Source organism: Gossypium hirsutum, chromosome D09 (genome assembly GCF_007990345.1).
Source record: "Gossypium hirsutum isolate 1008001.06 chromosome D09, Gossypium_hirsutum_v2.1, whole genome shotgun sequence".
NCBI classification, from domain to species: domain Eukaryota; kingdom Viridiplantae; phylum Streptophyta; class Magnoliopsida; order Malvales; family Malvaceae; genus Gossypium; species Gossypium hirsutum.
Genome location: NC_053445.1, coordinates 23,271,927 through 23,344,015, shown reverse-complemented (window position 1 = coordinate 23,344,015; position 72,089 = coordinate 23,271,927). Strand labels below are relative to the sequence as shown.

The 72,089-nt window shown below is 33.2% G+C and overlaps 1 protein-coding gene and 1 pseudogene across 1 annotated transcript; one reads left to right on the top strand and one right to left on the bottom strand.

The window, feature by feature from the left end:
* Positions 1–27,554: 27,554 nt before the first annotated feature.
* LOC107892686 (uncharacterized) lies at positions 27,555–29,219 on the bottom strand. Its single transcript, XM_016817745.1, has 2 exons — positions 28,368–29,219; positions 27,555–28,265 (listed from the first exon to the last, which is right to left on the bottom strand). The coding sequence occupies exons 1-2, from the start codon at positions 29,217–29,219 to the stop codon at positions 27,555–27,557; spliced, it is 1,563 nt and encodes a 520-aa protein (XP_016673234.1).
* Positions 29,220–38,752: 9,533 nt separating this feature from the next.
* On the top strand, positions 38,753–41,177 carry LOC107892038 (40S ribosomal protein S20-2-like; annotated as a pseudogene).
* The last annotated feature ends 30,912 nt before the right edge of the window (positions 41,178–72,089 follow it).

Sequence of the window (72,089 nt, the reverse complement as noted above, 5' to 3'; positions counted from 1 at the left end):
ACATTGTTATTTCGTTTCCAGAAACTCTTTGTTCTTTTCAAATAGGTTTGATTTGAACTAAAGTCTTTTCTATTAAAGTATTCAGTTTTCTTTTATTGTTCTTATTCAAACAAACATCGAAGATCAAGTTAAAAATTAGGAGATTACGCAACTTCAAGTGCATCCAATTCCATCGCTTGAGTGATTTCTCACCCTTCTCTTATTTAATTTGTTTGTGTTCTTTTGCATGTTTAAATTAATTCTAAGAGTTATGGCATATAGATCGATGAGAGGCTAAATCTCTAGGAAGATTAATGAGTGGATGTGGGAGTAGTTAACAAATGGAATAGGTTTCCCAAGAGGAATTAACTCGTAATAAACTATGTATGCTTAAACCCTAGGAGTGACAATCGTAGGAAGTAATCTAGGATAAGTGAGGCAGAGACATAATACTAGTTAGTTAATAGTTAATTCTACGGAAAACCTAATTTTGAAGTTAATTACGACTACTGAAACAAATTAATCTTCTGTTTGTTATTCTGATTTGGTTGTTTGATTATTTCTGGTTATTTGAGTTAGTTAATTTAGTTTATGCTCGATTCTCTCTATTTAATTGTTCATCATAATATATATTTTAATTACTACTATTTAGACTTATTATTGTAGAAATATATTTTTGGTTTAATTCATCCTCCCTTGGGTACAATTCTCAGAATACTTATTGGTGTTCCATTGTAACACATCTATACTATAATTTGACTCGTATGCTTGTGGGCACAACTAATATTTTTGGTATGGTATTCATACTCTAAAAGATAACACGTTTAGAGGTGGTCAAGATTTTGGTGCCGTTGTCGGGGAGGTTTTGGCAGTAAATCCAAATTTTATTTTCTATAATTAATAAGATAAATAAGAAAGTTAAATTTATAGATACAGTTTATTTTATTTTCTATTTTTTCATTTATTTCTTTTTTGTTTTAGGTTTTAGTGTATGACTCGAAGCGGGAACATCCCAATCAAATCGTACCCTAATTTAAAGCAACTTCTAAGGTGTAATCGCCAAGAAATAGAAAAAAATCTAGCCCTGATAGTCGATATACCTTGGGAGAACCCATTGTTTGATTACCCACTTGAACAACAAGAGCAAATTTGTTGAGAGCTACTAATGGCTCAACGAATGTTGCACGAGTTCTCACTACCAACATTAGATATCTTGTAGGGTAGTATTGAAAGACCGATAATCAATGCAAATAATTTTGAGATAAAAATAGCTACAATCCAAATGATCTAAAACACATAATTCAAAGGAAATATAATGGAGAACCCGAACCAACATTTAAAGTGACTCTTTCAATTATGCGATACTTTTAAATATAATAGAGTGTCTGATGACACTGTTAGTCTTTGGTTTTCCATTCTCATTATGTGATAATGCATCCAAATGGTTAGACTCACTAGAACTAGGTTCAATAACAACATGGAACGAACTTGTGGAAAAATTCCTCCAAATTTTTTTCCCTATGAATCGAACCATTCAACTTCTACGTGAGATCATAAATTTTATGTCACATTTAAAAAATCATGCTAGTAGAATTGGGTTTGTGAATCGAGAGTGGTCACGCCCTGATTTTTAAGATTATCTTGGTGCATTTGTAAAATAAAAGAGTTATTGGTCTAATGGTTAAGTGTTAGTGAAATTTTCTTTGAGACCTTAGTTTGAATCCTTTCCCTCACATCATCTTTTTAATTTTTCCTTGAAACTCTAGTAAGTGCCTCACCTTGTTTTAAAAATAAACATTGTAAGAGTTTAAATAAGAATGTGCTCAAACTTAGTCATTAAGAAGCAATATAGCTACCCTTGTGACTTGAGTTCGAATCCATTTCTTGTATTTTTGTTGAATTTCAGCACCCCTTGGTCAACCCTCCTTTTTGCTGCCCAAAATGAGTTGTCAACACTAAAATTTTTTCCTCCCTTTTCTTCCTCCTTTCCTTGTTTTCTCCTCTTTTCACTCCTTTTTTCCCCTCATTTTCCTTTCCTCTCCCTTATTTCCCTCACATGCCTTCTCTTCCTATTTGACTAGTTATGCACCCCTTTTACCAAAAGAAAGCGACCAACTTTCATTTTTTTTATTTTCTCTCCAAAACCACCATTTGTGCCACCTTTTTGTGTCTAGCTCCTCATCTCTTCTTCTTTTGCACTTTTCCACCACATCTCCTCTATTGTGCCACTTATTGCATCAAAGTCACCACCACTGCACCATCCACTTAGCTCCACCAATACACCACCGTACGATCAATGCCACCATCGTCGTATCACCACCGCCGCCACCCTTTCTTATCCCTTTTTCTCTTCTTTTCTTTTCCTTTAATTGTAAATGAATCTCTTTTTACCCTTTCTCCCTTTTTCAAGTTGATTATAATATCTTAATTGATTCTTCATACTTATGTTTTCTACACTCTTGTTCCTCCATAGATAATATTCCTCTCTCTACCCAAGATCATCATTGAATCATAGCTTTTCAATCTCAATGACAAATTGTAAGTAATGAATCACCCAATCAAATCTCAACTTTTCTCTTTAATTATTATGATCGAATATTGCATGTTCATTTCACTTAAGTTATGTTTTCGTTGAAGGTTTAAATCTGGATCATTCGATTTTGCATTAGAACAAGAAGAGTATTAGATTTCCGTTGAAAGGGTGATAAAGGAAGTAAACGTTTATTCAATTACATAATATGATCATATTGAACTATATAACCAAACTAACACATGTGTATTTTTGGTTTTGTACCATCATTTTTTATCAAATCATGCGAGATCTGATTAGATCTATAACATTGAAGTGTAGAGAATTAAATCTAGTATCGCGAGATCTTTATTCTAGGTGTGGGTTCTAACCTACTGAAGTTCTGTATGATTTATCCATAAATTTTACATAATTATGATTAATAATAATAATTGTTTAAATTTTCTCTGAAATATTGGCTAAACAAATACATTAATTATTCTTGGTGATTGATAAATCCTTTATTAGGATTGATTTCAAGTTCGTACCTTTGATATGAGAAATTTGTGTTACCAAATATGTATATATATTATTATATGGCTCGGTAGTGTTTTGCATGTTATGTGATATTAAAGCATGCTACTGCTTTTCTATCGATATTGATTACATGATAAATCATGTACACTATTACAAAAATTTTAGTCACATGTTAAAAATGTGGTTATTGATACTGATATTACTAAAAGCATCATTAATTTTACTCACTCTATTGTTTTATCGAATGCATGATAATTCATGCCTACTGTTTATGTTGCTGATTTCATGTTTTAATCATGCCTACTGTATTGCTCTGTTATTGTTAAAAACATGTCAAACTGCAATTATGTAAGGAGGAAATACTGGCATCTTGTCTACAATACTAGCAATTTATTTGTATTACTGGTAGTTTGTCCACAATACTAGCAACTTATTTGCAATACTGACAGTTTATCTACATTACTGGTGGTTTGTCACAATATTGGCAGCTAGTCTGCAATACTGGTAGTTTATCTATAATAGTGGTGGCTTTTCCACTAACTCGCGTGTTATTCGATGGATGAGTTCTAGGGAACTCTTATATTAGTGTGTAGCGAAGTTTGAACCTCACTGAAAATATTGCATTGCCATTTTTATGTATACTAAAATTGTGATTCTGTGCTATTTTAAAATTCTCTATTATTGACTGGCTTGATTGTTATTTTTACTATTTATTATTGTACATTTAAGTTAAGACTCACATTGAGCTTACTAGCTCACCCCCTTAGTTTACTATTTTCATAAGCAACCCTCGAGGTTTGGATTTGGACACGACTATTAGAGGAACTTCTCAGATGTTTTCACTTTTTAAGTACTTTAAACTCAATTTTAATAATATTTTTGGGATTGTATTAATTTTTAGTTAGACTGTGGAATAGAACTTTCTTTTGGGATTTATTTCAAATTGTATGACATAAATTTTTAAACTACTTGAATTGATATTTAAATGACCATGCATAAAGTTTGATTTTTAGTGAAAGTTTGATTAAATCAATTTTTTCCACTGCTATACTGAAATAAGTTTTTAACAAAATTCAACGTAGTTTTTAAAATTGATTATTCCTTACAAAGGAAATTCTAAAATTGATCGATCTTCTAAAATTAACATGTTTTCACATTATAAAGACAAATATCCAATTTCACTAGTTTTCAATATAAAGGCAAATGGTTTTAAAACATGTTTCAAAATACGGAAGCTTGTCACACCCCAACTTCGATGGATCGAGAAAAAGGACAAGTAGGCATGCATGTTGCCTATGTTAGCACTCCATTGTAGTATAGTCATCCACTTCTTAGAATTTTGCAAAGTTAAATACTGATGCATAATGTATTTGTCTATGAGAAATTTGAGGTTTTCATCTCAAGACGTTTTCCAATTGAATAAGAGTATGCCAACTGAAGAGTATGCCTTAGAATTATGATCAAGCATGACGGGCATATCAAATTTATGGGAAAATGTTGGGAGATTAGATCGTTTCTAAGAGCACGCCTGAAGAGAATTGCCACCAAAGGTGTAGTACACTTGGTTTGCTCAAACGATGTGCAAGTTGAGTTCTGTAACGTGATTGGTTAGGGGTCAACTAAGTGGATTGATTGGTCAAACAGCATCTATAGTGGATTCTCTTTTATATTTTTTTTCTATCTTTTTTAGGGCATTTAAAGGACAATATTTGTATGCTTTTGATATTTTTCAAGACCCATTAAGAGAGAAAAGGGAAGATTCAGACAGTTTTTCTTCTATTTTACATTTTCGTTCTTCTTCTTAAACCTAAATATTCTCTTCTTCTTTGTTAACCTAGAACCTAAGGTTTCTGGGTTAATCGGTGGATGTTTCAACCTCCTGGTAAGTCTGATAGCTTTGCATGTTATGATTTTGAAAAAATAACGATGTTAAGAGGCATGAAACAGTAGGGTGTGTATAGGAGGCCCTACGTGGGGGTCGTATGTAATTGAGATGTTAGTAAACTGTTTGTAAATGGGATTTTAATGGAAGTTATATAATCTTTTAAGTAGTTGTTACTATTGGTTAGGGTAGAATCATCGGAACAAAAACTCCGAGTTGAAGTAAAGGTGAGTTCAAGTGAGTCCCTGGTCTCGACTCCTACAAGTCATTCTAAAAAGTCTTTCTCATAGTTGATGTTTCAATTATGGTGCATGAGTCCTTAAGTAACTGTTGAATGTCTATGTGTGATCCTCGTACAGTTTTTGCATGAATTTAAGTGTGTGATGTGTTGTATGCATGACTACATATGGTCTTGTGAAGTAACTGTATGTTCGTATATGGAGCGTTGACCAATTGCGTGCGCATTAAAACTCCAAATTTATGAAACTATTTTTAAAGCCCGATTTTACTACAGGCACACAGTCGGTTGTAATATTTATAGTTTCAATGGAACACAGAGTATTCCAAGGGGTCGAACCCAAAGGAAGAGGCGATTGAGCAATAACTAACATACACAATAGAGTCTATGTGGCTAGTAATACGATTTTATAGTACGACAATTCATAAAAAGATGAGTTTGCAATAAAATTAGATATTATACTCTAATGACCAAATTGCAAGAAATGTAAAACTGGAGGGATTATCCAACAAATAACTAATGGGATTGGTTGACTTCAATGTGGTTCACCAAATCTCAAACTAGGGACATAAATCGCGTAAATTACCAAGTGGCTCAATTTTACCTTCCAATCTCAATTTTACCGACTTAGATGAGTTAGGTTTGGTTTATCTTCCGATCTTCACCGGTTAATTTAGGACTAATGAATGGGTGTGCGACAAGATTGCCTTCTAGTCTCACTTTATCTTAATATTCCCTTATGGGCGTCACTATCTAAGTTATTAGTTCTATTCAAATTAGTCCAATTTGTTACAATTTAGTCCTTTGTCCAAGAGAGGTTACTTTACCCACATCTCCATCAACCAACCTCCTTAAAGGTTTAGTTACACATGCTCAAAGTAAAAAAAAACATAAACATGGAAAATAAGGCTGCCATGAAAGTAAAGCTTGAGAAAAATAAAAAAGTTATGATTTTTATGCAAGAAAACTTAAATAGCATGAAACCAAAAGCATTTAACAAAGAAATCTAAGGCAAGAAACATTAAAGGAAAAAACTTTAACAGATTTAGAGTAAAATAAACTAGAATACATGAAACTAAAGCTTAAAGAGTCTTGAAAGCAAGGTACAATGATTAGAAATGTAAATAAACATTAGCTACAGTGTTAACTAACTTAACTAACACTAAGAACAAGAAGAACAAAAAGAAAATGTATAAAAATGAACTCTAATCTAAGGTAGAAGAAGGGAAAAATAAAAACCTTAGAAAAGTGCAGAGAAAAACTAAAGAAAACCTAGAGAAAATTAAACCTAAAATTAAGCTAATGTGTGTGTCTCTCTTCTTCAGCAATTTTTGGTTGTTTTAAAGTGTATTCTGATGACCTTTCAATGCCAAAAATGCCCCTACATGACCCTTGTGTGATTGGTGGGTCGGATAGACAAAGGTTGCCCTTTTTGTCTAAGTTTGTCCCCATAAGGAAGGTGATATCATGATACCCAGAAGAGGATATCGTGATATGTTGAGTAGTGTTGAAACTTGGGGTCTTCCTTGGGAGGTGGATATTGTGATACCTAAAGGGGATATCACGATACCACTTAAGAGAATCCTTGGTCTTCTACACTGTCAAAGGTATTGCAATTCCAAGGGTTGGATATTGTACTACCCTTTCCCTAGGTGTTGTTCTTGCTTGTTTTCAACCTCTGACACATCCTTACATCACTCAAACACACATTAGGCCTCCTAATGGTACTATCACCCAATTTGGGTAAAAAATAGATAAAAACAAGACATTTTCACTTATTACTTGAAAAATATAAAAGTGACAAAAATAATGAAAAACTATGCTAAAAACTCTATTTTGCTAGAGAAAAAGATCCTTAAGTGAGTCAAAAAAGCCTAATTTGCCATATTGGTTTATGGCAGATCAAGCGTATATTTTGTTGCATGATAGTGCCAATGTGTGGCAAGTATCTAAAGAAGTATGATTCTATTATGGGTATGAGTAAAGTCTATATGAATGTGTATTTATGTAATACGTATGATGTATGAATGAAAAAGTTTGAGAAATGGGGGTTTGGCAGAATGTTGGGAAATTATATGATATGAGATTTGACCCCGCAGTGGTATTCGACAAAGTCCGTCGAGACACTAAACATGAATTTTGGTATAACAAATCTGAGAAAGACCATGGTCATGACATATTCTAGAAAGGGCAAATGAGCCGCATTTATCTGCTTGGGTTTCTAAGTGTCTTGGGGAAATGACCTCACACGATGATGAATTTAGGCAAATATATATCGAAAACATGATAGTTCATGTGGTGCCTTGGTGGCAACCAAACAGACGCTTTGTGGCGTATTCTATAAAGCCTTTGTGGCATAATCTATAAAGCCTTTGTGGCGTATTGGGTAACGTCTAAATGGCTAGTAATGGTTAGTTGTCTTCATGGCTAACTCTTATTATTCATTAAGGCATATTCTATAGAAGGTTACCTTAGGATGTCCTAATCTATGACGCCTCTATAATAATCTATCGGAAAGGAGAATACAATGTACTCAAAGGTATACATGGTGCAAGCGTTCACCAAGACTAAGCAAATCCATATTTTGTAAAGAGGCTATTTGATTTTATGGTATTCGTCGAACTTGGGCACTTTCATGATTTCTACATAGTTATCTGAAATTATAAAGACTAACTTCAATGTCATATTCATTAGAATAAATTCATTATTCGAGTTAAGTAGGTTACAATATGACTGGCATTCTAATAGCCACCATATTCAATACCAGAATCTACCAAAGGTAAAACCCGTATGGGAATCATTCTGAGATCAACTAATTTGGGAATCATAGAAAGATAAGATTCATATGCAGATCAATCTAAAGGATCGTTCTTATAAGAATCCACCAAGAGTAACATATATGCATGTTGCCTGAGAGAAGTATTCAACATCTATTTGTGAAAGAAACCGCCAAGAGCAATGTCGATATGAATATATTATGTGGAATGCATCAATTCCTATCACGGAAGAGGTTGTGAATAGATCCATAATGAGAAGTGAATTATGTAGTCCTCCATATAGGTGGAATGAATGTATGATAGACAATTGTAGAAATGAGCGTATATGAATCTATTGAGAAAAATGAAAAGTATTTGCCAATATCAGAAAATAAATTCAGTACTCTTCAAGATTCAAATATAAACGTTCCAGTTAATCTTGGTTAAAAATTCATTAAGTTCACTCGAACTTAAAATTGTCTGATTATGATGCAAGTTTCGATTAATTAGTTGATCTGCTAGGAGCGACCAAGCCAGAAATGCACCAGGGTGGTAGTTCGAGTTGCGATATTATGCATATAGAGGACATTCTAGGGATATGGAAAATTGTATTATATGCCATGTTGAGTCCATCTTTATCAAGGTTTTAAGTTGTATTGACTTGTATATTATACTTAAGTTTTGTTGTAATTAATGAGTTATTCTTTTCAATAGTTGTGAAGAAATAAACAAGATGTTTGTTGTAATTGAGTTACACCAGTTTTAAATTTGTATTAAGTGTTTAGGTCGTGTAGCACCCAATATCCGGATCCGATAATTCGGGTCGGCTAAAGGGTGTTACAAAGTTTATCTGAGCCATTTTAGTGGCCAATGTAGCCTTCAGAATTTAGCCATAGCATCTAAGCCTAGTTAGGGAGGTTACATTTTAAGCAATTTGCAAGAGAAACATTGTACGAGGCATGGGATTGATTTAGATTGATGATAAGGATGTGCCCCCATCATGGACTGCAAGAATGGCTCCATATCCAAATTTTTTACAACGGCATATATAGTAACATAAAAGCTATTATAGATGGAGTAGTCGGAGGATCCTTTATGCACCACACATATGAGAGAGCATATCAAATTATAAATGATACGGAAATGAACTCATATATGTGGCTAAATAAGAGATTTACGTACAAACCAAACCTGTAACTGTGAAAACAATTAGCGATAAGGATAGATTTCAACAAAATTTGGAGAAGTTGAATTAGTTGGACACGACTACCAAACCTACAAGGATAGAGCCGTACATGGAAAATCAGTTGGAGGTTGTTATATATATTGCTAATATGGCAAGAAACCCCTATTCAAATGCTTATAACCCTGATTGGAAGGATCACCTGAACCTCAAGTGGAGAGGTAATCAAGGAGGAGAAAATCAAGTGCAAAATAGACCAAATCCTCCATATCAACCACCCCATTTGCAAAGATTACAAGAAATATCTATGGGTTACAAAAATGCTGCATGCAGTCAAAAAATCAATTGGATTGAGGAGGATATGCAAGCCATGCGTGGAGATATGAATTCCACACAAATAATAATCCTCAAAGAGATTGGAAGGAACATGTCAATGTTATTGCTCTGCAATTGGGTAAGCAACTTGACAACTCAAAAAGACCCATACATGAAAAGGAAAAATCTACTAAAGCTGTTGATAAGCCCGTAAAATATACCAAGCACAAAGAACTGATTGAAGAAGTAGTCAAACCAGTAGCTAAACTGAAAACCTCAAAATCGAGCACAGCAAAAATACCATTCTTGTCAAGGTTAGATGACAAACAAAAGAGGTATAAAGCAGACTTTGTAAGCTTCCTCAATTTGTTTAAATCCCTCAATGTTAATTTGCCCCTCTTGGAACTCATTGATAAAATTTAGAAATATGTTAAATACCTCAAGGAAATTATGGCTAGGCATAAAAAATTGAAAAAGGGTGAACAAATCAACATTGATGTTACATGTAGTGTTATTATTGCAAAAAAGATACCTCCTTAATTAAAACATCTTGGTAGTTTTGCGATTCCAGTAGAAAAAAGGGATAGGCATTTCATTTGGTTGAACAAATCAACCTTGATGTTTCATTTGTCATTACCACAAATGGAATTCTATGTTTAATTTTCTTTTACTTGTTTGCTTTGTAATATTTTGAACTACTTAGTTTGACTATAAATAATTAAATAATTGTAAGTTCTTTAATTTTCTAGCTAGAATTATATATTTAGGCAATTCTTTCGAATGTTTATGAACCGCTCCAATTTCCTGTACCAAGCTAGCTCAAGTACATATTTTTTATGCATGTTTATTTTTTTATTTTTTTTAGTTTGCTTAAGGGAAAGCAAAAACTTAAGTGTGGGGGCATTTGATATTTGACCAAATGAGGTGGTAGCTTTGGTACATTTTGGCACTTTATGGGCTTGTTTTCTAGGCATTTTAGGACTAATTATGTTATTTTCAACACTTATAGCTTAAGTACAAAAATAAGTGTTTTTACACATAAATTGATGTTTATTGACCTATCAGGTTCATTCAGGACTTACATAGTTCTAATGTGTTCAATTGAGTGTGCAAGATGATTATTTAGTAGCCCAAGAGCCTCATAGATGATACCCAAGTGGAGTACAAGTTCTAGAGACGCAACACGTGAAGTCAGAAGACCAATTGCCACATGTTGATGCCGTCTCACGACAAAAGCATGGTGTGTCGCGACACAGGGCCAAACGTAAGGAGCAAGCACCAAGAAAGCTAAAATCTTCTGTACAATCAATATATTCTGAAATTAGGACTTCCAATTGACCTAGTTAGTGTAACCTCTCGAACCTGGCCTAGATGTTTTGGTCGAATCGTGGAGACCACATTGGTCACCTACGCGGCACTACTACACCATCGTTCGTTGAAAACTTTAAGTACCCTCTCTTTTAGGAAAAATCTCGGTTTATCTTTCTTATTTTTAGAAAACGTTCATTTATTAAACCTACCATTCTTAGGTCATATTATTAGAATTTGTGTGGTTTAGAAAAAGTTAACTCAACTTTCCTTATGGAGAATTTTATTATCTTTTATCGCAGCAGAAATTTCGATATTAACTAATTAATTATTTAAGCCAAATATCATGCTTTGTCCAATTTCAAATAACCCTATAAAAACCAAATCTATATATCAAATATGCATGCATGAAAATCCCAAAGCAGAAAGAAAACACAATCACAGTTCAAATATCTCTACAGTCCAAAAACCAAATAAATTTAATATAAAATCCAAACGAAATAATAAGAATATTCAAAGTCTGTCGTAGGTCTGCATGTCATGTTTGGTCCTAATATTAAGCATTACCTGAGATGGTTGAAATTATGGGGTGAGCTAACTAGCTTAGTGTGAGACAAATCAATGAGAACATTCAATCATACACAAAAATATCATTCACCACGATTACATTTGCAACACATACATATCATAAGATAATAATTCATAAATGTCATGAACATATCATAATGCATGATAAAATCCTACCTATACCATTCGCTACACACCACGAGTTCCCTAAAACTCGTATGCTAAACTCCAAACATTGCGAGCAAAGCTCGATGTGGTTAAACCACCATATAACATAATGCAGAAATACTACCATTTAACATAAAGTGCAATATAATTATCGTTCTCCTCATTACTCCTAGTGCAGTGCATTGACAACATATATGCAGTTTATATATTATGCCATTAATCCACAGAACTTCTCCGTCAACCACAAAATCTCACCCCATGCATATGCGATATGTCATACAGATTCCAATCAAATGCATGTTTCATACATTTTTATTCTGTAGCATTATTTATATGGCCACATTATAATGATCACATATCAAGTGTTCAATTTCACCATCATCTCGATGACATTTTATCAAGGGCATGTATAGCAATCTTTCATTCAATACTTTTCATGGCATTTTACCCGACAAGATTTCATGCATTCAATATTTATTTCCAAATTAATACATGCTATACATGCAAACAATCATACATAACATTAACAAACCATTCATATTAGTACCAATGAATTAACCATTTAATCAACCATGCAACTTTGCAAACATGCCATTTAGTTAAGGCCAGTAACATACCTGATTTAGCCACTTTAAAACATTCACTTAGTCATTTAACTAAGCTCGACCAGCAAGCTTAATCCACATTTATATCATTTAAAATATTATTAAAAATTCAAGTTAATGAGTTAGGACCCACACCTTATTTTCGCACTCTTGAAGCAGTACTTTCGAAGCACACGATTTCTCCTTAAAACCTTAAATTGAACCTAAATTAAAATAGTAGGAATTTATCGAGTTAGGTCACTATCAAAATAAATCTTAGAACATACCCATAAGAATTTAATCAAATTGACGTTTCCATAAAAATTCCCAATCCAAAGCGACCAAGTTACTTACACTAATTTAGGGTCTGTTTGTTTCAATGAAAATGGCTTCCGGAAAATGATTTCCGGAAAATGACTTACTTGCTTGGAAAAGTTAATATTTTTTGGTTGTTTGATAAATTCCTTAAAAATATTGCATAAAAGTTGTTTTCAATGAAACAAACATACATTTGAGATTTTCTTATCTTTTCATTATTTAATTAAGTTTATTTTATATCTATAAATTTATAAACATTCTTTTTGCATATATTAAAAATGTTTTCTTAAATTCAAGTTCATTACAACATCATTTTTTAGTTACATAACTACCAAGTGAGTATCTTTTATTTAAAAATGTGACATCAACAAAATTGACAAAAAAAATTAATAATGTCAACAATTGGACTTGATTTTCAAATCTGAAAAGTAGAGAGACTAAATTCTTGAAAATAAAAGTACAAAGACTAAATTACAAATTTATGAAGAGTACATAGACTTATGATATATTTTAACCTTTATCAAATACATTTATAATTAATATTTTATAATTGTAATAAATATTTATTATTAAAATATTTATATGGAATATTTTCAGTAAAGAATATTATTTAAATTTATTATTTCTAAAATTTATTATTAAAACCAAATTGAAATATTAAATAATTTCTTAAAATAATGAATTATATTAATTATATTAATAATTAATTATATGATTAAATATAAATAATTAAATGTATATTTTTAATAATATTAAAAATATATAATATTTTATATTAATATTCTAAATATTTTTAAAAATAAAATTTATTATCAATATAATAATATTAAGCTTGATTTAAGTTAATTTTTACATAAAAATAAAGTTACCTATAGAGGAGCTCTTTTTCAGAAAATGGCTTATGCTTTTCAAAAAGGTAAGTCATTTTACAAGAAAAAATCGCTTATTTTACGTTGATTTGTAAGTTATTTTCCTTTGATGAAGCCTTTTTCTATTGAACAAACACAGGAAAATGCAGAAAACATTTTCCGTAAAACCTTTTACATGTAAACAAACAGACCATTAATGTGAAACATACGCACAAACGTCTAAAGGCTTCAATTTTGGTTTGGAGCATTTAAGTCGGCACCTAACACAATTAAATACTGAAAAATCAGTAGCTATTCAATCATTAAAAACCTTAATCCAATCAATTAAAAATTTCCCAAACAATTAAGTCGAAACTACGCATTAACCCTCAACAAACCGCACTTACACTTCCCAAACTGTTAGATCCAAGTTGTCGAACGATCAAGATTGAATTTTCCTAAGTCGCACATAATTAGAGACTGATTAGGAAGGGTTTACGAGACCAATATTTTTCTGAAAATAGATGGTAAAATTAAAGAAAATAGAAGCCCCTTTTTGTGCCTCTAGGCATGACACACCACCACCAATGGTGGCAAATTGGGGATGATTTGAAGGCCAATTGAATTCACGTTTGAAGGCTAGAACATTACCCATAAAATCATTAAAAACCACCCCAATTCTAGATCTGGAAAATTGGTATTTTCTTGAAAGATTCCTTAAGAAAATGAAAGAAAAAATTACACTTACACTTGCTAGAAGGAAGGGACGCAATAGAGCCTATTGGGCAACAATGGAGATCGTTCTTGGGGGTTAAAGATTTTAGATTTAAGGCTGGAAAGTATGGAAAAATGAAAGCAAGAAGGAGAGGAGAATGGTGCAAGAAATCATTGCAAAAGAAACAAAAAGAAAAAGAATGGTAGATCTTAGTGATTTGGGCGATGGCACACAAGGGAAAAGAAAAGAAAATTTGAAGAGAAAAGAGAAGAGGAAGAGGGAGGGGCGGCTAGGGTAAAAAAGAGCTAAAATCTAAAAAAATAAATAAATAAGATATTTATACCTAGGTTTACAAGGTAAGGGCGGCACAAAAATAGGGAGAAGGAAAATTTTAGCAAACTTTTAGCTATTTTGTAAGGGAAGAGATTTGAACTTGGGACCTAAATCTAATTGTCATCCTTCCTTATTTCTTTTTCACCTCTAGGTTATTTACTTATCTTTAAAATAATTCCCCAAAACTTTTAAACTAAATTGATGTTACAACTCTACCTCCTCTTAAAGAAATTTCGGCCTCAAAATTTACTTGATTCAAAAAGGTGAGGATATTGAAGCCAAATCGAATCCTCCGACTCCCAAGTAGCCTCTTTGATGCCATGTTTCCTCCAAAGCACCTTAACTAAAGGAATTTGCTTTTGACTTAAAACTTTAACCTCATTATCCAATATTTGCCTAGACTCCTCCTCAAACATTAAAGTCGATTTAATTTTGATTTCCTCAACTAGAACAATATGCAAGGGGATCATATCGATATCGCCTCAACGTCGAGACATGAAACACATCATGAATGTGATCCAAATCACGAGGTAATTCAAGCAAATAATCCATAGGACCAACTTATTTAAGCACCTGAATGAACCTAGGTCTTAACTTCCCCTTTCGACCAAATCAAATAACCTTCTTCCATGGTGAGACTTTAAGAAAGACCAAATCTCCTACATCAAACTCAATGTCCTTGCGCTTTAAGTCAGCATACGATTTCTGCCTATCAGAAGTTGCCTTCAACCTATCTCGAATTAGCTAAATTTTATCCTCATTCTCTGAAATCAACTTTGGAGCCAACAACTTCTTCTCACCCAACTCAGCCCAACAAAAAGGCGAATGACACTTACGACCGTAAAGAGCCTCGTAATGTGCCATTTGGATACTTTATTGGAAGCTATTATTATAGGCTAACTCTGCCATTGATAGATGCTCTTCCCAACTAACTTAAAAGTCAGTCACATAACTTCTCAACATATCTTCTAAAATTTGAATAACCTTCTCTGGCTAACCATCATATTGTGGATGAAAAGCAGTACTAAAGTCCAGCCAAGTGCCCAAAACCTCGTGCAACTTCTTCCATAATCGAGACGTAAAATGAAGATCCTGGTTTGAAATAATTGACATTGGCACACCATGCAGTCTCATTATCTCCGAAATGTAAAGCTTAGATAACTTCTAAAGAGAATAATCAGTGCGAAAAGGAATAAAATGGGCAGACTTGGTCAATCTATCCACTATGACCCAAACTGAATCTTTCTTAGTAAATGTTAAAGGAAATCCACTAATAAAGTCCATTGTCACTCTTTCCCACTTCCACTACGGAATATGAATTGGTTGTAATAACCCCGATGGAAACTAATGCTCAGCCTTAACTTGTTGGCAAGTCAAACATTTCGACAACAACTTCATTATTTCTCGTTTAAGACTCGGCCACCAATACGCTTCCTTTAAGTCATGATACATCTTAGTACTTCTAAGATGCATAGCATAAGGGCTACTATATGCTTCCTGAAGTATAGATTATCTCAAACTCTGATTATTAGGTACATTGTATCTCCCTTTGAAGTAGAAAATTCCATCAGAATTGATCCCAAAATCCTCAATCAACCCATCTCTAACCTATTTAAACTAACGTGCTAAAGATTAATCCAAACTCTACTTATCTTTGATTTCATGTACCAAAACAAGCTTTACTTGCAAGTTAGCCAAGATAACCCCCATCATCGAACAAACATAAGTGAGCAAATATAGCCCTCAAGTCAGACATTGTCCTTCTACTCAAAACAACGACCACTACATTAGCTTTCCCGGGGTGATACTCAATTGTACAATCGTAGTCTTTTAGCAATTCAATCCATCTATGCTGCCTCAAGTTAAGTTCCTTCTAGGTAAGGAGATATTTGAGACTTTTTTATCAGTGTAAATAGTACACTTCTCACCATATAAGTAGTTTCTCTAGATTTTAAGAACGAAAACAATAGTCCCCAACTCCAAATAATGGGTAGGATAATTACATTCATGTGGCTTAAGTTGTCTCGAGGCATAAGCTACAACCTTACAATCCTGCATTAGTACGCATCCAAGCCCAACATGCGAAGCATTGCTATACACAATATATCCTTTACCACATTAAACACTTATTTTTTTGTTCATTTTAATCTCCTCTTCTCTTTTTTCCACTCCTCCACTTTCTCTTATTTTTCTTCCATTTCACCACCTAAATCACCCCTTTTCTTCATATTTCTTCCACTCATCCACCACTTTTAGCCAATCGAACCACCATCTCACCACCACACCACCGCCGCCAAACCTCCACTGCCTCTACGTCGGTGTTGTCATCCTTACCTTTCTTCTCTATTTTTTATCCTTTTCTTCTCCTCTATCTTGTAATTATTTTTTTCATATGTACAAGCATTATATTCTATTTTTTCTAAAAGATTTATCGATAACATTCCTAATTCTTCATCTTATTTTATTTTTTAGTAGAGGACCCTCCTCTCTAAACGAATCGTCATAGGAATCATTGAGCCTCCTTACTCTCGATATTGTGTAAGTATTGAAGATCCTCTAACCATAATTAATTCTTTTACTTTTCGATGAAGATGATTCTAATATTAAGTTTTATTGTGCATTTGCAAACTAATATTCATAAATCCTAGATCTATACTCCATATTTTGGAAGTATACGTTTTGAACAGCCGATTAAGATTCAAGGATCAATCTCCTCCCTTAGAGTTGGATACTTGTTGATACCATCAGAATTTGTGAAATCAGGTGTGGGGATTTATTTATCTTAAAATGTATGAAAATGTTATTAATTAAATAAATGTGACAATATTAAATATTTGTTTAAGAAATTTTGTAATGCGAAAATGTGTGAATATGCTATGCATTCAAATAGATTGATAAATTCATCTGAAAAGAGGATTCCCAAGTAAATCTGAACTTTCATATATGTGATGTTGTGAATGTGTGTATGTTTTCCGTTAAATGAGATACCATGTTATTCCTGTCACTCATGTATTGTGACATATGGGGTTATTTAATAAGCATGAAAATAAACATCCCACTGTTTATGTTATTAATTTGATTCGCATGTTAAGCATACCACTGTGTTAATTCGTACTGAGATCTGATTTGCATGTAAAGCATGCCAAGCAAGAGTTTTGTTATGTATGTCATATCACATATATGGGGTTGGGATTATGTGTAAGGAAGAAGATTCTGGCAGTTCAATAATCTGCACATTCTAGTGGTTAACCATATTATTTGGTAGTATATCTGCAAAATTTGGTGGCTTGACCATAATATTCTGTATCTGGCAACTTGTTTACATTATCTGGTGGCTTGACCACAATATTTTGTATCTGGTAGCTTGTCTACACTATCAGGTGGCTTGACCATATTATTGGTGTGATAGTGGATGGACGAGTTCCGAGGATAGTAGTAACTGATTTAGAATTCAATTCCTCCTCAAAAGTAATGTCTCTAACATTATTTGTAACAGCTCGATTCTAGGCCTAGTCGGAACAGTAGTTTTGAGACCACAAATCTGACGAGGGAAAATATAATTATTATTATATTTTTGTGGTCTACAATTTCACGAAAAAATTTCTTGAAAATTTCGTTTGAAAATTTCAACATTTTGGGCACTCAATTTAGTCAAAAGGACTAAATTGTAAAAAGTGCAAAAGTTGGGTTCTATATGTTAGAGGTGTCCAATTGTTATGAAACTTTAAATTGGAGGTCCTTATGTGGTAATTAGACCATTAGTTAATTGATGGACAAAAATGAGCATAGAATTAGTGAAATAGATTTTTTAAGTAAGGGCATTTTAGTCATTTGGTAATAAAAAGAAATAAAATGGGAAAAAGATGGAAAAATGGTGTCATCTTCTCCATAGTTGCTGCCGAATTTTAAGGGACACCATAGCTAGGGTTTCTTTGCTTTTTCAAGCTCATAATTAAGAAAGACGAGAAGTCAACCTTAATCGGGGAAAAGAGAAGATTGGGGATTAAATTCCAAAATCTTAACATTTTGTATCGAGGTAAGTTGTATGTAATTAATACATTGTTATAATTATTTTTGTTATATTTCGTGACAATATATGCGAAAGGGTTGGATATGAAATGGTTATATTAAAGTTAGAAATCTGAAATTGATAGTTGATTTGTTTAAAATCAGCTTGGTTTATGGATATACCAACTGCAAGTAATGGTTGAAGTGATTTAAATTGAATTATTAAATTGGTTATGGAGTTGAGTGGAAAGATTGATATTATAATGTGCTATGGAGAAATTGTAAATTATTGGAAAGTAAGAATTTTTGTGGAACTGTCAGAATGGTAAAGATTTGAATAAGGTATTGATGAACACGTGTGTAGTACTGTGTGAAGGCTACTACGTGTATCGATAAATAATGGTCACATGTGTAGTACTAAGTGAAGGCTACAATGTGTACCGAGAAGCTTTGGTTACGTGTATCGAATGATAAAAGTTACATGGGTAGTACTGTGTGAAAAACCTCAAATATTTGTTGTTATACCGACATGTTCAATGAGATATGAGTATGTGATTGGAACGTGATAAGTTGCGAAAGAGTGACTGAAGTGATGAAGTCTTGTATTGTGTTATAAAATAAATGGTTATAGTGCTATGTGAATGAGGGATGTTGGAATAGAATAGATTTGGACAGTGACAGTGATGTTAGTTTGAAAAATCACCAAATATTATAGAAATTGAGTTAGTGGTTGAATAAGACATGAAATTAAATTTTAATGAGTCTACTTTCACATAAAATAGAAAGAATGGCCAAAGAAGTTATATATTTTGAGATATTGGAATTTTAGTGAGACAAGGTCTGAATTATTTTGAAATCCTCTATTCTGACTTTGGAAAATCACTAAAAATTTTACAAAAATAATTATGTTTTTAAATTTACATTCTTAAATTTCTTATTGAATATATTTTCAAAATAAATAAGTGGGAACATTATTTGAACTCTGTATTAAGAGATAACTGACTTTTAGTGAAGAGAGGTCAGAACTGTCAAGCAGTGAAACAGAGGAATCTTTAGAGAATAAACTGTACTAATTGGCTAAACCAAAAATTATGAAAATTTTATGGTAAGAAGGTATATTAGTCTAGTTTCAGAGAAAATTTGCGGATCTTAATTTGGAGTTCTGTAGCTCCAGATAAAAATAATTTAGGTGTTACATTATTTCTCCTTCCAAACTCAACATCCTCAAAAAATGTTGCAGTTCTTGCCTGAAAAATATTTCTAATTATGGGATCATAAAACTTATAACCCCTAGATCGCTCAGAATAACCGATAAAGTAGCTACTCACTGTTTTGGAGTCCAATTTCTCTTCATGTGGCCTATAAGGCCTTGTCCCAACTAGAAATGCCCAAATGTGAAAGTGCTTTAGACTAGACTTTCGACCTATTCAAAGCTCATAAAGTGTTTTTGAAATTGCTTTAGTGGATATTCTATTCAGAATGTAAGTTGCTATATTTAGAGGCACTTCTAAACTTAACATGTTTCAACCTTTCTTCCTCTTGCACACAATGAGAAATGAGCTCATTTAGAGTTCATTTCTCCTTTTGACAATTGTAACTAATTTTAAATCGGTTAAACTATGTAGGATTCGATACCAAAACCATAATAACAAACAATTCCTCTATAATGTACATAAAACATCTCCATAATGTACTCCCTCATGTTTCCTTGACCCTTATATTCACGAACATCAAAGAAGTCAGAAGTGATGTCATCTCAACCTTATCGTTTTTGCAAAAACGTTTCTCAATTTCGTTAAGGAAACCCTTGGCCATAGTAATCTCTTCAGATTCTATGCCCCCAAAGGCTTTTGGAATGTTGTGCTCATGATCATTAGATTCATGCAGTTTGAATAATCCCACCTCTCAATGTGACAGCCCAAAATTGACCCTAGTCGGGAAGTGGTTTCGGGACCACAAAACCGAGTCATAAAAATAATTGATTTCCATATTCTATGCTTATTATGTGTGTACATGAGTATGTGGAAGTTTCATTCTCCAATTTTGCCAATTGCATGAGAAATTATTAAATAGGGATTGATATGAGACATGGTGAAAATATGATAGGCTAATTTAAAATGGTCTATTAATGCATGTTGTGAAAATGATGGGTTTGCATGTCAAATTACCCAAAATTTGAGCTAGTGGTTGGCCATGCTATGGGTGGAAACATGTTGGGAACATGTTGGCCTAGTGAGGTATGTAGAAAAAAAATAAAATAAGGGGCATGGGCATAAAATAATGAAAAGGAGTATGATGAATACAAAAAAAATGTGTGTAGTTGTTTTCCCCCCCCCCATTGCCGTGAGCTAAAGAAAAGAAAGGAGAAAATTTTTGTTCATCCTTTCTCATCTTCATTTAGCCGAAACTAGAAAGAAAAAAACAAAGAAAAAAAATGCTCATCCTTTGGTTCATCCTTGGCCAAAAATTTTAAGGAGGAAGGAAGAAGAAAGGTTGAAGAGGTTCGGCCATGCATGTAGCTAGGCTAAGGTATGTTTGATGATGTTCCATGAGATGCATGCATGTTTTAGTTGTTAGCTTGAGTTCTACCTAGCCCATGGTCTAAATCTTGCTATGTGATGGAAATGACACTCGGCCATGGATGCATCATTCTTGGTTGATGTTTGATGTTGTGGTGATGAGGCATGAGGATGAGTTAAGATTCGGCCTAGGTGGAGTTTGTGTTAATGCCATTGCATGCTAAATATGAAGCTTGTTAATGATGCATGTGATGGTGGCTTGATGATTCTTGAACCTCCTTTTTAGCATTTTTGAGTGAGCACATATGTGCATTGGTTGCTAAATGGAGAAGAATCGGCTAGCAAGTTGTGTGCTAAGGCCGAATATAACTTTTGCATGTTAATGAGCAATGCATGTGTTAAACTGATGGAAAGGGAGAGGATGCTTTACTAGTGTGTATATGTGTGTATTAGCCAAGTTTTGAACTTGAAACAAAAGGGTGTTTAGTCAATACAAGTGACCATACTTGTAGAATGTATTAAGTGTTGAAATCGGCCCCAAAATAGACATGCATATTCGGCCAAGGGGAAGAAAAATTAGCTAAAATGTTGAGTTTGATTCATGATTCCGTACATATGTGACTTTAATGTCTAATGTATAAATATGGGCTAAGTGCCTTGTGTTCCTCTTTTCGATGCTCAAATGATTAAATCAATTTATTTGTTTAATTAAGCTCAAGAGCAAAGGGGAACTAAATCCGATAAAGGGAAGGAAAAAGTGGTCGAATAGCTATCGGAATCGTTCGACAACACCCGAGGTAAGTTCTTGAGTAAAAGAGCTTAAATTATGATGTGATTAGATCATGTTTTGAGCAAATTAAAATCATGCTCTTTGTGTGGCTATTGAGCCGAATTTGCAAGAATGATAAATGTCTTGTGTTTGTGTTTTGCTAACGAAAATGAAATACGAATGGGCCATGATTTATTGTTAAATGTGCATGGTTATTTGAATGATGTCCGGGCTAAGTCCCGAAGGCTTGTGCTAAGTGACAATATCCGGACTAAGATCCAAAGGCATTTGTGCGAGATACTAATTCCGGGCTAAGCCCGAAGGCATTTGTGCGAGATACTAATTCCGGGCTAAGCCCGAAGGCATTTGTGCGAGTTACTAAATCCGGGTTAAGTCCCGAAGGCATTTGTACGAATTACTATAACCGGGCTATGTCTCAAAGGCATTTGAACGAGGAGCTATATCCGGTTAAATTCCGAAGGTACGTGATTTGGGAATGAATGAACTTGCTGTAAAATTCCAGTTAATACTCTCGAAACATCCCAACATTGAGGTATGTTTCGTATGTGCTTGAATTTAGTTGAGCCCTTACAAATAAGTATTCGCTCAGTTGATAAACGAGCTACCGGCCTTTGGCTGAGTTGATCTTTTGTGTATGTACATAAGGGTTGATAATGTGAAGCAAGTACGATATCGTAAATTTGTGCATATGAAATTATCCGTTTAGCTATATGAATGCTATACTTTTGTTGTGCTGGAATTCCTTGCTCAAAACTTACTAAGCATAAATTGCTTACTCCGTTTCATTGCTCCTCTGTTTTATAGATTTGGTTCTCCAGCTATCGGACTCGGGATCTTGAGGTCAAAGTCGCCCACACTATCAAAGCCCCCTTTTGGTACAATTTTGGTTGAACTTCGAAATGGCATGTATAGGACTACCCGTTTGTTGTGGGTCGTGGACCCTTTGGACTTGTATAAATTTTGGATAGCCATGCGAAAATGGCTTATATGTGTTTGAGTATATTGTTATAATCATTTGGTGTGGATATGCTTGATAAGGATTGGCCATGGGGATGGTTAATCACTTTCATAAATTGTGCTATTTATGCAAAAAGGGCTAGTTGAATCATGGAAACCATGAAATAGGTAAAGTCTACCTTAAAGGCAGATGCTGACAGCAGCAGTGATGTAGATTTGGAAAATCACTAAAAATAGTAGGAAGGGAATTAAATAGTGAATAAATTATGTAAACAAACCTTGATGAATCTACTTTCATAGGAAAGTAACGAAACAATCATACGGACAGTATGTTAAGAGATATTCAGGTTCTCGTGAGACAGGGCCAGAACGGTTTCTGGATTTCCTGTTCCCACTTTGGAAATTCTTTATAAATTAACCAAAGATAATTAGGAGTCATACCATATATGGATAGATTCCTCTCTGAGTCTAGTTTCTATAGAAACAAACGGCATCAGTATTGAAGCCCTGTACAGGGAGATATCCAAGTCGTAATGCGCAAAGGTCAGGGTAGTCGATCCCTGTAACATGGGAGACTTTGACTAATAAACTGTACTAATTGGCCCAACCAAAAATTCTAAAAAAAAAATATGTAGATGGGCATATGAGTCTAGTTTCAGGGAAAATTTACGGAACTGAATTCCGAGTTGTGAAACTCAAGATATGATTTTTAAAGCGACTAGTACGCAGATTGGCTGTGTCTGGGAAATTTTTTTATAAGGGGCTTAAAGTCTGTTAACACCTCGTGTTCGACTCCGGTGTCGGTCTCGGGTTCGGGGTGTTACACTCAAAGTCCCTTTCAGCATCAGGGGTGCTTACCACAGTAAGAGATGCAGATTGTTCTTCTCTCAGTGTAAGGTCTATTTTCATACAGCCAAGCACTATAAGTGTCTTTTCTATTCCTTGAAATTAGTTCCATTAAGCATGGGTATAGAATTTATATTAGCAGATATTGTGGCAGCAGAAGATAAGCTATAACTAGATAAAAATAAAATAGATAAAAACAAGCTCACGTGAATATTCATAAGTAAACAATAAATTCAAAATAGTGGATAATCCAATCTCAAGATACTAAACACAACATTAATATCAAGTCTTTGGACAGTAATATTAATAGTAAGCGATAGTCTTGTTGTAGTAATAAAACATTGATAATAAATTATGTAAAACAATGAACCAATCTTTGGACTAACTGATACGATGTAGCCTAACGAAACAGACTATCTTCGTATGTTACGGATCTAGGAATGTTGTAAGCACGTTCTTGCAACGAGAAAATAGCAAGGAATTAAATAAATAATCATGGTAAAATATGGGTAGAAAAAAAAAGAACGAAAATGGAAGGAAAATGAAGCTGTTGGCGTTTAAAACAAAAAGAAATTCAATCGGTGCAGTCGAACGCTTCATGAAACGGCCAAGGCAGCAACTTGAGTGTTCAACAATGGCAAAAGTAATCGTTGGAATAGAATAACATTAAACTCGAAAGAACCTGCACAATCTACTGAGCAAACCCAAATCGAATCTGTTCAACATCAAAAGGACCTGGACCCTCTAGATAGCGATCTAGGAACCCGAAGTATCAAGAAAATTTGACACAACAAACTAAGTCTGAAATGCCAAGGAAAGTTCAATGAAGAACCGAAATTGAGAGAAATTCTCAAATGTAATTGTTTTCATAAAATCATCTAACCTGAATACATCATTTTAATATGTATTTATAAGTACAAAAGAGGGGTGTTGAATGGAAATTCGTGGCTGTAATCAAAAGGGTTTAAAATAAGAAGTTATAACTCCTTTTGGCGTCATTTTAATAGCAGCCATACATTTAAATTTCAAACGACAACCTCCCTTGTTCTTATCCTTGTATATTTGGCTACACATGCGCACATACACTCTTGTGCACAAGCGGTCATGTGCTCCTCACATGTTTGGACGCCACATGGGCTGCCACAAATGCATAGGACACTTGCCCTTACATAGGACACGTTTCAGCTGCTTCTGGACTCGTCAGCTGGAGTTGAGCTGGTGGAGCTGAGTTTGAGCTAGCTAGAAATGTACTGAGCTGAAATGAGCTGGAAACAATCTTTCAGAACTATTTCGAGCTGAGATGAGCTGCATGCACATATTTGAGCTTCAACCGAGCTAGAAATGAGGTCTTAAGCTGTTGTCCATTACTTTTCCTTATGGTAAACAAAACAAACATACATTAAAGTAATGCAAACTTATTGAAAACTTCTTAACAAGCTATAAATATAATGCAAACACACTTCTATACTCAATGGAACTAATGCAAATGTTACACTTCAGTATGTAACACATTATAGGGCTTAGTTTCTACACTAATACAAGCTGTAAACACTTGCAATCTTATTCATTAAAACACAAACAACATCAAATCAATACCAAAACATACTTAACTTAATATGTACCTACTTAAACACACATAATACATAGTAGAACCTAAGTACGTCACATATCAGCATGCAACATGTTATAAAGCCTATGTTCTAAGGCATGAAATTGATCGAATAAATCTGGAATCGTAGCACAAGTAAGGAACAAGGCTTCCCTGAATTTCTTTGCCTTAAATCGAGTAATAGGTCCTAATGGTAAGACCTCCGGATCAGTTTGTTTTGTTGGTGTGAGCGTGCACACATCATCCCCCCTTCTGAAAAAGTATTTGTCCTCAAATCTGTAGAATCATCATAAGGGGTTAAATCAGAAACATTAAATGTGGCACTCACATTGTATTCTCCCGGCAAGTCTAACTTGTAGGCGTTGTCATTCACTTTCTCCAACACCTGAAAAGGACCATCACCACGCGGTAACAGCTTGGACCGCCTCTGGGCTGAAAATCGTTCCTTTCGGAAATTAACCCAAACCCAATCTCCCACATCGAAGGTGACTCGCTGTCTGCCCTGGTTTGCTTGCTTTGTATACTGTTAAGTCCTTCGTTCGAGGTTCTCCTTAACCTGTTGATGCAATTTCTTCACGTATTCTACTTTTGCTTTACCGTCCATGTTCATCACCTGTTCCTGCGACAAAGGCAACATATCTAGAGGCGTAATAGGATTAAAGCCATAAACAACCTCAAAAGGTGACATCTTAGTAGCAGAATGTACAGCATGGTTATAAGCGAATTCAACGTGTGGCAAACAATCTTCCCAAGTTTTGATGTTCTTTTTAATGATGGAACGAAGTAAAGTAGATAAAACTCTATTAACAACCTCAGTTTGCCCATCAGTCTGGGGATGACAAGTAGTAGAAAACATAAGTTTCGTACCTAGTTTGCTCCAAAGAGTCTTCCAGAAATGACTCAAAAACTTCACATCCCTGTCAGAAACAATCGACCTAGGAATACCATGTAATCGTACAACATCTTTAAAGAACAAGTTAGCCACATTAACAGCATCATCAGTCTTATGGCATGAAATGAAATGTGCCATCTTCGAGAACCTATCAACCACAACAAATATACTATCCCGACCTGTTCTAGTTCGAGGTAATCCCAAAATAAAGTCCATTGAAATATCAGTCCAAGGGGATTCAGGAATAGGTAAAGGTAAGTACATACCATGTGGTGAAACCTTCCATTTTGCTTTCTTACATGTCACACAACGTTCACAGTAGCGTTCAATGTCCCGGCGCATCTTAGGCCAAAAAAGATGCTCTTTTAAGGTGTGTAACATTTTAGTGACCCCAAAATGACCCATCAATCCACCTTCATGTGCTTCACGGATTAGTATATCACGCATTGAACCCTGTGGAATGCATATCCTATTTTCTTTGAAAAGATATCCATCATGCCTGTAGAATTTTCCATCTGCACCTTTCTCACAAGCATTATACTTATCGCAAAAATCATGATCATCAGAGTATAACTCTCGAATATGTGCAAATCCAATCAAATGTGAATCAAGATAACTCAATAGTACATATTTGCGTGATAATGCATCAGCAATGACATTATCTTTCCCTTTTTTGTATCGAATGACATAAGGAAAAGATTCTAAGAATTCAACCCATTTAGCATGTCATTTGTTCAATTTATGCTGACCTGTGATATATCGTAAAGCCTCATGGTCAGTGTGGATCACAAACTCCTTAGGCAACAAGTAATGCTGCCATGTCTCCAATGCCCGAATCAGTGCATACATCTCTTTATCATAAACCAGATAATTCAATGTTGCTCCACTCAGTTTCTCGCTAAAATATGCACCGGGCCTCTTTTCCTATATTAAAACTGCGTCTATACCAACTCCAGAAGCATCACATTCAATTTCAAAATTTTTATCAAAGTCAGGTAAGGCTAACACTGGTGCTTTTGTCAAACAATCCTTAATTTTTAGAAAGGCATCTTCTTGTTCTTTACCCCACAATAAGTTGGAATTCTTCTTAATAATCCCGGTTAAGGATGCGGTAATAGAACTGAAGTTAGGAACAAACCGTCAATAAAAACTAGCTAAACCATGAAATGATCTAACCTGAGTAATCGATGTCGGTCGTGGCCATCCCTGAATTGCCTTTATTTTCTCATGATCAACTTCAACACCCTGTGCACTCACAATGTAACCAAGAAATGTAAGTCTGTTAGTACAAAACACACATTTCTCTACGTTACCATACAATCTTTCTTCTCTCAAAGTCTGTAATACAGCTCTCAGATGTTCTACGTGATCCTGCAAAGTCTTGCTATAAACTAAAATGTCATCAAAGTACACAACACAAAACTTTCCAATAAAAGATCGCAGAACATGATTCATTAGTCGCATAAAAGTACTAGGTGCATTACTTAAACCAAAAGGCATCACTAACCATTCATACAAACCTAGCTTTGTTTTGAAGGCTGTCTTCCATTCGTCGCCTTCTCGCATGCGAATTTGATGATATCCACTCTTCAAGTCAATTTTGGAGAAGATGACGGATCCGCAAAGCTCGTCCAACATGTCATCAAGTCTAGGAATAGGATGACGATACTTAATTGTAATTTGATTCACAGCTCTACAATCTACGCACATCCTCCAAGACCCATCTTTCTTCGGTACTAACAACACCGGAACAACACATGGACTCAGACTTTCTCGAATATAACCCTTTGTCCATCAATTCTGCAACTTGCCTTTGAAGCTCTTTCGTCTCTTCAGGGTTAGTACGATAAGCTGGTCGATTTGGAATGGTAGCACCTGGAATGAAATCAATCTGGTGCTCAATGCCACAAAGAGGTGGTAATCCCTTCGGTGTTTCTTTCGGAAACACATCCTCAAACTCCTGCAAAAGGGACACAATCGATGCAGGCAAATTAGTAGGAAACTCAGCCAATAAACAATGATCTTTAAACATTAAAATAAACAAGGATTGGTGAGAGGAAAGACATTTCCTGATTTCTCGATTGCTTGCATATACGCTTATCTTTTTCTTCTCCTTTGCAACTTCCTTACTCTTTTTCAAGCTTGTTTGATCTTCAATTACTTGACTCGGTGTCAAAGGAGCCAAAGTAATCTTCTTACCTGCATGCATAAAAGAGTATCGATTTGTAAAACCATCATGCATTGCCCTCTTGTCATACTGCCAAGGGCGCCCCAAAAGAAGGTGAGTAGCATCTATCAACACAACATCACAAAGGACCTCGTCCTTGTAGTTTCCAATTGAAAACGGTACAACCACTTGTTTTGTCACTCTAAATTCTCCACCGTCATTTAACCACTGCAACCTCTACGGATTCGGATGCTTTGTCGTCTTAAGACCTAATCTGTCAACCATCACTGAACTAGCAACATTAGTACAGCTACCGCTATCAATAATCACAACACATACCTTATCTTGAACCTTGCATCGTGTGTGAAAGATAGTCTCACGTTGTTGCTCGTCTTGCACCTGTTGCACATTCAAACTACGTTTGACAACAATGATCTCCATAACTTGACCAGATTCAGCAACTTCTAGGTCATTCTCTTCATCTTCTTTAGTCGGGAGTTCATGTACATCTTCCTCAGAATCTGACTCGATCTCTCCATCTTCTTGCATCAACATAACCCTCCGATTAGGACACTGGCTAGCAACATGTCCTCTACCAAGGCACTTAAAGCACTGAATATCTCTTGATCGTTCTGGTGCCACCATTAGTTGTTTGCCACGTCCATTATCAGCAATGGAAGGCTTTGGTTTGCTGGATTCGCCTGGCTCTCGAATCCGTAATGGCAGTTGTGGTGCTTGTTTCCTGGCATTGTTAGGGGTATATAAAGGATTCGAAAAAGATTTAAATGGAGTATTACCTCGAGTAGAAGCTTTTCTACGTTGTTGTCGCTCAATTTTGATCGCCATATGCACCATGTCATCCAACTCAACATAATGTTGCATTTCAACAATGTTTGCTATTTCAGAATTTAAACCTGCCAAAAACCGAGCCATAGTCGCCTCATGGTCCTCAACTATGTTTGCACGCATCATGGACATCTCCATCTCCTTGAAATAGTCCTCAACGCTCCTGTTGCCCTGTTTCAAGGTTTGTAATTTCTGAAATAAATCTCGATGATAGTGAGAAGGAACAAATCGTCTCCGCATGATACGCTTCATATCTTCCCATGTTCTCACTAGACCTTCACCTGTACGTCGTCGACTAATCAGTAATTGGTCCCACCATACCAGTGCATAGTCAACAAACTCCATAGCTTCTAGTCAAACTTTCTTCTGTTCTGAGTAGTTATAACACTCAAAAACGTGCTCAACCTTGCTTTCCCATGTCAGATAAGCATCTGGATCTGAACGTCCCTGAAAAGAAGGTATGGCAACTTTAATGTTAGAAATATTATCGTCAACTGTGCGTCCTGGTCGTTGATTCACCCTTGGTGAATGTTCAATGTCATTTTCATCATTATGTTCATTATGGACAGATTGTGAACCACCCCCTTCAATCTTGTCCAAACGAGAGTGTATAGGCTCTAATGTATTTTCTAATAGACGTTGCAAGGTGCGAGTAATAGCTTGCATTTGCAAATCTGGTGGTTGATCTCCACCACGACTACGATCTTCTGTTCCTGTCATCTAAAGTAACACATAAGAATACAGATTATGAGTTAAGTAAAACAAAAGTAAAAGTCCTCACAGCACACTCTCAAAACCTCTCAGTTTTCACTCCAAAGAACTGTGCACTCAAAAATAGCACTCAGTGCTCGTGTTTCACTCGGGAGAATGCATGAATGACTCTTTTTGTCTCCCCTTCTGTTCTCACAACGCTCAATGCCTTTTTCCCTCACAATTTCTCGTTTTTTAGTTCTTTAAAGGACTAATCCAACATTTCAGAACCTGTTATAATTGTGTTGGCTATAAGGAAAAACACACAATTAGAGAGAAAAATAAATAAATAAACAAAGAGAAAGGATAAGAAAAGAGTAAAAGGATAAGAAAATAAAATAAACAAAGGGAAAGGATGGAATTTAAATAATTTAGTTTCTTACTGCAAAGAAGTGCTTTACAACATTCCTAGCACCGAACAAATAAGAATAGTTTGTTTCGGTTGATATCCAAGCACTTCGCAATTACAGAGTACAAAACTAAACATTATTCAACATTTCAACATAACAAAACACACTTTTTCTTTCCCAACTTGATGAATTTCAATTCCTCCTTTATTTTTTTTTAAATTTGATTTTTTTTTCTCTTTTTGTTGTTTTTTTTGTTTTTGAATTTTCGAAACTGATATATATATTTTTTTGTTTTGAATTTTGAATTTTCTTGTTGGAGAAGAAAAGTACAACAATTCCAACCCTAGGCTCTGATACCAGATGATACAATGTAGCCTAACGAAACAGACTATCTTCGTATGTTACAGATCTAGGAATGTTGTAAGCACGTTCCTGCAATAAGAAAACAGCAAGGAATTAAAGAAATAATCATGGTAAAATATGGGTAGAAAAAAAAGAACGAAAATGGAAGGAAAATGAATTTGTTGGCGTTTAAAACAAAAAGAAATTCAATCGGTGCAGTCGAACGCTTCATGAAACGGCCAAGGCAGCAATTTGAGTGTTCAACAATGGCAAAAGTAATCATTGGAATAGAATAACGTTAAACTCAAAAGAACCTGCACAATCTACTGAGCAAACCCGAATCGAATCTGTTCAACGTCAAAAGGACTTAGACCCTCTAGATAGCGATCTAGGAACCCGAAGTATCAAGAAAATTTGACAAAACAAACTAAGTCTGAAATGCCAAGAAAAGTTCAATGAAGAACCGAAATTGAGAGAAATTCTCAAACGTAATTGTTTTCATAAAATCATCTAACCTAAATACATCATTTTAATATGTATTTATAAGTACAGAAGAGGGGTGTTGAATGGAAATTCGTGGCTGTAATCAAAAGGGTTTAAAATAAGAAGTTATAACTCCTTTTGGCGTCATTTTAATAGCAGCCATACATTTAAATTTCAAATGACAACCTCCCTTGTTCTTATCCTTGTATATTCGGCTACACATGCACACACACACTCTTGTGCACAAGCGGTCATGTGCTCCTCACATGTTTGGACGCCACATGGGCTGCCATAAATGCATAGGACACTTGCCCTTACATAGGACACGTTTCAGCTGCTTCTGGACTCGTCAGCTGGAGTTGAGCTGGTGGAGCTGAGTTTGAGCTAGCTAGAAATGTACTGAGCTGAAATGAGCTGGAAACAATCTTTCAGAACTATTTCGAGCTAAGATGAGCTGCATGCACATATTTGAGCTTCAACCGAGCTAGAAATGAGGTCTTAAGCTGCTGTCTATTACTTTTCCTTATGGTAAACAAAACAAACATGCATTAAAGTAATGCAAACTTATTGAAAACTTATTAACAAGCTGTAAATATAATGCAAACACACTTATATACTCAATGGAACTAATGCAAATGTTACACTTCAGTATGTAACACATTATAGGGCTTAGTTTCTACACTAATACAAGCTGTAAACACTTGCAATCTTATTCATTAAAACACAAACAACATCAAATCAATACCAAAACATACTTAACTTAATATGTACCTACTTAAACACACATAATACATAGTAGAACCTAAGTACGTCACATATCAGCATGCAACATGTTATAAAGCCTATGTTCTAAGGCATGAACATGATCGAATAAATCTGGAATCGTAGCACAAGTAAGGAACAAGGCTTCCCTGAATTTCTTTGCCTTAAATTGAGTAATAGGTCCTAATGGTAAGACCTCCGGATCAGTTTGCTTTGTTGGTGTGAGCGTGCGCACATCACTAACTTATTGTTCACATAAAGTACCTTATAATTTTCAAACATTTATCACCACAAATGTTGTTGAAATTCTACCATATATTAACTTACCTTTAGGTCAATTAACAAATGCATGAATTACAAAAACATATAATAATGTTGATATTTTAAATAAACTAGTCTACGCAAAAGAGGTCACGTTGGTGGCATTTTGTTTCATCTAATTTATTTAAAATATTAGACATTCTTAATTAAATCCCAAAGCCAAAATTTGAATTTATTTGTTTCAAAACATTTCTTCTTTATATATCACATTGAATTCTTTAATCATGGTAATCTTATTCGACATAATACCCTTGAATGTTTCAATGCATACAATGATGTTGGAAAGTATAATAATAGTTGAATAAATCAAAACAACCTCACATAGGGCTTCAAATTTAAACCAAAATAATTTGAATAAAGGAAAACTCTATCTTAAGATACTGAATACTCCATTAGTATTTCATTTTTGGAAAAAAAAATTAACTTGTAAGTGATATCTTATTGTAGTAATCAAAGGCAGACAATAAAAACATGTTGAATAATAGATTTTCCTTTAGACCGATTTATTACTCACATGTAAAATCGAATAATCGTCACATGTTTATTACCACAGTTGCACATGTATTTTTGTTAAATATTAATCTTCCTTTGGGCTGATCAATATTAACGTAGCTTAAATTACATGCACACAACCTTTTATATTTTAGAACAAAATAATTTCAACGGAATTCACTTTGACAACTTATTGTTTCAATTAAATTCTTTTAAAATATATAAATATACTAATATTCAAATTTAAAATTATTTCTAAATACCACAGTAGGAACCGAAAACTTTATTCTTTTAACTTTTTTTTTTTAAGAAAAATCTTTAAATATGAAATCAAACTTACAAATCATAAAACATGCACATTCATACATAATTGGCTATGTAAATATTAACAACCACATCCTCCACCGCAGCAAGACCTTCAAATTTAGCGCATTGAAAAATCTAATTGCCAGTCAATACCAGATTCTTGTCTAAGATCTGATTCTAAAAAATACCATCATAATTGCAAATAGAAAGCAAGCTACATAGTCTTTCAGTAAATCCGAGAGAACCAAAGAAATACAAATAAGTACAGGCTGCTTACACATAAACTTGAAGAATTTGTAATTCCAATCCGCAAGAATAATTCCAGTGTTCCAACCTCGCTTACAAAATTCCTTCCAGTGTCTCGTACATTAACAAATTAACGTAAACAGCATGAATATAAACGGGATCACTTTAAAGCCAGAAAAACTTATCAACAATCATCCGTATTTTTCAATCAAGAATTATCAAACATAAAGCCATAGTATATACACGTATCAATTAGCACCAAATCAACTGGTTAAAGGATAGAAAATTAAAACCTTAAAATTTAACCTAAATTCAAAAATTTTAATACGTGTACAATCGAAACTCTAACAGCCCGTTTTCAGTGGTGTCGAAAATAGTAGTTTCAAGACCACAATTCCGACAAATGATTTATTATTTTATTATTTATTAAATGTCAACGGGATTATATTAAGGTCGTATTAAAATTTCGTTAAGAAATTTTGATGTTTAAATGGTTAATTAGGTAAAAAGAACTAAACCGTAAAAAAATGTAAAAATTGATTTCTATTAGTTATTAGGGTCAAATGGCTATGAAATCTTAAACTAATGGACTAAGATAGTAATTATACTATTTAGTGAGTTAGTGGATGTACATGGACAAGGTTTTATTGAAATTTTTTATTATTATTAAGGGTAAAATGGTAAATGAGTAAATAAACTTAAAATAAAATCATCTTCCCTATTTTATTCTTTGCTTGAATAAATACACCATTGAAGGGGTGGAGAGCTTCGATTTTGAATTCTTCATTGCATGGTATGATTTTGTGCCCCATTTTTAATTATTTTTATATTTTTGAGTTTGTTTTAGCTTAATCTAGCTAGCCCAAGGGTTAATTTGCAAAAATTTTAAAGGTTGAGGGACTTGTCATGGATTTTTTTGAATGTGTTTTTGATGTTAGTTGATAGATTATTAATCTTTGTTATAAAATAAACATGTTTTGTCAAATGATTTTTGATGAATTTTGGAAATAGGGATTAAATTGTTAAAAGTATAAATTCATGGATTTTATTTTGAATTTTTAATAATTATGGATTGTTTCAAGGTCCCTTGTAACATTGGATAAGTTGGATTTAGGCTAAAATGGTTAAGTTTCAAGTTATGAGCTTAAGGACTAAATTATGAAAAGTTAAAAATTAGGGGCAATTTCATAATTTTGCATAAATATGAAATATGGATTAAATTGAATACTAGAAGTACTTAATTTATTGAAATTATCTATTTAGATCAAGATAAACCACATTCGGACTTAAATCGAGGAAAAGCTAAAGCTTCGGATTAATGTTTGATTCTACTTCTACGCCCTAGTTATCGAGGTAGTATGAACTATGATCATTTTAATATTAGCTAAAGTGACTAAATGCTATGTTGTTTTAATATAAATGAATGTAAATATAAATGTATTGATGTTGTGATGAATTGACGGATAACGAGTCCCGGTTGAACCTTAAGAATTTTTAGGATACAAATGACATGTCATTAGGGATTTCACGTCTCGAGTGCTGGTCTTGAATGTCCTACTGACGGCTAAGGTCCTACATTTGTTGTGGATTCTCCACAAATCATGTGAGAAGCATCGTGTAGCTTACATTCTGACCTACAGCTCGTGTAAGCAGGTCAATTTCATAACTCGTATGAGCATTGCATCTGCCAAGAGAGTTTATAAACAAATACAGATTTTTGGTATCATTCTCTATACTGAGATATACCATAAGACCAATAAGTTGATTTGAGATCTGAAAGGTTACGGTTATATGTAAAGGTATACTATGTGTGAGCTTTCCCGAGTATTCGATGTAATTCTAGATGGTTCAACGGGTAAGAAAAGGAAATGAAATGGTAAGTATTCAAATGGAATGAATCATGATCTTATGAAATGATTTATAAGCTAAATGATGTATTTACATATGGTTGAATTCATTTGTATCATGAACAAGTGTACTAACTTGTGAGTTTGATGATGTTGTATAGGCTTATACTAAGCTTATGACATTGGTAATGATTTATGCTTAATCTATGAATTGTATTAATGAAATGGTAAGTTATTTTAAGTTTATACGAGCTTATTAAGCACTCGCTGCTTACGTAGTTACTTTCCTTTGTTTTATAGTTTATCAAAAGCTCGATCAGTTGAAAACTTGTTGGAGACCTATCACACTATCCAGCAGTCATATCGGTAGATTTTGTGTATTTTGGCCAAGGTTAATAATGGCATAGGTTCTTTGTAATGGATGTTTTGGTATGTTTAGGCTTTTGGAAATTATGGTTGATTTGGTGAACTTTAGTGCCTTATGAAGTTGTGTTAATTTGGTGACTTTTAAGTGCTTGTACATAAGGTCCTTTTGGTATGTGATGGTTTGGAAATGGTCATTTGTGGTAAAATGTAATGGCTAAGTGATCTAGGTTGTGTGATTGAGTTATGGTCAAATTGCTTTAGTTAGATGAATTAAGATATTTGAAATGGCATGATTTGATGTGGTTGAATGATGTGTAAGTCCTTTAGATGTATACCTAAATGGTAATAATGGTTTGGTATGAATTGGACTTGAAATGGCTTGATTTTAGGGTCAAATTATGGATCACATGGCCTGGCGACACGGGCTATCACACGGCCGTGTGTGGCAACTCAGAGAGTTACACGGTCTGGCACACGGCCTGCGGCACGACCATGTGGCCCTACTCAGTGAGTTACACGAGTGAGGACATGGGCTAGGACACAGCGTGTGTCTCTTTGCTCGAATGTTACACGGTCTGGCCACATAACCGTGTGACCCCTGTTTTTCAATTTTCTATCTTTTTCTTAAAACTTCTGAATTCTTTCAAATTAGTCTCGATTTGCTTCTAAGCTATTTTTAGGGCCTCCAAGGCTCGATTTAGGGACAAATTTTTTTTATATTTGACCAATAATGCTTCGTAACCCTAATTCGACGATGAAGATAGGTTCGGGGTGTTACAGAAACATTAAATCCATATATTAAATTTATTAAAATCTGAAGAATGAATTAATCCAATAATAATAAATAACTCATTCTCAATGATTCGACATGACGAGAATTGGATGCCACTTGTTATGAACCGTTAAACAAGATCTAATATAAAACTAAACAAATCTAGATCTATCATGTCAGATCATTAAGAACATAACTAAATGCGGAAACGTACCTAAATCCACCGGTTTCTTGAAATCTTCGGATCTTATGGTTTTGATCTTCCAAATTAGCACACAAGCAATTTTGAGAAGGTGGCTCTATTTGTTCTAAAGATGAGGTATTAAAAAAGTTACGTATGTATAATTTGGGGGTCATAACTCTAATATATAACTTTGGCATATTAACCCTAATTTCTAATCAACCCATCATCAATTAGAAATTAGTTACTAGAGTATCTAGATATATTTGACCCATACTTTATTTTTATAACTAAAGCCAAATAAACATTAACCAAATCATATCACTTTTAATTTGGGTTAATATTTTATGATAATAAATAATATGTAATTATACTTATTATATATATGTGATGTACATATTTTTCCAATAACATAAATTAATTTAGAACAAAAAAAATATTATATTGCCTATAGATATCATAATATAATGTGATTATTTTTGTTATTAAACAATTCCATTATGTTTTCTATCATAAAGATATACTTATATATAATTTTTTTTATCAATTTATTAAAATTTAGGTAAACTACAAAAATAGTCAATTTTGTTTGTCTCAAATTACATTTTAGCCATTTATGTTTGAAATATTACATTTTAGTCACTTACGTTATCGTTTTGTTACGAAGTGGTCACTCTACCGTTACCTCCCTGACGACGGCCCTACGTGGCAGTTCAAATGGGTTTTAAATGCCAACTTGGATGTCTTATATGGCAGTCCAAATTAAATTTATTTAATTAAAAACATATTTTCATCTCAGCAGTTAAACATCCAAGTTGGCATTAAAACCCATTTGGATTGTCACGTAGGACTGCCACTAGGGAGGTAATAGAGTTTAATGGTAGAGTGACCACTTCGTATCTAAAACATAACATTTCAAATATAAGTGACTAAAATGTAATAGAGACAAATAAAAGTGACTACTTTTGTAGTTTACCCTTAAAATTTTGATCTTATATTTCTAGTATAATATACTTTCAGTTCTTACCTAAGTAAATTGGGATAAAATAGGTATACTAAGTTTAATGAAAGGACAAAATAGGTATGTTAAACTAGGATAATCTAGACTTAAAAGTATTATTAATTTTAAAGTGGTCAAAACAAAATTAGTATGAGGTAGTAAAGTTGGGAGTTACATATAAATTGATATTTTTCAATTAAATCATTGGTTTAATTACATTTGCTATTACAACATTTGGTTTTGTATAAAACCCCCATCTCTTTTCTTGGTAAAGAAAAGGAAGGATCATGCATGAAGAACAAGAGAACTAATGCGAGGATAGTGATGAGAACTAGTGGACTAAAAATAGTAAACGGTAGTTGTATATGGTCGACTGTGGCTATGATGTTGAAGGTCTCCCATTTTTTTAAATGAAAAAGGTCAATTTTTGAGTTTTTCTTTAAGATTTCGAGATGAAAGGAATTTAGTTCAACTGCACGAATTTATTTATTTTACATGTTTAATACACATTTTTTTTATAGTTTTCTTATTAGTGATCCATTTATCATTGCTTTCTCTATTTATTTATTAGAATATTAAATCATATTATTCATTTTTTTCTTTAATTCTATTTATGTTTATATTGGTGAAATTTTTCTTTAATATGATCTTTAATATATTATTTTATTTATCACATTTTAATTACCTATATTTATATATTATATATTTTCAACTCCTATTTAGAGTAAAATAGGGGTAAATTAGATTTTTCAATCAATTTTTTAATTTCAACTCCTATATAGAATAAGGGTAGATTAGACATTTTATTTAGAAATTGTTTTTACAATATTCCTAAAATTCTAAGTTTATTTTTCAATTTTTTCGATAAAATTTTACTTTTTTATTTAAAATTTAAAATTTATTTCATTTTTCAAATTAAACTCAAATAATTCATCTTTAGTAATTATCTACGAAACTTAAATTTCTTTTGATTATATAATCTTAAAATTTTCATGTTAAGCTAAGAGTAAAGAAAAATCCTTCAAATTAATTAATTTTATATTTCATACCAAATAAAACTCATAATTTTTGTCATCACTTCTTTACCCAAATGAAGAACAAATAATTAATTTAATTAATTACAAGTATTTTTGCTTTGGTTTTAGTTTAGGAATATTCAAGATTATATAACCAAAAGAACTTTTAGTTTCGTAAAAAATTATTAAAATGAGTTATTTGAGTTCTTTTCGTTAAGGATAATATGGAAACATAAAATAAAATATTAAAATTTAGAGGAGATTAAATTAATTAATTTCAATATTATAGTAACAAATCAGTTGACATTATCAATGGATAAAAAAATTTTCAACAATTTATGAATTTATTTTAATTTTTTGAAATTTAAAATTTTCAATATTAAAAAAGATATTTAGTATTTTCCGCAATGGGATAAACAAATACAATTTAACAATTTTGTGGCATCATTTCAACATCTACTACTTTTTACTTTAATTCTTGATTTTTTTACCCTAAATACTTAAAAAAAGATATTTTTTGGGTGACCAAAATGAAAATATAAATATGATGTGGCATGTACTATATGATAGAGATTTAATGCTTGAATGACTAAAATAAAAATGCCCTAAAAGTTAGGTGACGAAATTGCATGGAACACCCTAAAAGCTGGGTGACCAACTAAGTAATTTACCCACTAAATATGACAGCCCGACCCGTAAATCTATTTGGTGGAGCCTTCCAACTAAAAACCCTAACCCTAATAATAAAAGCCTCTGCCGCTACCGATCCCCTTGCATATCTTCTAAAAATATATTTACTCCGTTGGCTTTTGAGGAAAGAAGCAACCAAAGGCTGTTGCTTAACTTCTTTCACTTCATCCACTTCTTCCAGGTTTCCTTCTCTCTTTCCTTTTTATTTTCCTTGGTATTTTAATTTGATGTGTAAAATAGCTTGCTTTGGAATTGGGGTCAGATTAATGTGCAAAATAAGAAAGAACAGTGCTTTAGGTTTTCTTTATTCTGGGTTTTAGCTCCAGTTCACGGGATTGATCTTCAATCAAACAAGTAAAAACCCACAATTTTTGGGTTACAACCTTTTCCCATTTTCGCAACATTTCCTTTACTGTTTTAAAATGAAAATCATTGGATTGATCTACTTCAAAGAACCATTTTAGGCAACCATCCTTGACAATCCCCACCATCGAATTTGTGACACTCGGCCTTGGAGTATTTAGTCTGAATCCTAGAACCTACCAACATTTTTGGTAGCAACCGCAGTCCTGGATTTATTACTTTGTTGTTGTGGCAACTCACAATACAGTTTTCAGCTTTGACTCAAATTTAGCCATTCCTTTGATTGAGCCTTTCATCATCTGCATCTTTTAAACATATTTCTCATTTCAACCTCTGAACTTTTCTCCCATTTGCATTTCAGATTGCAGCTCGTTTTCAACTGCTCCTAGTTTTTTCAACCTTGGTGACAATCCTGTCAGCATCCTTTTTTCAATTAACCCATTTCCTTTTGAGTTCTAGTCAGACTGTTATCTCTTATGACATGTTTCAACTCAGAAATCGGTAAAGAAGAATGAGGACAAAGAAGAAAGAAAATAAGGGAGAACTGAAACTGAAGAGAGAATTTTGTGAGAAAATTGATGTGCATTTAATTGCCGTCACCCCTTGCAATATCGTTTATATATTGATATTTCTAGCTAAAAGCTGACTGAGTCTTAAGATTTTTAATTTTGTGAATTGCTTTTGGACGATAACCTTTTTATTTATTAGAAATTGATTGTACTGAACAGAACACAAAAGAAACTATGGCATACGCTGCAATGAAGCCGACCAAGCCTGGTTTGGAGGAGCCCCAAGAACAGATACACAAGATCAGAATCACTCTCTCCTCCAAGAATGTGAAAAACCTTGAGAAAGGTACCGATTTTTCTTATACCTCTATAATCTTGTTACTATCAAATTTTCCTTGTCTTAGCTAAATTTCATATAGTGATGAGTACTTTCTGGGGGCCTGATATGGATGAAATGGATAGACTAATCATCGGTTAGTCTAATGTCTATGTCTAATTGACAGTTTGTGCTGATCTGGTTCGTGGTGCCAAGGATAAGAGACTGAGGGTTAAGGGACCTGTGAGAATGCCTACCAAGGTTCTTCACATTACCACAAGGAAGTCTCCATGTGGTGAAGGTATTTACTCCCCGTTGGACTCTTGTTGTATTGTGTAGCTTACATTATTACCCAATTATTTATGTTTGAAACTCTTTTGACTCTACCTTGAAAGCATGTTTCAGAAACCTATTGTATGGAGAATACTCTAGTTCCCTGTCCGTCAGAAATGATTTTAGAAATGGTATCTTGTTGTGATGGAGCATATAATACTGCTGAATTTCTGTTTTTCTCTGTAATCATAATACCCACAAGAAATAGGAGTGTCTATGCATTCTTGCCCTGTCCTCTGCATTTTATACTATATTGTAATTGCATGCTGGTTAATAATTTTGAGTTCCACATCCATCTTTTTCTTGAAGGAACTAACTGCTAATGTTTTGCTTGTTCTGATATGTTGAACTTGACTTTGCTAATGTTAGATGCTTGAGCTACATGGTGCACATATGATTTGTTTGTGTTAAAATAACAATCTAGTATGCTAAAGGTAATGATGTATCAAGACTAATCATTTTGGTGTCATGTGTAGGAACAAACACATGGGATCGGTTTGAGCTCCGTGTTCATAAGCGAGTTATTGACCTCTTCAGTTCTCCTGATATGTGGTGAAGCAGATAACATCGATTACCATTGAACCTGGTGTGGAGGTGGAGGTCACCATTGCAGATTCTTAAATATGGAGTCACTTCTGCCCTGTTTGCTTAGAATGATTTGTAGGGTTCCTTAGCTTGTATTTTTCCCATACTAGTGTTGAAGTGAGTCTTCGGCTCCAGGTTTTGTTTCCTTTTTGTTATTCGAAGATTATGTTTGGATTTTTTAAATTTATTTGAAATCAAATGTCAAGAAACGAGTTTTGTGGTATTTAAGGACATGAAAGAGACTAATATAATTTTTGTTGCATTTTTCTTTAATACTTTTTCTCATTAAATTTTTTATGGTTGGTATTTTTCTCATTAATTCATTCATCACAGTTTTTAACCAAAGTAAAAAAAAAAAGTATACTTGAAAATCTTTAAATTTAATTTAAAGTAAAGATACTTATGAAAAAACCCAATTAACTAAGTTGCAACCATTTCTTTAGATGTTAAAACTATCAAATATTAAATTTCATTACCTTTAAAAAATTTATAGGTCAAAATAGTGTTAATCATATAATTTAGATTGTTTTTTAACCAATAAAATGGTGACGTACGTCAAACTATAACAGAATTAAAAAAAAAACACTTTTCAAATATTCAAGTTGAGACTTTAATTTGTGGATATTTTATATCCGTATTTGTTTAAGAAAAAATTAATAGTTTACAAATTAACTTGTATAGAGAGGAGTTTAAAGTTTTACTTAGACACTAATTTAATACGGATTTAAATTTTGTTATTCTATTTTTACGCCTAATATTGTATAAAAGAATAATTTTAATGACAATTATAAATTCAACTTAAATCTTTTACGGAAAATATCACATTTGACACATGTACATTATAATTGAAAATATCCAATGTGGTATTGAAACTATCAATTTGTGTAATATTTGGAACATGTACTTTCATAAAATGTCGAATGTGGTATATGTACTTTGAAAATGTCCAAAGTGGTACCTAAACTATTAATTTGTGTATTATTTGGTATCTGTATTTCCATAAAATGTCCAATGTGGTACATGAACTATCAATTTGTGTATTACTATGGTATTTGGAGTTAACATCCTTAGTGAATCCTAAACCAACCAATTAAAATTTAGTATGTGGAAATTTTTTTTTCCAATCATCAATTTACAAGGAAAAATGGAGCTTCTCATAGATTCGATCGACACGTTCCGCAAGTCAACAATCTGCAAAGGAAAAGGAAGACAACGGGGTAAGCATAATGAATGCTTAGTAAGCCCATATGAAAATTTACTTAACTTACCTTGATAATTTAACAATTAAGCAATTAAAACATATTGGAATAAAGCATGACAATCATTTGGCATCCTTATGCTTTCATATGCATATCAACAAACACATTCAAAGGTTAGATCATTTACATGACATGAACTTATAACATAATCGTATACATATGTAAGAATTTATTTTAAACATGTACTAACAAAATCATAACCAATATGCAAGAATATATATTTCCATTCATGTACAATCATTTCAAACATTTCATTTTTCCATTAAATTACCATTTTCTCGCCTGAAAGAATTTTACTAAATTGAACTTGAAAACTTGGGACTATTTTGCTCACACAAGTTTTTGTTTATGAAATGGCTCACACAAGCTTCAGATCAAGGTTGCTCACACAAGCTTAGTTCGATGATTGCTCACATAAGCTTTAGAGAATCTGCAACACATGCTAGATCTCAAACTATCATAAAAATCCTTGATCAAACCCGTTCCTTTTTGGGACCTAATGGCATGTCATTCGTCTCCTAATCATTTACTAAGTTCATACGAGCACCGTTACCGTTATCATATAATTTCAAACCTCGTAGTAGCATACACATTTTACATATTTCACATAATATTCCATATCCACTTCACTACTTTGTATCATTTACTAATAGCCATAATTCCTTATTCTTTGCAATTTAGTCCTATTGGTGCCAAAATCAATCAAATCACATTTAAGCATATCAAAAAGCAAATCAAATACAGTTAATTCATAACATGAATAGAAAAATTAATTTCCATATGAACTTACCTGGAAAAACAACAAGCGATTGAATCTTTAAGGACTAATATGAAATTTTGCTTTTTCCTTGATTATCTTCAATTTGATTCAATTATTGATCTGTATAATAATTCAATTAAAATTATCAATTCCATCCCTTTTATAACATCCTATAATAGGCATATATCAATTCAATTTCATTATTTGAATGCCCCTAAACTTTTTCATTTTATTCAATTTTAGTCCCTAAAACCGAAATTTCCATTACTTTCAATTTTAAGCTTAAATTGTGAAAATGATCTTAATTACATCCTTTTATATCCTTCTATTATCTAAAATTATAGAAGATTTACATCAATTTCGAAATCTATACACTTTAGTCCCTATGTTCAGAATTGACAATTTCCACTTTATAATCTAGTCATTTTTTCACATATAAGCTTAAAATCTAAAAAATTAACACCAATTTCTTCAATCATTCGTAAATGGAAACTTTTAGAAACTTTAGCAGTTTTGCAAATTGTTACATGGGCCAGCTAAATTAAGCTCCCACCACTTGAAAAACATAAAAATTACAAGAAAAAGGACTTAATTGAACATACCAATTTCATGCCGAAATTTTAAACTTCAAAATAGGGTTTCTTGTTTCTTTCCTATGGCTTGAAGACGAAGATGGAGAGAAAATGTTTTATTTTCATTTTATTTTTGTCTTTTATACTTGGTTAAATATGTAATTATTCATAATTAGTTTAATTAAACCTTATTAAGCTAACTTGAGCATAATTAAAAAAATTGGTTTGACTAAATAATAGTGGTCTATTTACTCATTTGGTCCTTTAATTAATTAAAAATCCATAGCGATGAACTTTTATAACTTTTACAATTTAGTCCTTGTACCTTAATTAACTATCCATTTGACATAATTAAGGGATCAAACTTTAATTAACCTTTATACTAACCTTGTAAATATTAAATAATAATATTTATGGACTTGATCATTGGAAATGGGGTTCTGAAGCTACCATTTCAGACACCACTGAAAAACAGGTTGTTATAGTAATTCCACTATCTTTAAACCACAAAACAACAATTGATTCAAACGCTGTAACCCGACCTAGAAGTTATGACCAGATGTTGAGGAATTACATTAATTTGTTTTAAAGCCTTTTTTTATCAAACTAAAAACACGTTTCAAAAACATAAAATTTTGGCAAAAACTCTCATAGATGATTAGAAAAATCAAAGTTCGAAAACACCTATTTAAAACCTAGAATTAAAATTCAAAGTCGCATGTTTTGAGAGTACTAATTTTGACAAATCATTTTCAATATTAAACAATCATTTGTTAAAAAAACCACATATGCTATTTACAGAAAATACTTAATTGATTACTTAATCTTGCATCGAAAATTTATTAAAGTTTTAGTTTTGAAAATCGAAATCCATTTTTGTTAACTTGTATGATTTTTCAATTTAATGTTAAAATACCAAAAGCCGACAAATGAAACACAAACCTAAAACAAAACCAAAATCGAAAACTTAGTCCAAAAAAAAATTAAAAGTCCGAAAAAAAACTTAATTAATTAATAATAATCAAACCAACTTAAGTGTAAAACCAATCCGAGCTCCCGCACGCCATCCGGTCCTAAGTCAAAAGCTAACTTGAAACTTATTAAACAAATGAATGAGCTAGAAGCCCAGTGTGTGACTCAGCCCACAAGTAGAATTTTTATTTAACAAGAACATATGTAAATGACATCCCAAAATTTTATTTATAATGTACAAATATCATGTCAAAATGTTGTATTACTAGAAACATATATCAGATCGTAAGGTCATATTTTTGGGCATATTTTAGATCAGAATATCATATTTTCATAAACATATATCGGACTAGAACAAATGTAGACACAGATCGTACCCCCATCCGCTACACACCAACTCTATCCAACTAATCACACCAATTAGGACTACAAAAGTATATCTATCCAATCACACCGGGTCGTGGGGATATGCCACTCATATAAGTGCAGCTGAGCTGCCAAATAAAAATATTGTGGTAATTCGTCATAATCAAATATATGTGGTCAAGCCACTACAATTGCAATCAAGCTGCCATATTTGATCTTGCGGATATACCGCTAGAAGATGCAGTAATACAGCTAGAATTACACTTCCTCCATAACATATCATATCCCACCCCAATGCTCATACAAATACTAATAGACATCATATGCACATATGCCATACATGTTTTTCACATAAGAACATACTAACAAAATTATCAGGTTACAGATTATATACAAATTTCACATTTTAAACATACTTGCAATTGTAACACATACCTTTTCCCTATCATGTACATTCAAAAAATATCAAATTTCATATTTTAGAATCATATTTAAGCCAAAAAAACCCCATGAAACATGCCCTGGGACACAGTTTAACACACGCCTATGTAGCCCACACAGCCAAAATAGCCCAAACCTTGTGGTCAACACGATTTGGCACAGGGCCGTGTGATGCAGAACAGTTTCAAAAATAGTCTTTTCTTTTTCGATTTTTCTCAAGTTTCTAACATAGTTTCAGGTTAGAATCACACACCTGATACTATTTCTGATTAACCACACAATAGAGCACTCCCAAAACCTACAACCAATCATTAAATTGCAACGATTAACTATTAACTAACAACACTGAAACTTTGCATTAGATAGTAAAAAATTATACATAATCCCCAAATCTGATGTTAACCCACTTACCGGGAAATTGACAACAACCTACACCGTTCTTGACCATCAAAAGATCTTATGCCTCACAAATACCACCTAAAGGAAACTAAACCCATCAATTAAAAGTTATAAAAAAATAGAACTCCCAAGCTCAACACAACATAATCACACCCCTTACCAGCACACGGCTAAACAACGAAACCCGCAATGAACATTGGCACAGAACAATTCAACAACAGAAGAGCAATGAAGCAATAGAACTCAACAATAGGGACCCGACAAGCAACACGTCGAGAAATTGGGAACGTAAAGAATAGGATCAATGGAAGAGAGGGAACAATTAAACAAGAACTAAGAAAGAAAAAAGAAGAACGACATAACTTTCAAAGAAAATGAGAAAGAGGGAGAAAAAGTGGATGAGTGAGGGACAGTTATGACGAAGGAATTTTAGGAGAAAATCCCTCATCACTATTTTTAAAACTACCCCACTAACTCCCATCATTATCCACATCAGATTTTTCTTCCGAATTGAAAACAAAAAAATAATCTCCACTTTGCACACACAGGGTTTTAAAGACAAAACCTCCAAGTAAGCTAACACCTTACTATTAAACCAATAAGCTTATTTTATCATAACTTGCGTAGAAATAATATTTAGGCTACAAGTTCAAAGATAGGGGTTTGATGGGCGTAGAAACCACCAAATATAAATTCCTACGACAAATATAATAATAAATTGAAATATAGAGTAGTAAGGTCGAATCTACAGAGACTGGTTATCTAATTTCGCATTTTCTTGTGACCAGATTCGTTGTAGCTACCACAGTCCTGCCCACGACTTGTGCGTAGTAGTGCTGAAAAAAATAAAAAAAAATGAGGAGGTTTAAATTGATTAAGATAATAAAACAAGAAAATATGAAGTGTAATAAAATAAAATAAAATAAAAATAGATTCGAAAATGAAAAAATAAATTTAAGAAAATAAAATAAATGGATAAATAAAAAATTTTTTTAAGCTTAGCCTTAGCCTCGGTGTACTCCAATCTTGAATCGATCCTTGAAATAGATTTTCCCTTCCAAGCAATAAATTCGTTATAGCGACCAAGAACGTCTCGATCGCTAACTTTTTCTTATGTAGTCAATCCCAGTATGACCTGCAAACTGACTCTTGCCAAATTTCTAACTGCGATACACGTGTACGCAATTTAAGATTTTGACAGCCTTGCAATATGAAAAGCCCAACTCGAATCAATGGCCTCAATCGCGTGTGTCGTTTAAATCCGATCTCTATCTCCCTTGACGGAATCCAAGTGGCTTTTCCCACCTAGACACGCCAATTTGTTTGCGGGAATTTGAACACAGCATGACCGATTCGTCTCCCTAACTATACGCCAAACAACTCCAACCCAACGTACACTTTTTTAATCGAAGCTGAATCAACTTTAAGGGATGAATTTGTACTATCCCATATACCGAAGAGATAGAAAATATTGCGTTGAGAGGTTTTTTTTTGGTAGGTTCGAATCTCAGGATTGTTTTGTTGGAATAATTTCAGGGTTAAAGCTAGACAGGGTTTAGTTAATCATGGAAAAAATCATGCTTTGAAAATAGATTTGTGGAATTGTAGGTGATGGAAAGGGGAAGGGCCTTGGAAGGCAATTAAACTAAAAGACTGAAAGTAGAAAAAAAAATGAAACAGAATAGCAGGATGAAGATGGCGCAGGTAATGGAAAGGAAAAAAAAAGAAAAGAATTTATTAAAGCCTTTAGTGTGTTCAATTGGTTGTAACTACTAGGCATTTATATACACTTTTAGTGCTAAAATTTAGCTAGATATTTTTCTAAATATTACCACTAAATAATTCTAAATATTATCACTAAATAATTCTAAATTTAAAAATTAAATTTAAACTAGAATTTAAACTAATTATAGAGTTATAACAATATAAAAAATCCTTCAATCTTTATCCAGCCACTTTTAAAAAAAAATCTTTAACCCTTTAATCTTTATCCAATCACCTTTGAATCTTCAATCTTTCAATCAAGCCCTCCTCTTTGCTTTTTGTTCCAATTTAGCCCATTTTTTTGTAAGAGTTTGAATTCGACACATCAACTTCATTCTTGATAAGAAAAATCCAAATTTAATAGCATTTTATTTGATAATTAGCCAAAAATAAATCTATTAAAAATACGAATTTATCTTGCTATCAAATTCCCCTACTTAGCCGATGCTTGTCCTCAAGCATGATATCCACTAAAAATAATTTGTCAATATCTTTCAAAATAAAAAACCCCCTTTCCTAGTCAAGCATACATCAAACAATTAGGTGAATAGAAAATAAACAGTTGCTAAACTCAATCAATAAGTATTTTATAAAATCTCAAACAATATGTCAAACTCAACTATTTCACTAAATTTAGGCTCAATTAAACATGCAAAACGATCATACTCAATATATGTTTTTATTTATATCTATATACATTTTTTTGTTTTTTTATTTTTTTTTATTTTTTTCAAACGTAGTCAAGTCTTTTGACGCGAAGTGAGATGACAACCCAAGTACCTCACCCCTGTAACTCAAATCGGCACATTCTCTTTATTTAATTTTTTTTTATTTTTAACGAATTCGAGACATAATCAAACCTTTTAACTCGAAATGAGATGACGACTCAAGCACCTCATCCCGGTTACTCAGCTTCACATGTCCCTAATCAACTTATTTCTCAAGGCAGCTCGATTAGCGGAGTGTTACAAGCTTCGGCTTGTCACCAAACCTTTTGACGCAAAATGAGATGACAACCCAAGCACCTCATCCCGGTTACTCAACTTGGTCACATTTTCGAATCTTCACTCTTAACCAAGCTATTTATTTATTTATTTAAATGAGTACTTTCATTAGACAAGTTCAAAAAAACCAACAATTTTCATGAAATATTGACTAAGACATCACATTTTCAATTCTACAAAATATTCATTGATCAAGCTAGCAATAGTTATTCATGATTCACCCATTTATTTAAATAAACTAAACATAAGAATTAGAGGTTTATTCCAAAAAAATTAAGAAATTATTCTTAGCAAAACACATGCAAAAAGAAAGTATGACATAATCCAAAATTTCCCCTACTTAGCCTACATTGCCCCCAACGTGCAAAAAGAATAATATGAGTGGAGAAAGTACACTCCCCGTTTATATTTAATGGGCTAGAGGGCGGTGAAAGTGATTGCTTTGTAGTATGTTGAGGATGCTTGAGATATTGGCTTCCATTGTTTCGAGACGAGTTTTAATGCGATGAAGTCGTTCATCTACAGCTGAAGGTGGTTGTTTTTGGAAAATAGCATGATCAAACGGATTAAAATAATATTTTATTTAATTCTCAAACTAAACTAAAATTTAAAATAAAATAAAATAAATAAAAATAAATGTGGGTTACCTTCCATAAAGCGTTTTTTTAACGTTGTTAACTCGACGACCTAGAAAATTTAATCGTTCGGCTTCTCAAAAAATAATTCCTGCACCACGTGTGCTTGAAAGTTCTCGTAAAAGGGTTTTAACCTTTGACCATTGACTTTTAAAACATTTCCTGGATTCCTCGCTTTTAATTTCAACTGCACCATGAGGAAATATTTTAGTAATAACAAAAGGACCAAGCCATTTGGTTCGAAGCTTACCCAAAAAAATTCTCAGTGTACGATCGTAAAATAACACTTTCTGGTCAACTGAAAATTGTTTGCGAGATATTTTTTGGTCATAAAACGCCATGGTTTTGTCTTTATAAATTTGGGGGTTTTCATATGCGTCTCATCGAATCTCTTCGAGTTCTTGAATGCCTAATTTTCAATAATTACCTACGGCGTCCAATTCCATGTTGCATATTTTTACTGCCCAAAATTCCTTATGTTTTAACTCCACTGGAAGGTGACATAGTTTACTGAATATGAGTCGGTAAGGGGACATTCTTATGGGTCCCTTGCAAGCAGTACGGTACGCCCACAATGCATCATTTAAACATAAGCTCTAGTATTTCCTATTTGGTTTCACGATCTGTTCCAAAATCAACTTTATTTCGCTGTTTAAAACTTTCGCTAGACTGTTTGTTTATGGGTGATAAGCCATGGACACGATGTGTCACCCCATACTTTTTCAGTAGAGTATCAATTACGTTGTTGCATAAATGAGTTCCTCGATCGCTAATTAATGCTCTTGGTGTGCCAAACCTAGAAAAGATAAAGTTCGTTAGAAAATCCACTATAGTTTTAGCATCGGCATGTCGGGTAGCTTTAGCTTCTAGCCATTTAGATACGTAATCTATAACGAGAATAATGTAAACATTATTAACTGATAAAACAAACGGTCCCATAAAATCGATGCCCCACACATCAAAAATTTCACATACATGTATAGTGTTAGGGACATTTCACTCTTTCGGCATAAATTCCCCACTTTTTGACAACTCTCGCAAGTTTTGCAAAATAAATAAGTGTCACAAAATATGTGTGGCCAAAACAATCCACACTCAAGTACTTTATGTGTGGTGTGTTTAGGATCGAAATGCCTTTCACAAGCATAAGAATGACAAAAAGAAATGATAGATTGTACCTCAGTTTCTGCAACACATCGTCGAATTACCTGATCGGAGCAGTGTTTCCATAGGTATGGATCGTCCCAAATATAATATCGTGAATCTCTTTTAAGCTTGTCATTTTCAGAATGTGATAAGTTAGAAGATACAATACCTGTAGCGAGGTAATTTACCATATCTACAAACCATGGGTAAACTATCTGAGCTGACAGAAGACTTTCATCTAGAAATTCATCTTTAAGAGGTGTGTAGTCTTTTGAAAAGGGGAATTCGACTCAAATGATCAGCTACTAAGTGCTCATTTCCTTTCTTTTCCTTGATCTTGAGATTGAATTCTTGTAAGAGAAGAATCCATCGAATTAACCTAGGTTTTGCCTCTTTTTTCCCGATCAAATATTTCAACACTACATGGTTAGAAAAAACAATAACTTTAGTGCCTAATAAATACGATCTAAATTTTTCCAAAGTAAAAACAATAGCTAATAATTCTTTTCAGTAATTGAGTAATTACTTTGGGCAGCATCTAGTGTTTTAGAGGAGTAGGATATGACTTGAGGTTCCTTCCTAATTTTTTGCCCAAGGACAACTCCTACACTTTGGTCGCTTGCATCGCACATGAGTTCAAAAGGGTAGCCCCAATTTGGCGGCTGTACTATAGGAGCTGAAACAAGCTTTCGTTTGAGAGTGTTGAACGCATATTTGTACGCTTGATCAAATTCGAACTCTTTATCTTTATCAAATCTTAGAAAAGTCTCTAATAAAGCACCTGCAAAAACCTGCATGACCAAGAAAAGAACAAATTTCCTCATAGTTGTGGGGTATGGAAGTGAGTTGATAACATCAGTTTTGGCCTTATCAACCATGATCCCTTCAGCACAAACAATATGCTCTAAAATCAATCCCTTATCTACCATAAAATGACATTTTTCATAATTAAGAATTAGAATAAATTCTACGTATCTCTCCAAAATTTTAACGAGGTTTGACATGCATTCATTGAAAGAATTACCATAAACTGTAAAATCGTCCATAAATACCTTAATTATTTTCTCGACATAGTCAAAAAATATACTTACCATGCACCTTTGGAATGTGGCTGGTGCATTGCAAAGTCCAAACAGCATCAGTCTGTAGGTAAATGTGCCAAAGGGACATGTAAACGTTATTTTCTCTTGGTCCTCTGGTGCCACTGGAATTTGGAAAAAACCTGAATAACCATCAAGACAGCAATAGTGAGTTTTTCCCGCTAAACGTTCTAACATTTGATTAATAAAAGGAAGTGGAAAGTGGTCTTTTCGAGTTAAAGAGTTCAACTTCCTATAATCTATACAGACTCTTCACTCATTTTGGACTCGAGTAGAAACTAAATTTCCTGTTGCATTTTTTATTACAGTCATATTAGTTTTCTTGGGTACCACATGAATCGGGCTGACCCAATTACTATCGAAAACTGGATAGATCATCCGGGCGTCCAATAGCTTTTGAATTTCCTTTTGAAAACCTCCATCATTGGTGGATTAAGGCGTCTTTGAGCTTCTCTCTTTGGGCTTGTGTTTTCTTCTATTGGTATTCTATGCATACAAGTCGAGGGACTTAATCCTTTTATGTTGCTGATAGTCCATCTGATAGCCTCTTTATAGTCTCTCAAGACTCGAATTAAATTTTCCTCATCCAATCCCAAAAGTTTATTGGAAACTATTACTGGTAAAATGTTTCCATTACCTAGATAGGCATACTTCAAGTATTTCGGTAATGGTTTAAGCTCTATCTCAAGGGCCTACAAAATAGAAGACAGTAGTTTAGTTTTTGAATGAGAAAGTTCAAAATACTTAACTGGCTTCTAGGGAATTGAAGAGTCTCTAATAGAACAACGGTTTCCCGAATTAGTTCTCTGAACGTCATTATCTCCTCCAATTTATCCATTGTATTAAGGTCTAAACTTTTGGAAAGCACAATTTGTAATCAATCCCCTTTATGATACTCAAAATGAAATTTCGTTAGTGGTTCAATAATATCAACACTAGAAATATTCAACTTTGTGTTGGGTTGGCCCATTGCCTCATAAACATATTGTGTTGGGTTGGCCCATTGCCTCATAAACATTAAATTTTACCTCATCACTGTCGAATTCCATAGTAAGGGTTCCACTATGAACATCAATCTTTGTACGTGCGGTACTTAGGAATTGTCTCCCGAGTAAAATATTAAAAGCATTTTTTGAGTAGTCATCCTCCATATCGATGATGTAAAAGTCTGCATGAAATATTAGTTCATTTACCTTTACAAAGACATCTTCCAGTACCCTTTTTGGATATACGCATAACCTGTCTGCCAATTGAATAATCACCCCTATTTCTTTCAAAGGACTCGTGTTTAGCAAATTAAAAATAGATAAAGGCATTACATTAATAGATGCTCCTAAATCACATATGGCTTTATTTATGCCAATATTACCTAATTTGCAGGATATAGAAAACATACCTTGATCCTTACACTTTGGCTGGAGTTTTCTTTCTAGCACTACAGAAACGTTTTCTCCCATATTCACCCATTCATTTCCTTGGAGCTTCTTTTTACTGGTGTACAGTTCTTTCAAAAATTTTGAATAGTGTGGAACCCGTTTAATAGCATCAAGTAAAGGAATATTAATTTCTACCTTTCAGAATGTCTGAAGGATTTCTTTTTCCTCTCGTTCCTTTTTAACTTGTGTGAGCCTTCCAGGGTATGAGAGAGGTACAACAAATGGTTTATGAGGCGTCAGCTCAGTGGGAGTTACCGGTTCGGCTTCCTGTTCAATGTCGTTGCCACGACTCATGCCTGCCACTAGTTCTAACTCTTTTCCATCCTTTACAGTCACAACACTTGCATTTGGACGTGGGTTCAGCTCGTTTTGAGAGGGTAATTTTCCTTGGTTCTCCAAACGACTAACCGTAAGAGCTAACTTGCTTATTTGCTGATCCAGTTCTTGGAAATGTGCTTCATTTTTTATAGAACTTTTCGGTGCTAACGGCTAACCTCTCAACTATAGCTTCAAGAGATGACTTTGGAGGTTGATACTATTGAGGCAGAGGTGATCTTTATTGAAATGGTTGATTGTATTGAGGGTTCGACCCATGGCTCAAGTTTGGGTGATCCCTCCACCCTGCATTGTACATGCTTGAATATGGATCATAATGCCTTTGAGGTGGCCTTGGGAAGTTCCCAATGGCATTTACTTGTGTAGTTGTGTCCTTAAGTAAAATCGGGGCACGAGTCGATAGGATGATCACGCTTAGCACATATCCCGCACAATCGAGCTGGGTTCATTTGTCCTACAAGCATATTTTTAACCACATTAGTAAGTTCATCTATCTTATTTACTATGGAAGGAGTACTTAGTGCATGAACCCTTCTCGTAGGTTCCATAGGTGGTCGATACTGTTGAGAATTTGTAGCCATAGTCGAAATTAATTCCCTAGCTCTTTAGGGAGTCATGTTCAAGGGAGCCCCTCCACTAGCGGCATCAATCATCTTCATTTCCATTGGAAGTAACCCCTCGTAGAAATACTGTAGGAGTGACTGTTCAGATAGACCATGTTGTGGGCAACTTGTGCACAACTTCTTGTATCGCTCTCAATATTCATAGAGTGATTCTACTTCTTTTTGTTGTATTCCAACTATACTCCTCCTTATTTCAGCTGCTCGAGCTACTGGGAAAAACCTATCAAGAAACAATCGAGACATATCGGTCCAAATATTAATAGACCCTAGAGGTAAATAAAATAGTCATTCTCTAGCAGAATCAATTAATGAAAAAGGAAAAGCTCGTAGTTTATTTGATCCTCAATTACTCCTTCTGGTTTCATGCTCAGACAAACCATGTGGCACTCTTTCAGATGAGTATGTGGGTTCTCATTTTTCAAATCGCAGAAAGTAGGCAATAAATGTATTAATCCCAACTTTAACTCGAACGGTGTTTCACCTGCTAGATAAGTTATGCATAGCGGTTATTGTTCATCTGGTGTAGCTGCAAGTTGGCGTATAGTTTGATCTGTCATTTCGTCTGAATCTTCAATGAGTAGATATCTTCGGTGTAAGATCTTTCTTCAAAATCGGGTTGTGGTTGTTTACCGCGTCGAATAGCTTCTCTTCCAAGTGTACGAGCCAACTTTTCTATCTCCGGTTCAAATGCTAGAGTCCCGATTTTGACCTGGTCATAAAGAAAACAAACAAAAATTAAAAATTTTCACTAATCCCCGGCAACGGTGCCAAAATTTGATGGGAGTCAAAACCACCAAATATAAATTCCTACGACAAATATAACAATAAATTGAAATATAGAGTAGTAGGGTCGAATCCACATGGATTGATTATCTAATTTCGCCTTTTCTTGTGACAAGATTCATTGTCGCGGCCACAGTCGTGCCCACAACTTGTGCATAGTAGTGATGAAAAAACAGGGGGTTTAAATTGATTAAGATAATAAAATATGAAACTATGAAGTGTAATAAAATAACCTAAAAATAGTTTCAAAAATGAAAAAATAAATTTAAGAAAATAAAATAAATGGATAAATAAAATATTTTTTTAAGCTTAGCCTTAGCCTCGGTGTACTCCAATCTTGAATTGACCCTTGAAATAGATTTTCCCTTCCAAGCAATAAGCTGGTTATAACGACCAAGAACGTCCCGATCACCAACTTTTCTTTATGTAGCCAATCCTGGTACAAGCTACAAACTGACTCTTGCCAAATTTCTAATCGCGATACATGTGTACGCAATTTAAGATTTTGACAGCCTTGCGATCTGAAAGGCCTAACTTGAATCAACGGCCTCAACTGCGTGGATCGTTTAAATCCGATCTCTATCTCCCTTGATGGAATCCAACTGGCTTTTCCCACCTAGACACACCAATTTGTTCGCGAGAATTCGAACACAGCACGACAGATTCATCTCCCCAACTGTATGCCAAACAACTTCAACCCAACGTGCACTTTTTGAACCGAAGCTGAATCAACTTTAAGGGACGAATTTATACTATCCCATATACTGGAGAGATAGAAAATACTGCATTGAGAGGTTTTTTCTTGGTAGGTTCGAATCTCAGGATTGTTTTGTTGGAGTAATTTTTGGGCTAAAGCTAGACAGGGTTTAGTTAATCACGAAAAAAATCATGCTTTAGAAATAGATTTGTGGAATTGTGGGTGATGGAAAAGGGAAGGAGGGCCTTGGAAGGTAATTAATCTAAAAGACTGAAAGTAACAAAAAAAATGAAACAGAATAGTAGGATGAAGATGGCGCAAGTAATGGAAAGGAAAAAGAGAAAATAATTTATTAAAGCTTAAAGCTAAGTGTGTTCAATTGGTTGTAGCTACTAGGTATTTATACACACTTTTAGTGCTAAAATTTAGCTAGATATTTTTCTAAATATTATCACTAAATAATTCTAAATTTTAAAATCAAATTTAAACTATAATTTAAACTAATTACAGAGTTGTAACAATTTAAAAAACCCTTCAATCTTTATCCAATCATCTTTGAGTCTTCAATCTTTCAATCAAGCCCTCCTCTTTGCTTTTTGTTCCAATTTAGCCTTTTTTTGTAGGAGTTTGAATTCAGCACGCCAACTTCATTCCTGATAAGAAAAATCCAAATTTAATAGCATTTTATTTGATAATTAGCCAAAAATAAATATATTAAAAATATGAATTTATCTTGCTATCAACGTTTAAGCAAAAATAGAAACAAAATTAAAGAGAAAGGATTTGATCACAGGACCTCTCACTCACAAACACAATACCTAACCACTAAACTAAATCAATTCACTTAATAAAATTTTCACAACTTAACTAAAAAATCAGGGCATGACTACTCTTGGTTTCACGAACCCAATTTCTTCTAACTCAATTTTTAGGATGTGATAGATTCTATCACTCCCTAAGTATAGAGATATCACCTTTATACTTAAAGGCTAGAATACTCACCTCCAAATCCTCCCCTTGAAAACTTAGGCAATAAACACTGAACGATGTTTACACTTTAATTTGCACTCTCTCATAAAATCGTTTCTCAATGAACAAAATAGAATACACTCAATATCTCCTACCAAATCTACACAAGCCTCAAAAATATCAATATCAGCTTCCTAACATAGAATCTAAAGAAATATAAAGTAACTCCTAAAAAATAGCTATTGCAATCTTAATAATAACAATCAATTGAAACATTTTGCCCCAACATGTATTGATATATCATGCAATACTAATAATATAGTATTACATAATAAACTTGTTTAATCACGTGTAACAATTATAGCAGCAATTTGCTATATATATATATATTGAACATTTTCATTATAAGTTATGATTATATCTATTTTTTTTGACACAATGCCTAGAACTACTTATCGCCCCTCCCCGACCCATAAATAAGAGGATAATGTGCTTCAACACACTCGAACTTACGTCCTCCTGCATTGATAACAATGCCCATGCCAATCGAACTAAGACTCAATCGACATCAATTTGCTATATTTGAAATATCATATTATTAAATTAATATATTATATCTTTATATTTAAAGTTTATAGATTTGAATAATTATTAATTCTGTATATTTTCTATACACATATAATTATTGTATAAAAAAATTATATTCATAATTAACTTTTTTAGAATTTATTTCACTTCATAATTTAACATAAAAAATATTAGTAATATTTTTTAATATAATTGTTTAATGTTTATAAATATATTTTCATAAAGTAAATAATTATCATTTAGTTTTTATTTTAAATAGTATCATATAATTATATTAATTATTAAATCATGTTTAGTTATTGAAGTATAAGTTGGAGTTTTTAGGATTTTGAATAAGATATATCTCAAAGTTAAATTGAATTAAATTGAATTTGAATTTAGATAGTTATAAACTCAAATTTCCATATTTGAACTTTCTAAAACTCAAATCATTACAAGTAAAAAGTCCTTTTGGATGAGTGATCCGTTCTAGTGCAGTGTATTTAGTTCTCTTTTTGTTTTATGCTATAGTATCTAATCTCATCGCAGTAATAATTAATCTCACTGCCACCGTTATTTTTACTCTAACCGAAAATAAACGCACCACCAATTCAAAAATTTCTTGTTTCCAAGCCCAACAGTACTGACATCACCAATTAAACCATAAAATAATTACAAGAGTTGAATGAAGTCAGGTTGTATATATAATTATATCTTCGTTGATTTCGTATGGGGACATGCTTGATTTTCTTGGGCACTAAAAGTTTTCAAACATGATAGTTCCCATGGTCGATACTTCCATTAATTCTTGAGTACACCCATTAGTGGTTGACAGCTTTTACAAGAATAATCATGTCTACCTTCACCCATCATCTTAATCTACCACAAAAACACAATGCCTCACTTGATCATACCATGTCTCAACAGCTGAAAAAAGGCCCTCCAAAATAGCCATGTTAGAGTCCATTTCCTCCAAATTTGAGGATGTACCCTCATTATTAAAGTTTCTTTTGGCTATGAGGATATATGCAATATAATTTGTTTAGCCTAAAAGGTTGAAATGGTAACTAATTCTTCGATTAAAGAATAGTAATGTGTGTACCGTTAGGATTAAATAGACAAAAAGAACTCTTCTATCATTTTTAATTTTGTTATTGAGCAAATTGACCTCTTTTAAAAAATTGGAACAATTTAATTCATATCAATTTCAAAAGTAAGTAATTAAGGATAATTAATTACAACATTAACACTTTCCGTCAATTATACATAATTTTGATTGATATAATAACAAATTTAACTCTCGATAGTTTTTTCTTTTGTGTAAATATTGCAGATTGAATTTTTAAATAATAATAAAATTGACAAAACATGTAAACGCTAAATTTGTTAAATCAAGATCAAATTGACATAGTGTATAAACTTTAAAGACTAATTTTGCTATTATACCTAAAAAAATATGTATAATTAACTAAAAATATTAATGTTGTGATTAGTAATCCTTAATTATTCACTTTTAAAATTGACGGAAATTAAATTATTTTAATTTTCTTAAAAGAAACTAATTTATTCAGTATCCTATTTTTACTGATAAAATACTTTGTTTGTAGCCTAACTTCCTTTTTCAAATCCTTTGGCCTTGTTACTTTTCAAGCTACCAATCAACTTAGAACAAGCTTATTTTTAATTTTATTATTATTACTATTATTATTATTATTATTATTATTATTATTATTATTATTAGTTACTTTATATCCTCTACCAAAGGAGATATTCCTCAATTTGATGTTGTCCCTCGTGCAAATATCCTTAATAGCTTCATATCTCGTTGCATGATACCCACATATATATAATTATATATATAATATTTTATCACACTATGATGAGATAAACAAAAATATTTTAAATAAATGATTATTAGTGGAATAGTAAGGGTTCTTTTTATATAAATTGTTAGTTTTGTGTTGATTCTCAAATAATATTTTTGAGTTTTTTTATTTTAAGATTATATAAAAGAATGAAAAGATGAAAATATCCTTATAATAATAAAATAAATATATTTTAATAATTTTATACCTAAATTGTTGTTAAATTAACTCGTGATACTAACTCAGTTAACCAATTTATGTATAGTATAAATAAAGCTTAAAGTTACAACAAAAGAAAACCAACAAAGTGTCAAATAACCCTGTACTTGTAATTTAATGCATTGTATGATGCTAAACTAATCTTGCATTTGAAGCACCAACATCTACTCGGACAGCTTAGGGTTGTCATTAATCGTGCCATGTAATAGATGATATTCTATTATTAAGAAGAGTTAATAGCAATGGACCACACCGATTAAAGGAAAGCAACAAGTGCCCCCACTTCCCAAACACTCCTCAAATGGTATATGAACAACTTACTTCCTTAGAAAAGAAAGCTGATAAGATTATCGTTTGAAATGAAAGCGCTTCATAAATACATACTCCTAAATGAGTGATTCAGTTAAGGATGGGAACATTTCATTTTAGGTAGTATATATAAGGTTTAACGTCGTACAAAGAAGCTACCATGCATGCATATCGATGGATCATATAAAGCATGTATAAGGTTGATTCACATGATATCCAAAATTTTATCTTATGTTTGTTAACTTTTTTCTATTATAATACTGAAATTGTTTGCTTGTTAAAATAAATAAATAAAGGTTAAATTTTGCTATTAATCTCTGTACTTTATAAAAATTATGGATTTAGTTCCTATACTTTAATTTGAGCAATTTTAGTCCCTTTACTCTTCGAAATTGTCAATTTTAGCCCCTATAGTTTTCGAAGTTTGAAATTTTAGCCTTGACTCAAACAATAGTTATTAAATCTATTTGTTTAAAGTCAATTACTAGTGTTGTACTATACGTGTAGTTGTAGATTTAGTTCAAATTTTTCAATTGGATCATTCTAAGTCGCAAATTTTGAAATTTCATTTTTTTGCAAATGAATATCGTTAATCTATTAATTGAATTTTTAGTGAGTAATATGTGAAAATTTAACAAACTAACATGGCATTACACGTATAAAAATATGTTTGGCTCATCTGATTTTAGAAATAACAAAACTTAATGAATTTAACTTTATCATTTGATGATAACTAAAATTTTCAATTTGGAAAAATACATGGAGTAAAAATTACCAAATTAAAATATAAGCACTAAATCTAAAATTTTCATAAAATATAAGGTCTAATAATAGAATTTAACCAAATATAAATCAAGCCTTACGCTCAAAAGTCCATTTTGAGAATAGATTATAATTTTTTATTTAAATCCATTAATATTGAGTGGAAATATAAATATAAACAAATAACCTAATCTAAGAATTAGATTAGATGAATGAGGTAACGTGTAGTGAGCAAAACAATTCGTTCCAATTAAGCGGTGGTCCAGAAAAAAGAAAACAGGGTATTTATTTCACGGTACATGACAAACAAAAGCTAAAGTTACATTTACTTTCTAAAATATATAAATCCCATTAGGGGTGAGCATTCGATCGAATCGAATCAAAAATTTTCGAGTTAATCGAGTTTTCGAATCTCATTTTATCATCCTAACTTTATTTGAAGTTTTCTCGAATCGAATCGAGTGAGATGGAATTCGAATCGAATATATTTGTTCGAGTTAAATTTTAAAAAATAATTTTGGGTCCTTGTAACCATTGTCACTCATCGTAATAAAATTTGTTCACCTTAATCAAATTTTTTATTAACTTTCATCACTTCATAATTTATTTATTAATTTTTTATATACTGATTAGCTTCTTTGCTTGCTTAGTTGTTTCAATTATCTTCAAATTCTTGTCACTATGTATTTTAGAATTAAAAAATATATTAAATGTAAAAATATGATTTTTTAATAAAAGTTATTTTTAAAATAAAATGTGAAATTGATACCAATATAAAATTTTAACACGAATATTTTATAGCATAATTAATAATTCAATTTTAATATAACTATTCAATATGACTAAACAATTCAATAATATAAATAATATAAAATGTGAAATTTAATTTAATAATATAAATAGTAGATATAAATAAAATTATTACTATTTATGTTTAGTGAATTTTTTTTTTGGATATTTTGATTTTTTATTTGGGAGTAAAGGGTGAGAAGTAAAAGTTTAGGGGAAAAATAAAAAGTTTTGGGGAATAAAAGTTTGAGGGAAAGTAAATAGGGGGAGTAAAATTTTGGAGAGAAAATATTAAAAAAAAATTGGAGGGGGTAGGGTTTGGGATAGATGGGAGGTGGGATGGGAAGGGAATAAAAGTTTTAGGGGGAAAGTGGGAGGGAGTAAAAATTTTGGCGGAAAATAAAAGGTTTTGAGGGTTTTTGGGAGTAAAATTTTGAGAAAAAATAAATGGGAGAGTAAAATTTTGGTGGGAAATGGATTTTGGGTAGATTGGAGGGTTGGGAGGGGAGGGGAGTAAAAGTTTTGGGGGGAAAGTGGGAAGGGGTAAAAGTTTTGAGGGAAAAGTAAAAAGGTTTGGGAGTTTGGGGTAAAAATGTAAAATATTATAGTTTGATATTCGAATTATTCGAATTATTCGAGTTATTTGAATTCGAAAACTCAACTCGATTCGAACTCGAAATTCGAAAAAAAAATTCGAGTTGATTCGAATAACTCGAATAACTCGAATAACTCGATTCGCTTAACTCGAAATTCAAATTTTTTTTCGATTTTTTCGAGTCGAATCGAGTTTTGCTCAACCCTAAATCCCATCATCTTTTTTCCCTTGAAAAATTTTCGACAGAAATCTACAAAACTGGCAGTGAAGCAGTGGAGTAGAGTATTGGTCGATTCCAGATGTTGGGATATCGACGATCGCTACCTTCCAATTTCCATATATTGGAACCACAAGTTGCTAACGTGGTCCACTTTTGTATACATGTTAAATCTCTCATCTTCTCATGCATTGCTTCCCACATTTTTTCCCATTTTGTTTTATACTCTAAGCCTATATTTATTAAAATCTATAAAGGTGAGATAGTTTTAATTCAAACGAGACAAAAGACTACAAAAAAGAAAACCCTGCTAAAACAATTAAATATAAACAGATAAAACACTCAAAAACAATAACAACGAAACCAAACCACAAAAGTCATGATTGAAAGCTCCCATCTATGTCAACCCTGGCCTATGCATGCAATAACATCCCCCTAAGGTCCGGGGGAAGTCAAAATTTTTTTTAGGATCCAAATTAAATTGGTAAAAATATAAATTTATTATTTTAATAGTCTATATCTTTATAATTTTTAAAGAATTAAATCAAATTTTTATACTTTTAAAAATTAAAATATAATTTTATCATTAATAATTTAAAATTTTCTAAATTATAAATTAACCTAAATGAAAATAGCTTAGCCACTAATGACCCTAACCATTTGCTTCTTGAAAAAATAGGTTATATTTGATATATTAATAATGTAAAAGTTTATATATATTGTAAATCACAAGACGTCATTTGTTAAAAAATATTATTTTTATTTTTGATAAAATTTTAAATTATTTATTAATAATCAATACCGTTATTTAATATTTTTTATTGTGTTGGTGTCACTCTTAATTGAGTTACCAACTCGGTTGTAAATCACAAAAGAATAAATATTATTTTGAGGATTTTTTTATTTTATATTTTTATATAAAATTTAAGAAAAATACATACACAAGAAATAATTCAAATTCAAAATATTATAATTTTTACTTTATCTTTCCCATCTCAATTAAAATAATATTTTACATTTTTATCAATATTTTATAAATTTATTACATAATATTTTTTTACCACATCGTCAATATTCCAAAATATCATGTGTATTTATATAATTCAGATGTGAATTTATACATTATTATCCATCAAATATAAACCCAAAAAATTAGTTCTCACTCAGAAGGCAAGTTGCAGGAACAAAAAAAAGGAGAAAAGAAAAATCTTAGCTGTATTGTTTCAAAAGTATTCAAAATTAATATTGTGGCAAAATCATTCATAGGCTTTGATTAATATGTGGAGTGTAAATTTCTTCTTGTCTAATCATAATTATAAGAAAGCTCAATTAACTGGAGGTTATTTGGTTAAGAGTTTTTAATTATTATTTTAAAAAATTATATTTAATGTGTCCTTTTATCTACTTATAAAATATATTATATATATTATTATAATAATATTTCCGTCTTTTATTATTTTTACATTAAATATTTACATAAAACAATTAAAATCAAAATATCTTAAAATTGGACTCGAGCCTAAGAAAGGTTTATTCATAAATACTTTACCACTTTGTTTATAATTCAATTGTTGAATTTTCTTTATAAATATAATTTTAATATTAAATTATTTTTTAGCTACATTGTGAATATAGCAAAATCTAGTATAAACTTAAATGTATTATTTTAATCAATGCCATTAGATATTAGGCAATTTTTTCAAATGAGATTAATATTTCTTGTTTACACCTTTTTTTTTTGTTTTTTTAGGTGGTTGGGCTTACAAGATGGCGAGTTAAGCTTTGAAGAAAAGAAGCTTGCAAGGGCAAGAACAAGATAAATTGTCAGGGCGCTAAAGCTAATGCTCCAGTGTCACAAAACTAGAATTTTAGTCTTACAATCTGTGAGACTTTAGGCGATTTCTTGATTTTAAATCTGCCTAAGTCAACCTAACTCTCAGAAAAATGAGATTTTTCAATAGAAATTCTCTAAGGCACTGAAATTAAAGCGAAAGCAACTCAAAACGAAAGAACAACAAAAGTACAGAAAATGTCACAAGAACGCAATGCACACAAGGTGTTTGAGTAAATGCTCTAAAAGAATTCTATTACTCAAGAACCAAGTGAGTACAAATGGGGGGAAGGCCTCTATTTATAGTTAAGGTCCCCTAGATCCAACGATACAGATTAAAGGACATCAATGGTCTACATTAAAAGCAATCTACAAATCAATTCTCTTAATATTTACAGAATCAAATCTTCTAAGACTACAAATCTTCTAAGTTTGCAAATATTCTGTGATTACTTCCTATAGTTGCCATGCTATGTAGATGGGCCTTCAATCTCTCCAAGCAATGGGCTAGTCTTGTTGGGTCATGTAACCTCTCGCGAACAAGATGAATCATCCAAATGTGCCTTGGTTTTGAGCTCCCTTGCGTAGCTCGTGACATTCTCCCCCACCTGTTCTTGCAGTGCCTTCGCCGCATCCTCACAATGGAACTGGTTTATCTTGTTTTAGAATTGTCATAAGGCCTTGGCAAGCTTTCAACTAGCTTTATTATCGGGAAGTTACTTCTATCAAACTAAGTATTCATGCCTCGGCCTATAGTACTTCCATCGAATCACTTGGTTTTCCATGATGCTATCACATCCCATATTTTTATTATCAGTGGCACAAAAATAAAAACAAGGAAGTGAAGTGGTCAAGTGGTTAAGTGCTCCTAAGCTATCCTAGAGGTTTTAAGTTCAAGTCTCCTTGTTCTCATCTTTCTATTTAAATTGTAACACATTTTCCCATGTGCATTATATGCTTGCCGTCCACCGCTCTTGTTACCATACTAGGATGATTCATTTCCCTTTTAAAGAGTAAACTTATCATAAGTTGAGGTAACATCATCCCCTTTTTTACTCCATGTCTCCCTCTCTTGCCATTTCTTCCCACCATTGCCATAGAAGTGGTTTATTGAACCTAGACTAGGTTGACTATCCTTTCCCCTCACTCCCTCCCTTTCTTCCATATTTTTCTTTTTCCTTTCTGTTCTCATCCTTTTCTCTCTCTTTTTGATAGCCACTACCTTTTTCCTTCTTCACTTTTACTTCTTCCCTCCATTTTGACCGAACCTATCACCACCAACCACCGTGTCTTTTAACCACTGTAGCTCATCCTCCTCCTCTTTCTCTTTCTAGTCACTGTCGTGACCACCACCGCGTGGCACACGCGGATTTCTCTTCTCTTCCATATTTCCTCCTTTTGTCTCAATAATTCACCCTTGTTTGTGCTAAACCTTCATTATTTCTTTTTACTTCACCCTTCACTGGACCGCCACCATCATCACCGATGGTTGGGTTTTTCCTCTTTTTTTTTCTCATTTCTTTGCCATTCTTTTTATTATGGTTGATCTTATACCCTTTTTGATTTAATAATTCTTTTAGATCACCCAACTCTCCAATCTCGTATCTATATCGATCCACCAACCATCCCAAATTGATTAAGTTGTGTAAGTGTGGGCTATCCGATCATCAACTTCTCCTCTTAGTGTTTTCCTCTCTTGGTCGAATGGTATATTGGCCATGTAAGTTATTTTTATTTATTTACGTGTTAATATTATTCCTTATGCTCTTTGAAGGTCCAATCGATAACAATAAGAGAAATCCTTAACTTTGGATCTGAGGTCATCGATTCGAGTGTGCATATTGTGGGGTAAATGTATGGTGAGATTTTTAGTGATTAATCTTTAGTAATAAAACATCTTCGGCGGATCTAAACTAAAAATATGTTATTTGTGTGTTAGATACGCCTTTTGGGTTTAGATCCAAGCGAAATCACTATTAGGGGATTGTGGCATATCAGATCTAAGAAAAATGTGTGGGTTCAATAATATTAGATTAAATATAATGTGGTGTTAAATAAATATATTAGTAATAAAATTGTGATCAAACGCAAGTACATTAAGTACTACAAAGGAGAGTTGAAAAACTCATCGAGAATAAATACCAAGTCAACCTAACCAAACGATTCTATGAAAGCATGATATATGATGTGATGATAATTGTGATTGTGATATATGAGTAAATCTCATCCTTGTGAAATGTGATACATGGCATGTGTGATAATTTTGATGATTTAAAGCATGTGATATTTATATATGTGTATGTGTAAATTTGAGATCCATGATCTAATGTGAAAAGCATGTTAAAACATGTTAAAGTGATTATAAGTGATCAATAAGTGATATGTGATTATGAGAGCATGTTTACATGTCTAAGTGAAAAAGTGAATAATATATGTTAAAAAGTGAAATTGTCATATCACATGCATGGGGTGGGTTTTGTGAAAGGTGGAAGTATGTGGCAATTTATCTATAAATCAGTGGTGGCTTGTCCACAAAGTGTTTTAGTGGCAATATATTTGCATATGTGGTGGCTTGTCCACAAAGTGTTATCAATGGTAGTTTATCTGCAAATCAATGGTGGCTTGTCCACAAATGGTGTTTCAGATGGACGAGTTCTGAGGAACTCAATATTAGTGTGTAGCAGAGATGGGTAGGAAATTTTATAAAATGTGCATCGTTTAAAAATATGCATCGACATGTTCATGCATAAGTATTAGTGTTAGAACTGGTGATTATTATGATGATTGACATGTTGAGATTGATATTTGTTATGTATGCGATTATGTTTGTGTTGATCTCACACTAGGCTCTTTAAAACTCACCCACTTTACTTATGTGTTTTAGATAATCATCATGGTTAGGACTCGAATGCGGTCGTTAGTGATGCTCTCGAAAATAGTTTTTAAATAAATATGGACTCTTATTTATGATTTGAATTTTTATGGACTTTATTGCTATTTGGGACTTTTTATGTTAAATTATGGTACTCTGGTATAGGATTTTTAACTTTGGACATTTGGACATTTTGCATGAATTATTTTTATAGGTTAAATAAATTGGACTTTTGATATGAATTAAAGGTTTGAAAAATTAAAGAAATTTTTTTTTTTTGCAAACTCACTTAATCGAATTTGAATTTAAAAATCACTAAAGTTTTTTCTTCAAATAATGACAAAGAATTTCTATTAAAAGTTTTTGAACTTAAACTTGTCATTTTTAAAAGAAATAATAACTTATATTTTCAAAATATGAACAAAATCACTCTAACTAATATTTTCTCCATATATATGGCCCATGTAATTACTGAGATTGGACCGTAATGTCTAGGCCCGATTTGAGGGGTTACAGATGTATTCAACTTCACGATCATATGAGACCTTTACTCCTAACTTGCCTCAATTTGGATCCTCCTAATCCTCATGGAATGGCTTAAGCATATTGAAATGGAACATCAGATGAACCTTAAGGTTTTTTGGCAACTCAAGTTTGTCAGCCACCTTGCCTACTTCTTCAAAACTCGAAAAGGTCTCTTATACTGTCACACAAGCCTCTTGTGCAAGCCATTGTGTCCCAAATCAAGTGTAATTTCGCAAGGGTTGAGTCACCAACTTGAAATCGCTCGTCCCTACAATTTTGATTAGCCCACTTCTTGTTGCGCTTACTTACGTTATGTAGGCGAGCTCTATCTAAGTCATTATGCTCTTGCCAATCTTTTGCAAATCGACAAGCTACTGGATTTGGTCCTGCATAATGGGTCACAACGACATTGGTGTAAGTAGCTATTGCCCCGTCACTATTTCGAACGGACTCTAATTCGTGGCCCCACTCCACTTCAAGTTATAAGAAAATTGGGCCACATCCAACAACTTTGGCCAATTCGTCTTTATGTCACTCACATAAAGCTGAAGCTACGTTTCCAACATCTCGAAAAGACTATAGTAATTGTACCACTTCCTTTGGATGCTCACCAATGGGTTTAATGACTTTATTAGCTTTCAAGGTTGCTAAGTAGTAGACTTCATCTCTACGTACCCTTTAGCAAATTAGATTGTTGATAATGTCATGGCTTCTACACCACTGTCTCGTTTCATTGGCACCAAATATTGGTGGTGTGAATCCAAGATACACATATAGTTGGTAAAAGGAATAAGAAGTGCATTAATCCAGTTAAGAAAACTTAATCCAACCAAAAATTCATAATCATCAAGTGGTATTACCTCAATAGTCTCCTTACTAGTCCAACCGCCAAGTTAAAGTTCCACTCCTTTTGCCACACCCATTGTTGTAACTCTCTTGGAATTCACAGTCTTAATTCATCCCACCTCTTTCTCAACTTTGAATCCAACTTTTGAGTAGCCTCTTTGGATATGAAAAAATTTAAAGCATCCGTGTCAACAAGGACTTCAATTTTCTGCCTGCCATAATGATGTCTACAAACATCAGCCCCTTTGTCGTCCAACCCTTCTTGGATTTGACAGAACTCGGGATCGCACCAAGCTTCATCATTATTTTTTCTGACCTATCATCCCTTTGATGGAAGAAAATTGAGACTTTTCCGACAACCCCTTACCATATACAGAACAATACAAAAGACATACCTCGCAGACCCCATTTCCTTTTTCTTTTCCTACGACTTGTCGGGCTTGGTTTTCTTAAATGTTTGGATCTTGCCATCGCTATATTTTTTGTCTTATCTTTTTCTCCCCTACAATTTCCCTTGGTTTTGAATTTGGGTTTGAAGGACTCATGGTTATCAGACTTTTTTCCTCCAAACTTACAGAATACTTCGGTCTTGGCCATGGCAATGGTGAACTCTGTGATACCTTGTTGACATAACTCTTACTTCACCCAATGCTTCAACTAGTCTTTAACAAGTACAATCCTTCTTTCTCACTCAAGTTAGAGATTTGAAGCATTAACTTATTGAACTCCTGAACATACTCCAGATCAGTGCCTTCTTGCTTAAACCAACGTAACTTATCTTGAGCCTTCTCCTTGACATACTACGAGTAAAATTACGTTTTGAACTCCTTTTGGAACTCCTCTCAAGTTCCAATTGTGGTCCCACCTTCTCATCTATGGACCTACGATGTCACCTCAAGAGAGCAACATCAATAAAATAAACAATAGTAGTGTTACCTTACTGGCATCATCCTTGATGGCCATCGCATGGAATTATTGTTCCATACCTCGGAGAAAGTTATCCACATCCCCTACGGGCTTCATCCCCTTAAAATTTATTGGTTTTGGAACATCTATTTTGTGCTACTTAAGAATTGAAGCCAACATCCCTTTCCCCATAGCAGATCTACATACAACAAGGTCTCCCTCGAGCTCCTCAATGTTCAACATCATGGCCTCAATTTCCTCTTCAACGTCATGAACATAGCTTCAAGGGCATCATTCTTTTTAGCCAAATTTTCAGTCTGGTCATCCATTGTGGCCTTGAAGGTCTCTCTCATCACATCCCGATTGGAATTGAGAGCCTTTGCTACATAGTCCTTGAGTTGTTCTTTCAAAGAGTTCAGCTCATTAGGGGTATCCCTCGACCACCTCGAGTGATTCCTTCACATCACCCACAAATTCCTCTAGATCAACCACTCAACTTCCCAAATTCGACAACATATCACTCAACCAACTAGCTTTCCTAGCCCTCCTATGGGTTTTTATTGGCTCAACTTGGTTTTTTTCTTCATTTGTTATCTCAATCGGTACCTTTGAACCTAGTTTGGATACCAATTGTAACAAGGCTAGAAATTTAATCTTGCAATCTATGCGGTCTTGGGCTATTTCTTAGTTTCAAATTCGCCTAAGTTAGCCTAACTCTTGCAAAGTGAAAATTCTCAATAGAAATTCTCCAAGGAACCAAAATTAAAATAGAAACAACTCAAAAGGAAAGAGCAATGAAAGAACAGAAAATGCCACAATAAAGCAACGTACATAAGGTATTTGAGTAAATGCTCTCAAAGAATTATATTACTTAAGAATCAAGATAGTACAAATGTGGGGGGAAGGCCTCTATTTATAGTTAAGCTCCCCCGGACCCAACGGTGCAGATTAAAGTACATCAATGGTTGAGATTAAAAATAATCTACAAATCAAATCTCTTAAGATTTATGAAATCAAATATTCTAAGATTGCAAATCTTCTATGATTTCTTCCCATTCTTGCAATGCTATGTAGATAGGCCTTCAATCTCTCCAAGCAATGGGTTAGTCTTGTTAGGCCATGTAACCCCTCACAAACAAGATGGATCATCTAAGTGTGTCTTGGTTGTGAGATCCCTTGCACAACCCATGACATTAGGATACTCTCTAATGCTTAAATTGAATCATAGTTGCTCCGGTAATGAATGTGGCATCCTATAGCTCAAACCCAACGATCGGGTGGGTATGGGGTGTTACATTTAGTTATATCAGAGTTATAGGTTTAGCCAATTCTCGGACTAAATCAAGCTCAAAATTTAATTGAGAGGTACATGCCAAGGTCGAGTAGAGTTTGAGCGAATATTTGAATATTGATTATGGATTCCTCTATTTTATAGTTGAAGATGTTAGAAGAATTAAGAAACATTGTTGTTGATGATATATATAGCATCTATCACTCCGTTGAGGGTGAGAATAAGATTGGGATCAAGGCACCTGAAGTTGATCTAACTGATGCTCGATAAAACAGAGTTGATAGACCTCTTCAAAAAGGTCAAGATGATGAGAATTTGCTTCGCACGATAGCAGAAGTCCTTTAGCAAGTAGCGGGAGCTACTCCCCAAGTTGCACCAATAACCGCAGCTCGTTGAGCTCTGATAAAGGATTTATGAAAGTATAAAGAGACCGAATTCAAGGGATTGAAAAGTGTTGATCCCTCTTCAGCTGAAGCCTGGCTAGAATTGATATAAGGGTACTGCAATAATTAGAATGTTTCTCATATGAGTGTATTACGTGCGTAGTGTCTCTTCTGAAAGATGAGGCATATTGATGGTGATGATAGTCACCTGTCATGTGCTGGTATATTAGGTTACTTGCACATTCTTTCAGTCTGATTTTCAAAAGAAATACATCGGTGAATTATACCTCAAAGATAGAAAGTAAGGGTTTATGATGCTGAAATAGGGTGATACATTAGTTGTTGATTATGAGCGAGAGTTTTTGTGTCTCAACAAGTATGCCTTTGAGTTAGTGATGACCGAGGAGATTTGCAAGCAATTCCTTCAAGGATTGCGAGTTAAGCTTCGGGTTTAGTTGGTCTCTCATAAGATTAAAAAAAATTTCAACCTAACTGAATAAGAAAAGATGGTAGAGCAGGCCATAGGCCTAGGTAAGAAAATTGAGCCCTCTTGAGCCTTTGGAAAATAAGTTGGGGCTTCTAATTCACAACCTTTGGCCAAGCGAGCTAGAGAACCTTGAGAACTCTAGAGATCGACCTCGAGGACTGTCAAGTCGAAGAAAGCTCGGGATCGACAACCATTAGCATTAGTGGGCCATGTTAGAGGTCCCACAAAATTTTTAGATATTTTGAATTATGAGCACTATATAAAGAAGCACAGAAGTGAATGTTGGAAATTAATAAGATTTTGCTTTTGATACAGGTCCCTAAAGCATTTTGCTCGAGAACGTCTAAGAAATGATAGTGAGACTCATGTTACTACTTAGAGATTTGTTCCTACAGTTAGAGGACAAGGAAATAATCATGGTGTTTAGAAGCAAGGAGTAGTCAGAGAAAGGAAGTTGGTTTTACGATTCAACAATATGAAACTAGGGCACCTGCTCAAGCCTATATGGTCTAAACCCGAGAAGAGGGTGATACTACCAATGTTGTACCAATTATTTTTATTTTATATTCTACCTCCATTCATGCTTTACTTGACCCTGGATCTACGCATTCAATATTAACTCTAGCTTCATGAAATTGGGAAATTTGAAATTTGAGATGTCAAAAGTAGTAATAGTTGTTTCAAGTCTTTTGGAACAAACTATGCTCATTAATGAAGTATGCAAGTGGTGTCTATTAGAAATCCAAAATAGATCATTTCCTATTGATTTGTTTATCATGTTGTTTGGTGATTTTAATGTATTTTTGGAAATAGACTAATAACCAAGCATAATGTGCTTTTGGAATGTCATAGAAAGAAGTATTCTGTCTAAAGTTCGGAAGGTGAAATTATCAACGTCAAAGGCATTAAATCGAGTGATTCTACTCATATCATTTCATCAATTTGATCTAATAAGCTTTTAAATCAAGGTTGTGAAGCATATTTAACCTATATTATTAACTCAAACTCAAATGAAAGCCAACTAAGCAAATTTTGGGCAATATGTGAGTTCATGGATGTGTATCCAAAGAAATTGCCAAGATTGTCTCCTGATCATGAGGTTGAATTTGTAACTGAGGATTACCCGAGTACAACTCTTGTGTTTATTGCTCCGTATTGTTTGGCGCCAACAAGGTTAAAAGAGATAAAAGTTTAATTGCAAGATCTCCTAGACTGTGGCTTTATACATCCCAGTATATTGCCTTCGGGGAACTCCAGTTTTGTTGGTTAAAAAGAAAAATGGGTCGATGTGGTATCAATAGTTGAATAAGTTAACAATCAATAACATATATCTATTTTCGTATATCAGTGCTTTGTTTGATCAGTTGAAACGTCATCATTCTTCTCTAAGATCGATCTAAGATCAAGATATTATCAACTGAAGGTCAAAGATAGTGACATGTTGGAAACAACATTCTAT

Bases quoted from the DNA above. Each gene is read 5' to 3' on its own strand.
- LOC107892686 (XM_016817745.1), bottom strand. From the start codon at position 29,219: ATGGAGTTTGTTGACTATGCACTGGTATGGTGGGACCAATTACTGATT. The intron at 28,266-28,367 runs GTATGTGTTGTG...CCGAATCCGTAG, and splicing joins GATGCAAGGTTCAAGATAAG to AGGTTGCAGTGGTTAAATGA.